This window comes from Brassica napus, chromosome C5 (assembly GCF_020379485.1).
Source record: "Brassica napus cultivar Da-Ae chromosome C5, Da-Ae, whole genome shotgun sequence".
NCBI lineage: Eukaryota > Viridiplantae > Streptophyta > Magnoliopsida > Brassicales > Brassicaceae > Brassica > Brassica napus.
The window spans coordinates 52056849-52125198 of record NC_063448.1 but is presented as its reverse complement, the minus strand read 5'-3'; the positions used below and the strand labels follow the sequence as shown (position 1 = coordinate 52125198).

The 68350-nt window shown below is 35.0% G+C and overlaps 13 protein-coding genes and 2 pseudogenes across 13 annotated transcripts in view; 5 read left to right on the top strand and 10 right to left on the bottom strand.

Annotated features, from left to right (window-relative positions):
* Positions 1 to 388, top strand: part of LOC106454263 (probable mediator of RNA polymerase II transcription subunit 26a) — a 2341-nt gene extending 1953 nt beyond the window's left edge. The window contains exon 9 of the mRNA XM_048759275.1: positions 43 to 388. Coding sequence (XP_048615232.1) covers positions 43 to 134 — 92 coding nt within the window. The 3' untranslated portion in view covers positions 135 to 388. The remainder of the gene's footprint in view (positions 1 to 42) is intronic.
* Positions 264 to 2584, bottom strand: LOC106454264 (2-hydroxy-6-oxononadienedioate/2-hydroxy-6-oxononatrienedioate hydrolase-like). Its single transcript, XM_048759274.1, has 6 exons — positions 2232 to 2584; positions 1499 to 1964; positions 1129 to 1429; positions 947 to 1045; positions 741 to 864; positions 264 to 645 (listed from the first exon to the last, which is right to left on the bottom strand). Exons 1-6 carry the CDS (start codon positions 2449 to 2451, stop codon positions 413 to 415), a joined length of 1443 nt encoding a protein of 480 aa, XP_048615231.1. The 5' UTR covers positions 2452 to 2584; the 3' UTR covers positions 264 to 412.
* A 128-nt stretch (positions 2585 to 2712) lies between these two features.
* LOC106452711 (hydroxyacylglutathione hydrolase cytoplasmic) lies at positions 2713 to 4476 on the bottom strand. Its single transcript, XM_048759276.1, has 7 exons — positions 4302 to 4476; positions 4103 to 4225; positions 3761 to 3922; positions 3607 to 3685; positions 3393 to 3506; positions 3119 to 3295; positions 2713 to 2985 (listed from the first exon to the last, which is right to left on the bottom strand). Exons 1-7 carry the CDS (start codon positions 4346 to 4348, stop codon positions 2911 to 2913), a joined length of 777 nt encoding a protein of 258 aa, XP_048615233.1. The 5' UTR covers positions 4349 to 4476; the 3' UTR covers positions 2713 to 2910.
* Positions 4477 to 4574: 98 nt separating this feature from the next.
* LOC125587909 (cytochrome b-c1 complex subunit 8-1, mitochondrial-like) lies at positions 4575 to 5320 on the top strand. Its single transcript, XM_048759278.1, has 2 exons — positions 4575 to 4818; positions 5094 to 5320. Exons 1-2 carry the CDS (start codon positions 4649 to 4651, stop codon positions 5140 to 5142), a joined length of 219 nt encoding a protein of 72 aa, XP_048615235.1. The 5' UTR covers positions 4575 to 4648; the 3' UTR covers positions 5143 to 5320.
* Positions 5321 to 5447: 127 nt separating this feature from the next.
* On the bottom strand, positions 5448 to 11979 carry LOC106452708 (annotated as a pseudogene).
* A 951-nt stretch (positions 11980 to 12930) lies between these two features.
* On the bottom strand, positions 12931 to 14255 carry LOC106452717 (methylesterase 17). The gene is made up of 4 exons (XM_013894888.3): positions 13887 to 14255; positions 13647 to 13787; positions 13440 to 13574; positions 12931 to 13329 (listed from the first exon to the last, which is right to left on the bottom strand). Exons 1-4 carry the CDS (start codon positions 14148 to 14150, stop codon positions 13042 to 13044), a joined length of 828 nt encoding a protein of 275 aa, XP_013750342.2. The 5' UTR covers positions 14151 to 14255; the 3' UTR covers positions 12931 to 13041.
* A 4273-nt stretch (positions 14256 to 18528) lies between these two features.
* Positions 18529 to 27997, bottom strand: LOC106454266 (annotated as a pseudogene).
* A 1903-nt stretch (positions 27998 to 29900) lies between these two features.
* On the top strand, positions 29901 to 31513 carry LOC106345585 (protein NETWORKED 4B). Its single transcript, XM_013784763.3, has 3 exons — positions 29901 to 30324; positions 30409 to 30496; positions 30598 to 31513. The coding sequence occupies exons 2-3, from the start codon at positions 30409 to 30411 to the stop codon at positions 31461 to 31463; spliced, it is 954 nt and encodes a 317-aa protein (XP_013640217.1). The 5' UTR covers positions 29901 to 30324; the 3' UTR covers positions 31464 to 31513.
* A 2421-nt stretch (positions 31514 to 33934) lies between these two features.
* Positions 33935 to 34420, bottom strand: LOC125587349 (secreted RxLR effector protein 78-like). Its single transcript, XM_048757614.1, has one exon. It carries the CDS (start codon positions 34418 to 34420, stop codon positions 33935 to 33937), a length of 486 nt encoding a protein of 161 aa, XP_048613571.1.
* Positions 34421 to 40545: 6125 nt separating this feature from the next.
* LOC106454267 lies at positions 40546 to 42587 on the top strand. The gene is made up of 7 exons (XM_013896414.1): positions 40546 to 40738; positions 40825 to 40921; positions 41011 to 41135; positions 41236 to 41320; positions 41406 to 41535; positions 42088 to 42303; positions 42423 to 42587. The coding sequence occupies exons 1-7, from the start codon at positions 40546 to 40548 to the stop codon at positions 42585 to 42587; spliced, it is 1011 nt and encodes a 336-aa protein (XP_013751868.1).
* Positions 42588 to 46722: 4135 nt separating this feature from the next.
* Positions 46723 to 48324, bottom strand: LOC106452719 (reticulon-like protein B16). The gene is made up of 5 exons (XM_013894890.3): positions 47943 to 48324; positions 47504 to 47684; positions 47289 to 47430; positions 47123 to 47192; positions 46723 to 47028 (listed from the first exon to the last, which is right to left on the bottom strand). The coding sequence occupies exons 1-5, from the start codon at positions 48085 to 48087 to the stop codon at positions 46862 to 46864; spliced, it is 705 nt and encodes a 234-aa protein (XP_013750344.1). The 5' UTR covers positions 48088 to 48324; the 3' UTR covers positions 46723 to 46861.
* A 138-nt stretch (positions 48325 to 48462) lies between these two features.
* On the top strand, positions 48463 to 49987 carry LOC106452722 (superoxide dismutase [Mn] 1, mitochondrial-like). Its single transcript, XM_013894893.2, has 6 exons — positions 48463 to 48799; positions 49009 to 49055; positions 49151 to 49276; positions 49366 to 49422; positions 49537 to 49614; positions 49708 to 49987. Exons 1-6 carry the CDS (start codon positions 48505 to 48507, stop codon positions 49798 to 49800), a joined length of 696 nt encoding a protein of 231 aa, XP_013750347.1. The 5' UTR covers positions 48463 to 48504; the 3' UTR covers positions 49801 to 49987.
* A 7090-nt stretch (positions 49988 to 57077) lies between these two features.
* Positions 57078 to 59346, bottom strand: LOC106392640 (probable protein phosphatase 2C 74; the record flags this gene model as incomplete). The annotated part of the gene is made up of 5 exons (XM_048757613.1): positions 57078 to 57882; positions 58006 to 58229; positions 58400 to 58517; positions 58618 to 58989; positions 59257 to 59346. Coding segments are annotated over 5 exons (1131 nt in total), but the record flags the coding sequence as incomplete, so codon positions are not given.
* Positions 59347 to 60277: 931 nt separating this feature from the next.
* Positions 60278 to 61812, bottom strand: LOC106452723 (phosphoglucan phosphatase LSF2, chloroplastic). Its single transcript, XM_013894894.3, has 4 exons — positions 61439 to 61812; positions 60937 to 61142; positions 60688 to 60858; positions 60278 to 60605 (listed from the first exon to the last, which is right to left on the bottom strand). The coding sequence occupies exons 1-4, from the start codon at positions 61716 to 61718 to the stop codon at positions 60402 to 60404; spliced, it is 861 nt and encodes a 286-aa protein (XP_013750348.2). The 5' UTR covers positions 61719 to 61812; the 3' UTR covers positions 60278 to 60401.
* Positions 61813 to 64031: 2219 nt separating this feature from the next.
* On the bottom strand, positions 64032 to 66355 carry LOC106452725 (adenine/guanine permease AZG1). Its single transcript, XM_013894895.3, has one exon. The coding sequence runs from the start codon at positions 66019 to 66021 to the stop codon at positions 64297 to 64299; it is 1725 nt and encodes a 574-aa protein (XP_013750349.2). The 5' UTR covers positions 66022 to 66355; the 3' UTR covers positions 64032 to 64296.
* Positions 66356 to 68350: the final 1995 nt, after the last annotated feature.

The window sequence follows — 68350 nt, the reverse complement described above, 5'->3', positions numbered from 1 at the left end:
TTGAATACATTCTTGATGGCCATTTTTTTAAATTTTTGACAGCCAAGAGACAGAGGACAATACAAGTACTTGAAACGATTCCAAAGCAGGGTAAAGTCCAGAAACCGCAATTCAAGAGACCCATGCGAAGGTAGTTCCATTTTCCTTCGGGTGATCTAATTATATACAGTTACTATGATGACCAGTCAGAGCTTATTGTAGAAAACAAAAGTGTGTTTGACAGATCCAACATAACCTCTTAGGACGCATATAGCTAGGGGACATATCTTCTGTATCTTTTTTTTTTGTCCTAACTTTATTGGTACTTCCCGTCAAGTGAATAAACGGTTTGGTCCGGTTTTGTGACAAGTTTGAACCTCATAATGGAAAGGCAAAGTGTTACATTTTATATTGTTCGAGCCTACGTTACATTTTATGACACACTGCCTTGGAACTTCAAGTCCACTTGTCGCTCTCGTTGTGACCCTCCAAAAACATCCCCTAGAAACTTTGCAACAACAGATATGAACTCGTCTGGCTTTTCCTCTTGTGGAAGATGCCCACATTTCTTAATCACTTCGAACACCGATCCAGGGATGGCTCGTGACAGCCTCTCTGCGTTCCATGCTGGCACAATCCGGTCTGTATCTCCGGTGACAATCAGAACTGTCATCAACATGGAGAAGAAGTCATCATGTTAATGAGAAAACATTTGGTCTAATGAAAATTGCAGGCTTGTTGAACAGAGTCAGAGATGTTACCAGGGCATTTGATTTCTTGAAACCTTTTCGACAATGGAGGTTTCTTCTCTGAGCCATTGTTATCCGTTAATGTAGCCACGGTGAACTCAACAAGAGCTTTGTCCCATCCCTTGGCTTTTAGAGGCTGTTCTTTTGTAACAGAGACAATCAACATTTCTAACATTTAACAACATGTCAATGCAGAAGAAGAGGTGGAGGAACATCACCTTTGTATAGCCCTGAACGACGTGATCCGTCACTTGTTTTGAGTCATACCAAGCGTTTCTAACAGCTGTTACTCCAAACTTATTGATTGCCATTCTCACCTAATTACAAAAAACCCATCACCATAAACACATCAAGTAATAACCTTTTGAGGTTCTGTAGAACCATGAAAATGAGAAGGTACCAGCATGACTCCAAGATATGATCTGAGGAAAGCTGCCAAAGCTTTCTTGTATAGAGAACTCAGCATACTCGCCATTCCCGTTAGAGCTCTCGAAATTGCTCCTATAATGACTTTGCTTAACTCAACTAAAGTCCCTAGAAACTTGCTCCTGGGACCATTTTCGCCACGGTTATCTCCAGCACCAGCAGCTGTGTTCACTGGACGAGGAGCAAATATAGCTGGAGCGACGAGAATGAGTGCAGCAACACGTTCTGGGGATTCAAAATAAGAATCTACAGCTACAAGGCAACCTGCTGAATGCCTACAACATATGAAAACATTAAACACTTTGAAGAAGAGATTCGAAGTGTAATGTAACATACTAACTTACCCTACAAGAATGGCCTTATCGGCTGCAAGAAAGTCGATGAAGTACAACGTGGTTAGCACGGAGTACACCATGGAGTACGGATTCAACGGCTTTGCATCATTGGTAACACCACTAAACGGGTGAAGGATCCGAGAAGTCAGTCCAAATGCGGGTCTATCAAAGGCGAGAACTTTCGAACGGACAAGGCGAGCTAAAGGCTTCATGACTCTGTTCCAGGAGAACACAGAAGCGCCAAAGCCGTGTAAAAGAATCATAGGAAACTCGACTTTTGGGGTTGTTCCTTGAGCATCGACGTTTGTGATGGGAGCATCATCAGAGAGTGTCTGTGGATCAAACACTTTGTGGTGTATGTTAACACCTTGAAACTCGCAGAAACAGCTGTCTGGATCAGCTAAGTTCATTGGATCCTGTTCTGTTTCAGCTATTGTCTCCTCTTTGGTCTGCGCACCACCATCAAGAAATTGATCTGAAAATTTATGAGTACATTTTAATTAGGAAGATTAATCATCTAAAGAAGATCATTAGGGGACAAAAGACACAGAGAGATTCATCCAATTATAAGTAGAAACCCAAAATGTTTCAAATTTAGCAGAAAGTATGAATCTTTTAGGTAAGTTCAAGAACAAAGAGCTACTCATCAGTCCAAAGTATAGACCTTTTTTTGAGAAACTTTGATAAGAAGCTCATGAGTAAAGAAGTAAGGAACAAATTTTGACGTGTTTAGAGTTTATACCTGGGGAGCCAGAGAGAGAGGGAGAAGCAGCATTGGAGACGATGAAACGTTTCCCCGGACGGCGAAAGGATTGGCCGGAGATTAGGCAAGGCATCTGAAAGTTGGTTCTAGAGGAATCTAAACTAAGCTTTGCATTGGAAGATAAGGAAGAGAAAGTTATGATACTCTGCTTTGGTTTGTGTAAGAAGAAGATGCGTGTGGTGGTGTTTAATAAATTCATTGTTGGCTCGTAATTACGAGACAGATGATGATGATAAAGCAAAAGTACAAAAGCTTGAGTTATAATATTTCCAGATTGTGTTCCGTCTCTCTTTTTTAAATAAGATACTCCTATTTTTTTTTTTTTGTCTATCACACTGGACGAAGAAGAAGGACCGTAACGTCAAAAGCCCACTCTCACCTCCGTTTTGTTGCCACGTGGGTATAATACGGGACAATTGTTTTTCATCCAAAAGCTTTATTTTTTGTCGAAGACAACAAATAAAGGATTCATTTATTCATATCCGCAAGAAACTAGAAACTGAGAAGGGTACACGGCATACAGGTCGGTCCGGTTTAGGTTTACCAAACCGGTTACCAGTTTCACAGAGAGTATAAATAAACGTCAACGGTTACAAACACTTGTTCAAAGGTTCACCACAACACACAAAAAGCATTTATGCAAGAAGCTATCCAATTCTTAGCCCCTCCACTGATCCTTCTTGTTCCTGATTTCTCTGAGAGTATCGATCGGTGATTTGCAACCAAGTTTCTCCTGTACAAGAATACATTGAGACGAGAGTTAAAAGATCGATATCAGCAAGAGAACAGTGACAACTTGATAAAGATTGAATACACAAGAGCCTGCACACAAGTAATTTAGCCTTGTTCGAGATAAGGATAATGACCTGTATCTCAGGATTAGTAACCCGCATAAACGGGTTTGTTTCGAGCTCTTCTTCTAGTGTTGAAGGGATTGTGGGAAGATTTGCTTGGCGCTGTTGACGGGCCCATGATAGCTTCTGCTGTATCTTCTCGTTATTTGGTTCCACAGTTAAAGCAAACTCCAAGTTCTTCACAGTGTACTGAGGCAATCACAAGAAATATATATAAGGGGTTATTCAGTTTATCGAGAGATTGAACACAAAATACGATATTATGAAGCTGTTATTTTATTGTTACCTCGTGGCCGCAGTAAACCTGGGTCGGTTTAGGTAGTGAAGCCAGAGTCACACACAAGGACTGATGCATCTGTTCAGCTGTCCCTTCGAAAAACTTCCCACAGCCAGCAACGAACTGTATAGCATCAAAGTAAACACAGTTTCTATATGGGATTAAGATATGTTCTTGATATTATATGGAACAAGAGCATCCAGCTTGTAATGTTAACACTTACAAGTGTATCTCCAGTGAACACAGCTGGGGTTTCTCCATCTTTGCCAGTGACATAGTAACTGATGTGACCCTTGGTGTGACTGAAACATGCAGCAAACATATCAGAAGGATAACAAGAACCAATAAGATCAAAATTAAAATAAAAGCAAACATACCAAGGGGTGTGAAGAGCTAATATGTTAACATCATGACCCAAAGACAAGGTGTCACCATTATCAACCGCATCAGTGCATCCCTTGACCTTATCAAGAGAACCTCCATAGACTTTGATTCCAGGCACCAACTGCTTCATCTTCTCGTTGCCACCAGCATGATCCCTTTCAAGGCAAAAAAAAAAAACAACAATCCAACAATCAGAGAAGGACACATAAAAAAATGAAACTTTAGCTATAAACTCCAAATCATAAAAATTGGAACCAAGAGAATCTTAAAAATGAATGAAACGTTGATAAAGTTACCGACTTTAGGTTAAGCAGAGTGAAGTGAGGGAGAGTTACCAGTGATGATGCGTGGTGAGAACGAACTTGATATTGGCACTGTGCTGCTCAGCCGACTGAATCACTTTCTCGGGATCAACAGGATCCACAACCGCCGCGTCTCCGGTGCTCTCATCGATTATCCTGTCAAAAATCGAGAAAATTGACAATAAGCCGAATCAGAAAAAGAAGGAACGAAATTGGATACGGAATCACTCACAGGTAGGAGTAGTTGTCTTCTAGACAGGGAACGTGGGAGATCTTCATCGTCTTCTTCGGTTGATTCGATCGTCGCAATCCTCAAAATGGCTACGTGCTGGTTCATCTGAGAAGAATGTCTAGACTAAAGTAAACTAGCGGTTAATCGATTCGGTTTGTACTAACCGAATCGAATCAAAACATACAAAATCGATTTGAACCGAACCGAATCAAAACATACAAAATCGAATTGAACCGAACGAACCAAAATCGTAATTCAACCGGTTCATTGAGATTTGTTTTATATAGGGTTAATTCAGGTGAATCGTAGCGATTGTTGTCGGAAGAAGGTGAAAAAAAGAGAGAGAGATGGGGAAGCAGCCGGTGAAGTTGAAGGCGGTGGTGTACGCGCTTTCGCCGTTCCAGCAGAAGATAATGACTGGTCTCTGGAAGGATCTCCCTGAGAAGATCCACCACAAGGTCTCCGAGAATTGGATCAGCGCCACTCTCCTCGTCACCCCGGTCCTCGGAACCTACTGGTAACTCTCTTGTCTCTCTCTCTCTCTCTCTCTCTCTCTCTCTCTCTCTCCTCAATCGATATCAAAGATCTGGTGATTGTTTATTTCTACTTCGATCTAGCTGTTGTTCGAGGTAGCATAGGCTTTTGATGTGTTCGTTTTCTATGATTGGTCTCCACGATTAGTGCCCTAACCTTGTTGCTTTGTCTGAAAAGACTAGTTAAAGTTTGTCTCTGTATTCTAATCATCGTCCGTGCTTATTAACCTTCTTCGTATACATACACAAATGAAACTAGGTATGCTCAGCAGTTCCAGGAACAGGAGAAACTCGAGCACAGGTTCTGAAACATGAAGCCCAGTCCTCTACTACAACTATTTGTCTTTGGTCCGAAGCCATTTCCTGTAATAGAATCTTCCGAGTCAGTTGTTGTCTGAAATTTCCAATGAAATGTTTTGGTTCATGACAATCACTGTTGAGTGTTGATCTGCATATTCCTTGATATAATATGGACAACGTTTGCTACTTTGCTTCACACTACTTTTTTTTACAATCATGTTCAATATTACGCACACTGATATTGACAAAAGAAAAAAAAAAACTGCAGGCGAAAGAGGATAACAAGATTAACAGTTGATATGTGTGTGTCGCTCAAGACGGCTCCTCTCAACAGTTGTATCCACATTCCTTCACGTCCGGTCCAATAAATCTAGAGGTAAACGGATCGACCCGAATCCACAACAAGGAGAAGATGGAAGAAAGAAGCACCGACCAGACCACAATAACAGTCGGAGTCCGGTTCTGTCTCCCCATCAAACCCTTGAGGAACGGGTACAAGTGAACAATCACCCAAAACGCAAATAAGAGCTTACCAAAAAGAGGTCCCCAAGTCTGATACCCACTGTTGAGCGCGTAAGAGATACCCGCAACCACTCCCAAAAGGTTTATAATCAGCAGAGTCGTCGGCGGGATCAAAAGCGTCGTCCATTTGATCAAGTAAAGCTCGGCCGAGTCGCCGTCTTCGTCCGAGGCTTTCGATGTGACTGTGAAGTTTGTGTCTATACCGGCCAGCACTTTCAGAAGTCCTTGGACGACTGCAAACAAGTGAGCTGAAACACCACCAATGACCCAAAACTGCTCGTTTCTCCACCACTCGTCTCTACCCACTCCACTCCATCTCATCTCAAGCACACCCGTGGCGAAAATCGAAAGGAAGAGAGAAAGAAACCATATGCTCGCCAAGTTACTTATCTACAAACATTTTCACACACCATTTGCTTAGGCCATTGAGATATGAATTAACATTAAAAGATAGAGAAAGCAAACCTCAGGAATGATGAATTGGTTGGTGAAGAGACAAACGGCAGGCAATGTGCAATACATGAGGAGAGGAATGGATGTGATTGGGTAGATTGTGGTGTTGACATATGCAAACCTCTCAAGAAACTTCAGCCTCCCTCCATAACCATACCAGATTGGACAATGACGACTAAAGAGAATCTCTATTGAACCTAGAGCCCACCTAAGCACTTGGTTCAACCTATCAGAGAGATTAATAGGAGCAGATCCTTTGAATGCAGGTAGTTTAGGCATACAGTAAATCGACCTCCAGCCACGTGCATGCATTTTGAACCCGGTGAGGATATCTTCTGTTACAGAACCATAGATCCACCCAATCTAAACAAATACCATACAGAGCCTAACATGTCAGAAAATCAATCCTGGATATGTAACGAAGCATACACGTGTAAAAGAGTAGAAGAGAGAAGATACCTCAGTTCCCCACTCTGTTGTGTCCTCGTATCCACAGCTAATGACATGGATAGCTTCTTTGAGAAGGTTTTCGGGAGTAGCATAGAGAGGAAAACCTCCATGTTCCATTAGTGTTGAAGCAACAAAAATATCTGATTGTCCAAACCGCTGCTCCAGTCTTATTTGCGACATCAGGAGGGTCTTGTCATCATCTAAAGCAGGAGCTGGTTTTGCAAAATGTGGTACAGTTCAAGAGACTTCTGTGTTAACCCAGCATGTCAGTATAACAGGGAACTGAAACAGAAGGAGAAACAAGTTTACCTTCAACTCCCTCTTCTATATCACCAAGGTTGACTACAGGAACAGTTGAGTCAGAGTTCTTGCTAGATTTTTTCTTGTCAGGACCCTTTTTAGATTTGGATCCCTTCTTTCTAGATCCTCCATAAAGTCTAGATAACAACTTTCTCTCTTGTGTTTTGGTTTAACTGGAGGTTCATAACCATATAATGCAGTTCTATTGAATACACAGCCAGTTCCCACATATACAGGTCCTTGGATCCCATCAAAGCCTCTCAAATTTATCTGAAGACCATATCACATAATGCTAAAGCTGATGACCTTTTCTGCTAAGATGAGAAAGTGAAACTTACATCGAAAAAGACGGTGTTCCGGTTAGCATATCTATCATTTTTGTCAATACCATCAAACCTCTGAGGGAACTGGACATAACAGACTTGCTTCCCAAGGTCTAGATCCATTAGGAAGCACATAGCCTCTCTCAAGGCCTTGCTGTTATTTATGTAATGATCACAATCAAGATTCAATAAGAAAGGTCCATTAGTAAGGACTGCTGAAACTCTTAACCTGTCCAAGTGAAGAGAGCATTGTTCATTAGATGCAAAAACAGAAAAAAATAAAAAAGGAAAAACTCATTGATCAGAAACTTACAAGTGCATTCATAGCACCAGCCTTTTTATGGTGCAGGAACCCTGGTCTCTTTTCTCTAGAAACATAGACCAAACGTGGAAGCTCGTTGCCTTCTGCATCAAGTCCACCATTTTGTCCTAAGAAAACCTGCAATCAACAAATGATACTACAAGACCATCACGTTTCACTTCTAATAACAATTGAATACTTTTTATCCTAAATATTTAAAATTATCCGAATTATCTATATTTTTATCTGAAAATTCAATATTTAATCCGAAAATTCTGATTTTTTTTTACCTTTTAACCCTAATGAACCGAAGAACCAGAACCGAGGGTATAGCTAGTTCCTAATTTTGTTATCTGAATTGAACCGAATTTTCTAAATACCCGAATAGATCTTAAACCTCTAGAACCAAACTGGAAACCGAAAACCGAATCCCATGGCTAAATCCTAACATTTATATTATCTCTTACCTGGATCATTCCTGGATGATCCCTTGTGTTGTTTCCAGGCCATGGCGTACCATCTTGCACAACCCAACCTTCTCTAGGGACTTTCTCAGCCTTGGAAACAAGTGCATTTATTCTGATCTTGAATCTCGCATACTCCCTCTGCCAAATACATAACACATAATCAATAATAGCATTGCCAAAAAGTAACTTACATACAAACAAACTTACCTTCATAGCTCTGCGATCTTTGACAAATGACGGATGAACTTTATCCTTCAAGTAATCAACTTTCAAAGCAAAGTACCATTCTGGTGCTCGAGGCTCAATACTATACTTCTTGCAGAAAGGTACCCATTTTCTAGCAAACTCTGATGTCTCTGCTAGTGACTCAAATGATAACATAGCAGCACCATCGTCAGAAACATAACAAGACACCTTGTCCACCGGGTAATCAACCGCCATGATAGAGAGTACTGTATTGGCTGTCACCAGAGGAGGCTCCTTTAAAGGGTCAACAGTACTCACAAAAATGTCCACAGCTGCTAATTGTGATGGTTCGCCTGCACGATCGTATCTGTAATGAAGTTAAAGATTAGCAGCAAGCAAAAAAGATAAAGTCACAAGGCAGTGAGTTAGAGCTTCAGAGTAGTTTTAACCATTGTTCAATTATCAATAAATAGCAGAGGACTAGCTACTTGAAGGGATTATCAACATTAAAGAATTATTTATTTATTATATATATTTCAAATTTATAGAATTCATTTTAGTTTTTGATTTTAATATACAAAAAAAAGATTTTTTTTATTTTGAATTTTTACCAACATTAATGTTTAACTTTACAGATTTAGATTAATTTAAATCAATATTAACCAATTTTAAAATAATGTAAACCAATTTGAATCGTATGAATCGGATTTTAAGATAATCGTTTCGCTAGGACTAAGTTGACGTCTAGCTGGACCAGTTTTAGAACCACGGTATTAACATACCTAAGAGATAGTCTATCGAGGTATGTTCCTCGGTTAACAGGGAACCACTTGGGGAACTGATCAAGAATCCAAGATATAGAAAACCATATCTCACAAATCACTGATACTAGCCATAGACCAAATGCATTTGGCACTGGATTCGTGACACGGTAATGTAAGAAGAGACATAGGATTACGAGACGCAGTGTTATAACCAATCTGTAAGGGTTTATATGTGATGATCGAATCGATACTTTCCTTGAAAGAGGCAGCCGCGCGGCTTCTTCATTGGTGCACCAATTTAGAACACATTATTCAACACATCAACTTAACTAGGGAAAGAGGAAAAAAAGAAGAAGAAGTAGCATGCATGCATCAGCAACATGGGCCAAAAAGAGATAGCAAAGAAACTGGCACTCACAGCAAAGCCTCATCAACGGAGTCATTAATGGTGGCATTAAAATCATATACACCCCTTTCAGAAGCAGATTGAGATCTCACAGGACTGAATCCGTTCTCCTGCTTCATTTTCCAGACGTCAACCCTCTCCTTCCAGGCTACATCCACAATCCTTCTGCTTGCTGCAAGGGTAATACAACAGAGTTTTTTTTTTTTTGTGCTAACCAAATTGAAAAGCTAGCTTTTAAGTAAGCATTCATGTGGGGAGTATACGTGAGGTAAGCCGCTTTCCACTAGATATAGTAGAAGATACAGATTGGCCTTCAAGTGAAGCAGCAGAAGACTCTCCAGAAACCTAATAATAAGTAAAAAAAAAAACTTAGATCCCAACATTTAACTCAAGCTGGATAGGCATGATGTGATGTTAATTCAACAAAGGGAATGAATCCACAATGTCTTACCTCTTGTATACTAATGAGACGAGTATTAAGATTTGGAGGGACCTCTTTGTCAGAAACAGAGTGCTCAACCTCTTTCCCCTTCCCATGTGTAAGATGCCATCCAAGCATCCCCTCTGGTGTCTTCTCCTTCTGTGAGTTTTCTGTATAACTAAACTCACTAGCATCTTCACCAGTGAAGAAATCCTCGTCTTTATCTCCAGGAATTGCAGGACTACCTAGACTCAGTAACACAATGATACAAACTTTAAGTTCACAGAAGATATATGAAGACTAAAGAAGAGTCAAAGTGTACCCTTGTATATGGTCTTGCATTGGGGACAAGACTGGTTTCCATATTTCGTTTCATACTCGTACCAAGGTCTACAAACTGAGAACGAGCAGACATCACACGCCACAAAAGGATCTCCATTCTCAGCTCTTCCAACGTTTTCACTACATATCTGACAAGTCTGCTCACCAGAGTTACTCATCAGCTTCATTACGTAATGTATGAGTAAGACACAAACACATGCACATGCACATGCACTCTCAGTCTCTCTCTCTGTGTGCATTCACTCTCGTATAAGTAGATATTTATAGAGGAGAATTGGCTTTGCTTGCAAGCTGCAACCACTCCACATTGTCACCTTCACACAGTTTTCTTCTCTAGTTACTCTCTTTTCTTCTTTTACTCCACTTACCATTGTCAAAGTGTAATTACGAATTTAAAATTCATTTGATTGTGTAAAGACTCTAAACTATTAAATTCCAAATTATTACTGAACATTTAATTAAATTGAGTTTTCTTGACGCAAGATAAAATTGAACAGAAACATTTAATTATATCATTTTTAATTAAAAAATATTCTTCTTTATTAAATATTTTACCGGTTAACAACACACGGACTCTTTTGTTCTTAAATATTTTTTAGATAGTGGAATCGACAGAAACGGCAGCTTTGATGAGTAAACCAAGGAGCACAAAAGGGTTAGAGAAGAAAGGTGAATGAATGGTCACTGTCCACTTCGTACGCTTCTCTCGGTGGTCACCTTTTCATCATCGCCTCCTGCTGCTCTGGTTTCATCACCCGGTCGTGCAACGTCTTGATGTACACGTGCGGCACGTGCACATAAATCAATTCAAAAATAAGAAAAAAATATTAAACGTGATCATTCAAAATCAAGCGAAAGATAAACATAGTTAGTGATACAAAGAAAACCAGATAAATGAAATCATAAAACAAAAACTAAGTTCTCATGAAATGAGAAACATTATTCAGTGAAAACAAAACCAAAATCTAAAAACTTAAGGCTTCAACTGCCATATTCCACCATCAACCTTCATGTAATAAATAATTATTTTATAAGTTCAATAATATCTTAAAATATTTTGGATACATATTAAGAATTAAAATCATATTTGGTAGAAGTTTTTTTTTGTGATTTTAAATGTTTCGGGTTCTATCGGATATCCATTTAGGTTCGGGTTCAGTTCAGATAATACCATTAACCCAAAATACCAAAAAACAAGATCCATTCGGTATTTATGTCGGATTCGAATCGGTTCGGATTCATTTTTATCGGATCGGGTTCGATTCGGATTTTCGGGTTCGGTTTATTTGCCCAGTCCTAAGAATAAAACAATTAAAAAGTGATTAACTAGAATATTACAAAAAAATTAAAGATTTATGGAAACAAATAATCTTTTCCCAAGTCTTTTTTTTTTGCTAGCAAAAAAAAAATTAATGAGAAAAGATTATCCCTTTCCATAAATCTTTATTTTTTTTTCCATCAGATTAACTCTGGTATTTTGTACATTTCAAGATTTTTTTTCTTTATGTATATCTTTTTTCCAAATGTATACTTAAGGCACCCACTAAATACCTATCAATTAAAGTAATAAAAAGAATTGAAATAGTAGGAAAGAGAATGATAGTTTGTTAGAATCAATTGTTTATAAAGGTGCTGCAAAGGAAATGGTGAGAGATGATTCTACACCTATCAACCTGCAGCAACTTAGTTAATCTCGCTGTTCGGGAAAGCGCTAGACGCTAGTCGGTCGGTCAGGTTGGACCTAGCACCTAAAGAGAAAATTAGGGATTAATCGGAAATTATGTGGAGCGGAATTTTTAAATTGTTTACTTTGTTATAAACATGTTAATCTTTAATTATGTATAATATTAATACATTTTCATGTTTAAGATTGTATAAAACACACAAATAGAATATATAAACTTGATATAGTGTAATTTTCATCAAAATTATGAATATAAATGATATTTATAAAATTTTAGATCAAATAAATAAATAAAAATATCATTAAAAAAAAAGATTAGGCGGCTAGGCGGTCTAGGCGGAAAAAATCGGATATCCGATTTCTTAAAACGATTTGACATAAATCGGGGCGGAAAAGTGATGCGTAGCGCCCAGACGGTCGCCTAGGCACTAGGCGGCCGATTTTTAGAACATGGTTAATCTAAAACAAATAAAACATAAATAGAAAATTTAATATTATATATGAGAAACCGATGGAAGCTCTCACCCTTGCCCGTGCTCTTACATATGTTGCGATCAATCACCACCAATTTTAAGAAAATAATAAAACGTAAATGTCATGATATCTACGTAGAACTATCAAATTATAAATGAAAAGAAATGCGACTTCTGAACAAAATAAAGGTAATCAATTAGGTGCAAATAGTTAACCATTGATTGAGAAGAGGGAAAAGGAGAAATATCACAAACAAAGATGAAGACATCACACGCCACGAAGAGATCTCCATGCTCAGTTCTTCCAATGTTTTCAGTACATATCTGACAAGTCTCTTCACCAGCTGCGTTACTCATCAGCTTCACGTTTCTCGTACTTCATGTATGAGTAAAGACACAGACACACACACGCACTCTCAGTCTCTTCTCTCTCTGTGCATTCACTCTTGTACAAGTAGAGATTTATAGAGGAAAATTAGCTTTGCGTAAACGCTGCAACCACTCTACATTGTCACCTTCACACTGTCTCCTTCTCTACTTCACTCTTTTCTTCTTTTACTCCACTTACCATTGTCAAAGTGTAATTACGAATCTAAAAATTCATTTTATTGTGTAAAGACTTTAAACTATTAAATTCCATATTAATACTAAACATTTAATTAAATTGAGTTTTCGTGACGCAAGATAAAAATTGACGAGAACGATTGGTAAGTAGAGTGTTATATATCATTTAATAAACAATTTTCTTCTTTATTACATACTTTTATCAAACCGGTTAAATATGTTTAGATATAATCCCTTGTTCTTAAATATGTTTAGATAGGGGAACCAACAGAAACGGCAGCTTTGATGAGTAAACCAAAGAGCACAAAAGGGTTAGAGAAGAAAGGTGAATGGTCACTGTCCACTTCGTACGCTTCTCTCGGTGGCCACTTTTTCATCATCGCCTCCTGCTGCTCCGGTTTCATCACCCGGTCGTGCAACGTCTTGATGAACACGCGCGGCACGTGCTCCTCCACTTCTTGTCCTTTTTCTTCAACTTTTGCTGTCGTTAGCGCCAGAACCGGACCTGGTCTCATTAGTAACGCAGCCAACGCACATTCCTTGACAACATTCATAAACAAAAACAGCGAGCATAAGGACAAAAGATTTGGATTGTGAGAAAAAATATCTGATTTGAAACATAGAGAAAATAAAATAAAATGGAGAATACCTGTTGAGGACTCATGTGGTAAAGGAGCTTTCGACGGTACTCCGGTTTGATAAGGGCACTGGTCGGAGGATGCTCGGGTCCTAAACCGAAACCAAGCTCATAGACATCACCATGTTCTGATAGTTCAGGCACTCCCTGTGACAGAACAGCAAAATGTCACTCACAAGTTACCTTCATTTTAAAGTAATTTTTTATTTATTTAATTACATCTTTCAAATCTTCATCGGTCTGAAACCCGAATTTGAGCATTGTAGCTGCAATATAAACAGCTAGAGAGATTTTCTTAGGGAATTTATGTATCGAGCTAGTTACGCTAAGCCCTCCTGCACTGTGACCCACTAGTATCACCTGATGACAAAACATAGAACAGAGAAAACAGAGTGAGTTTGCTTAGGCTTCAAGAATTAACTAAGTTAGTTTTTTAGTTTTCTCGGGTGTGTGTCTGACCTGTTCTTGTTCGGGCAAGGAGGAGAGGAAGTCGGTGAGTGGTTGGTTGTATTGGTCGAAGGAAGTTAGAGAATCGGCAGAGGAAGGATCGATGCCGGAGGATTTGAGGTCGATGCAAGTGACGGTGAAGCCAGAGACTTCCATGAGACATTTGATTTTGTACCAGCACCATGATCCTAAGCTTATGCCGTGTATTAACACGAAGTGAGGTGGTTTACTTCTTGGTTTCAAGACTAGGGTTTCTTCTTGATTCTCCTCCGCCATCAACTACGCCGGCGATTTGATGGATTTTTTTCAGCTTGGTGCTTTGGGTGTTTTCTTGGGGTCTTTGTCACATATGTCAAGCGCATACACAGTGGTGGAAGATATATGTTTGCTTCTTCCCATTTCCTTTTAGTGTGATTTTTTTTCTTACTGTAACGTTTCAACATTAATCAGTAATTATTTTATTCTTATGAAATGATGAAAATATCTGTTGACTTTTCATAGAAGTTTTATCCAGTTATAACATAAGTTGAAGGAAATAAAAATAAAACTTTAATTTTCATAGAAATTTGATAACTAGTAGTATGCATGCAACTTAAGTAGAATTTCTAGGGAAATTTTCCTTCTGCAGCTTATTTTCTCGCTCAGCCAATTCTGTTTTCTTTTTCTGTTTGGGTCTTATTAACTACGTTGCATGGAAACTCGGTTGAAGGTCCGTTTCACATTTCGGAAACGTTTCGGAATCGGAATCTCTCGGAAACTCACGGAAACGCTTTGGAAACTCGTTTCTTAAAAATCTCAGTTTGGAAACTTAGTGGAAACTTGCGTTTCTATTTTGGAAACTCGCGTTTCTGTTTTGGAAACGCTAGAACTTTCCAATTGGTTATGACTTGTTGTTATGATTTTTATTTTAGTTAAGTTATTTAATATTTAAGTACTGGGTTTTTGTTATTTTGATTTTTTTATATAACTTTGATGTTTAATGATGATTTATTTTATTTTTGTATGATTAAATAGAATGGCTATTTATTTATTTGTATTTTAAGATATATTAAACATATATTTTCAAAAAAGATATACTAAACATAACAAAAATGAATATAAATATTAATCAGTTATATATATATATATAGACGTTTCTAAAACATTTCTAAAGCAAAAAAAATAAAAAAATCAAGTTTCCACGTTTCGAAACGAAACCGTTTCCGCGTATCCGTTTCTGTTTCCATGCAACCTAGCTTATTAAACAGTTTTTTTTACCAAAATTAATCGAACAACTGATTAGTTTATTTGGTAAAATATCTAATAGATTAATAAAGCAATTAAAAAGTGATTTACTGGAAAAATATTACAAAAAAAAAATCAAGAGATTTATGGAAATGGATAATCTTTTCCCATCAAGTTAACTCTGGCATTTTGTACATTTCAAGATTTCTGCTTTTTTCTTTATGTATTTCTTTTTCCAAATGTATACTTACGTATGTTGCGATCAATCACCACCAATTTTAAGAAAATTAAAGGAAGAAGAAAAAGGGTATAGTTTGCATCTATATATACATAGTTATATATGTTTGTCGATTTGATTGTGGATCCGACTTTGGTGTATGGCACTTGGTTTATTGCATCTCCGTATAGTTGAGATAGTCAATGAGTAATAATTGTCTGCTGACTATATTCTTACGATTTGTATTTGTGTGTTTATTCGCACTAGTTACACGTTTATATCCACTAAACAGCTTTTAATCTTGAGCGGGATTTCCACCTTAATGTTTAGGTTAATTCGAGGACGTATGTAAATAATGATTAATCTCGACTCACAACAGAAAATCTAGTATTTGATAGCTGTATTCGAGTATACAAATAGTCATCGCTATTATAAAATGTTACATAGATTCAGGTATGTCACGTGTGAAACATATATTATAATGGCCCGTGCTAGGATTCATTTGTATTCTGACTAAAATTGATTATGTAGGATTACTAGTTTTTTCTCGGTCAAATTTGTAACGTAAAAACAATAACGTTCATTGACCATTACAATGGCTCGTTGCTAAAAATAAAGAATAAATCTTACACGGAACACTTCGGTCTTGACAAAATGTAATGTTATGAACCATTTGAGTTTGCCCAAAAAATCAATATCAGAATAAATGGGTGTCATTCGAAGGCCTTCTAGTTTTACCTTACACGTCAAAAACTCGAAACTATTTGACTTGTTGAACGTATGTTTAATGATCAGTAAAGTTAGAAAACGTAAATGTCATGATATCTACGTAGAACTATCAAATTATAAATTAAAAGAATTACGACTTTTGAACAAAATAAAGGAAATCAAATAGGTGCAAATAATTAACCACTGATTGAGAAGAGGGAAAAGGAGAAATGTCACAAACAAAGATGAAGATATCACCTCCTTTTCAGAGAGTAACGTGTTTTCCTTATTTTCTTCAATATCTCCTTAACTTTCGGTTTATTTTGTAACATTACATATTTTTTACTTTCAATAAAGACAAGCCAACGTGTAAATGAAAATGACATGACTTATGATCATAACTCAAGTTGTAATATTCTAGTATGCAATATTCCGTATTATGAGGTTTTCCCACTCATGGCTCTCTAACTCTTTCTCCTCTAACCAGTTTTAAGGTTTTTTTAACCAAGAAACGTGTAGTCTTCAGCGACCGGATAACCCGCCTAACAAATCGTTACAAAATCCAAAAAATAAAATAAAATTTCTTGATCAGAAAATACAACATCTCCGCTTAGGCCATTCATTTTTTCAACATAATAGTGAATTTAGATGTTTTCTTGAATAGTCTTACGTGCATTCAACTGCATCAGATGCTTTTGATATTTAGAGGAGCGGGGGACAATCCAATAAGTGTGAGAGGTGACATATGAAATGGCCTGAGCGGAGACATGTGCAAAAAGAAAGAAAGTCTTTGCCAATTGTCAGAGTCTTTGTGGACGAGGGAATCAGATTCATTTTCATTATAAACCTTCTTTTTCTCTGTGGTAGACATTTGAATGAGTGTATATCAAAAATTCAATCTATAATATAGTTTCAACAAAATAAGACTACCACTAATTTCTCACCGCTAAACCATCATCAGGTTGTATATTTAGGGCAACCTCAAAGGCAGAGAGAGAATATAGAGAAAGCAACGATTGGGCATTTTCTGTTTGATTAGAGTTAACTCGAGTAACATGTCTACTAAATATCAGTATATGATACATGCTTACAAAAGATCGGCAGGTAGTGGAAATAGCCATGTCCCTTCGTCTCAAAAGGTCTTAAGCGGTGTATAGTGACGCGCATAACTTTTCTTTTATAACTGTTCAATCATTGTGGAGTACTATATAGTTGAACAGTTGTTTAAATAATAACCAATTAAGAAACATGGTTCCATTCATTTTCTTCATTTCTCTTGTATTTTAAACTAATACTAGATATTGACCCGCCCTCGGAGGGCGGGTATATTTTTTGTTTTTTTAATTTTTTACGTAATATAATTTATGTCTGTGTTTTTATAATTATATTTTTGTATGATATGAATTTAGTAGAATAGATATAATTTTCTCTATATTAAATAAATAATTGATTAAGTTTCATAATTGTGTACTTGTGTCATATATGTTTGGGAAATTATTTTTAATCTTTATTCACCAAATTTGCAATTTGTAATATATTTTTGCACTTTCATATATGATAACATTTTTAATTTTCCACATTTTATTTCTAAACTTAAGTAGGTGTTTTAATAGAATAGACATAACAGATAACCCTAAAAATTGTTTGATAATAATATAGATTAGTAATATCTAATTAAGGTCAATTAGATAAAAGCGCATACAAATACACAATGCAAAACAATACATCAAATTTGATGCTCCAGGCCCATATAAATAAATAAATCCTGAACACAAACTTATTATACCGAAAAAAAACTTTTTAGAAAATCAGCTCGAAAATAGAGTTTCTCTCTCCCTCTTTCTATTACAACCGACCAGATCTTGTCTCAGCTCAAATTTAATCGATCTGTAAAAAAAATTGCTCAGATCAGCTCAGGTACATGTAATATCACTCGTTTTGTTGTTAGATTAAATATATTTTGTTGCATGTAATCTTATTTTGAGGTGAAATCTGAGAAATTTATTTTGAATAAAATTTCAGATGTGACGGATTCTCTGTTTCTTCTGATGAGGGATCTGAGTGAAGCTGATCTTAATCGATGATAATATATGTGTCTGAAGTGTACTGGAGGGAAGGAAAGGTCAACAAAACCAAAGCGTTGATCTTGTCTCCATTGAAAAAGAAGATGTCCGAAAAGAAACAGGTTTTTGTGTCTATAGCATCACCAAACAATTTAACTCCTACATCTGAAAAGCCTGTACTCTACTATGGCGGGTCCCCTACTATGGCCTGTAAGAAATATTTTAAAACTTTGATTTTGTATATTAGTATATACTATGATTCTTAAAAGCTATATGATGTTGAATCTGAAACATCCTTTAAGTATTTCATAAATATTTGTTCAAAGTGAAAGACTGTCACTTTATTCTCAGAAACCCGTGGAAGACTGTGGAAGCTGACATGAGTGGCTCTATTGGTTTGAAACCAGAGCAGTAAAAATATACATGGCTCCTATGAAGATCACAGGTAATCTATTGACCAAATAATAAATCTATGTTACTTTTTAACAAATCATTTTTTTATAAGCCATATATAAACTCTTTTGTTTTCTTATGGGGAATGAATGTTTTCTTTTGCAGGCGCTCATTATTATAAAAGAAGTAAAATGATGTTAGGAAACCAATCAAAGCCATATCAGACTGACTTTGAGATCGACAGGTTTTCTTCCATCTCATGAAGTATTATTTAGCGCCTTGTCTGCAGTATGAAGTTATGAGTATAATAAATATGTACTGCTGTGTGAGTATATTACAATTATATTCTTATTTAGCTCTGTTTTATACTTCAGGAGATGCAGTTATAAAAAGTATAAGTTCAGCTTCCTTTTTTACCAAAGGAACGCAAAGGGCTTTCAGAAACAACTTCTAGCATTGGAATAACACGTACGTCACTTAACCGAACTTAGCTAGCACTTAGAAGTCAGGAATGGAATATAGATTAGAAGTCAAGAAAGCAATATCGGTTAGAAGTCAGGAATGGAATCTGAATGTTGTTGCTGGTACGTCTGTTGCGTGCTTCCAAAGGATGTTGAATCCGAATGTTGTTTAACCACCCTGTCTGTTGTGTGCTTGTATGTAGGTTAACAAATACAATGTCGTTTGCTTGTAATGTATGTTGTGTGCTTCTGTTTGCATGAATAAATTAGAGAGATAAATGAAAAACTTCCAACTTGCAAGTTAACTACATTGTTTGTCAAAAATAGAAATAAGTTTAAATACGCTAAAACACACAGCAAAGTAAACATTAAAATTAGAGATTCTGAAAGATCTCTTTGAAAACAACATTCTTTGTCTCACGCTTAGGCTTTCCTTGATCATCAACAACCAAAATCTTCAATCCCTTTTTTGATGTAACTCTGGAAACAGCCACGTATAGTTGTCCATGAGAGAAGACATCTCTTGGTAGATACAAACCAACATGGGATAGTGATTGACCTTGACTCTTATTAATTGTAATAGCAAATGCAACTGCGATAGGCAGCTGCCTTCTCCTCATCTTGAAAGGCAATTTCTTATCAGAAGGTGTAATAGAAAGTCTAGGAATGACCACAGTTTTCCCCACCTTTTCTCCTGTGATCACTTTAGCCTTTACCAATAAATCATCCATCTCTGTAATCTGGAGTCTTGTGCCATTCATCAAACCGTTTGTATGATCGATATTTCTAAGCAACATCACTGGACAGCCGACTTTCAAGCGAAGACTGTGATTTGGCAGACCAGAAACCTTGATGGTGTTTAAGAAATCGGGAGTTAGAGCCTGGTCATTTCTCGAAAATCTATCAGAAGCATCAATCGAGTCAGAGCTTAAGTAAATCCTTTCTTCTCCTGCATGTTACAAACTCAAAAATTATATAATAATCATAAACGATTTCAATAGCCAAAAATAACTTGTCCATATAAATAGTATAACCTGGTAGTTTATCCAACATGTGCTGGTTAATCCTGTTGACATCTTCATTGGTGGGACAGAGAATTGCCCTTTCTTGGAAAAACTTTGGCTGTTTATCCTGTTGTAAGGAAAATACATCCCCATATACTGCTTTGCTAATTGATTCAATCGGATCATCTACATCAGTAATAAGAAACTCATCTGGAATATTGATTACAACTTCTCCATCATTTTCACCTCCAAGCTTTCCATCTCCAACATCTAAAATCCACTTTGAGAATTCTTTTAATTCCTTAGCATCTTCAGCAGACAGGTTTTCAGAAAGTAGCCTCATATTCTTGGTTAGCTTCATCACTTTGACATGCCTCCATAAATATGATGAATTAAGAGACTCCATTACAATTTCTGGTCGTCCAGCACCATGTATAACAGGCAAAACTTGTCTAAAATCACCTCCAAATACAACAACTTTCCCAGCAAAAGGCCTGTTGTCTTTGTTCCGCATAATGTCTTTCATACTCCTATCCAAAGACTCAAAACAATGTCTACTCATCATTGGTGCTTCATCCCAAATGATTAGAGATGCTGCTTTCACCAAGTTAGCTTGATCACTTCCTGGAATAAGGGTGCAAGTAGAATACTCATCTGGGTTTATTGGTATTCCAAACCTAGAATGTGCTGTCCTTCCTCCTTGTATCAATAGAGAAGCTATCCCACTTGATGCAGTGTTCAAACATATTTCCCCCTTGAATCTAATAGCTGCAGACAACAATCTCCACAGGAAGGTTTTACCAGTTCCACCAAATCCATAAACAAAGAACACACATCCTTTTTGATTTATGACTGCATCAACAATCTCATCATATATTTTCTTTTGTTCCTCCGTTAGTTTAACAATGTCTCTGTCATGCTCAGCTTTCAGCTTCTCCCTATCGTAACTCAGCTCATCTGAAATCAGAACATTGTCATTCCCACCAATATTTGGATCTGGCTTTGGCATATTTTCCCATTGATCTAAAGAAAAACCATTGCTCTTTAAAATATTCTCAATCTCAAGAAGAGCATATTGTTTTTTTTCATGGGCACTTAAACAGAGATCTGTAAAAAAAAAATATAAACACTTTCAACTTCAATTTTTCAGAATAGGATATGATAAAAAAATAGAATTATATTATACCTGGCCTTTTTAGTAACTTTCTCCGTTTATACTCGATATCATCACATAGAACCTCCCATGTATTGTCCCAAACAACCTCTGGCTCTGACAAACTACCAGACATCAGCATCATAACAAAAGTATGACGCAAAGCTGAAGCTGATTCTGTGAAACTTGTCCTAAAAATATCATCAATATACTCTTGATCATCGTCTAGTAAGCCTCTTGCAAAACACACTGCCTTATACGTAGGATAAACAACATTGTTAAATGTCCGAATCTCCTCATCATTTCTTGGACCTCTAACTATGTTTAGCAGAACACGCAAATAGAAAGCTTCTTCAATCTTCCTTGGGGCATAATTGATCCTACCAATACTGAATCCTCTCTGTCTGTCGTGGAACTTCTTCTCCTTCTTATTCCAAGTGAACATTGTTGGGATTTGTGCTAGCGTTAGTCTTCTGGCAACAGCACTAACCTTGTTCAGTTCAAACCATCCAGTGAACATAGTATCTTCTATAAGCTCTCGACTGGTCACTTTCTCATAAGTGTCATCATCTTTGAAAATTATTATCTGCTTCCCTGGTAGGTGCCACTGCATTCGCTCAACAGGTACTGATCGATAGTGAATAGGGAAACTGAAAGTCCTCCACGCCCCTTCACAGGCTGAAACATATCTAAAAAAATAATATTCGAGATTAGTATTGTACCTGATCTGATTGAGAAGTAAAAAATCTTTAAAGAAAGAGCAAAACAAAATTTACCGGCAGTTGAAGAAGTTTTTGATCTCATTTTTTTTATCAACTCCAGTAGTTTCATCGTTTGACTTCTTTCGCTTTGCTCCTCCTTTTTCTGGTGGCTCAACAGTAACAGTACAACAATCCGCGCCTTTATTAATATACTTAAATAAGTATTTAATAGAACCAGTCTGATTACACCATTCTACATTAATATGAGCTCGATAACTAACAGATAATTTCTTGTTATAGGGTATCACATATCTGTTATCGCATTTGAAACCATTTTTCTCTACAAAGCAACCAGACTGTTCACGCCGTCTATAAACTGGAAAACCTTCTCGGTTCACTGAAGTTGTTTCCACAAAATCTTTTGGATAAAGCTTTGAACATTTACCATTTTCCATGCATGGCGAATTCCAGTTAACTGACCCACAAGGACCATGAATCATCATATCTTTGACCACATCAAACAACTCTGGTTCCTTTTCCTTGTCTGGTATTTCTGCTGAGATAATCTTGTCAATGTCTTCTGGTTTAGGAAATTTATAGTTAGGATGCATGAAGAGCAGAATATGAGCATGTGGCAGACCACGTTTCTGAAACTCAATTGTGTACATGGCTGCATTAAAAACAGTGAAAGACATTAGTAACTACAGTTAAACAAAAAATATATCAAACGAAAATAACCAAGCAAAATACTCACATGCGACTGTTTTTCCAAGTAGATTTTTTTCTGTTAAATCCCTCATAAGAGAATCAAGTTTACACTTAAAAATTCTGCATAGAATATCTGGTCTGTCGTCAGGACTGAGTTTGCGTGGTTGAACATATCTGGTGATTTCGGGCCATTTAGGATTGCATGTGAAAGTTATAAACAGATCGGGAAACCCAAAATATTTGCATATCGACATTGCATCCAAATACATATTTTTCATATATCTTGGTCCTCCAACAAAAGTGCCTGGTAACACATAGCGGCTTCCTTGCTCACTCATATCTGTCTTCCCATCGTTTTCAGACTGCTGAATAGAATCAAAGCTATCTGATCTAAGGCTTTTCTGGTTCATCCTCAAAAAGCACAGCCGGTTAGATTCTATGGTTGTAAAAGCATCAACCAAAAACTGTTGGAATAGCCTCTTAGAGTGCAGAAGTGTATGACATTCCCCGTCTCTTTCCTGGATCCGATATGCATACCACTGTCTCATACTGATATTTTTCCTCTTCAGTTTAGATGTAGCCTCTGTAGCTCTTTTTTCAATCCCAAGTCTGAACCCATCTTTGCCATATGTAAAGATAAGAGGATATTGTAGTGCAAGATAGGAAGGATGGATTTCACTTATCCGTTTAAGCCATCCTGTTTGCTTCTCTTCAAGAACAATATCTCTTTTATCCATTTCCAAATTGAAATCCCCAGGAACCAGTGCAGCAACTTCAGATGCAGTAGGAGTATCATATGTCCTCCCGTCTTTTTCTCGACTGCTAACAATCCGCATATGAAAGGTAGTCTCAGGGTTCAAATTGAACCTATCTCTGGCTGATCGGAATTGATGCACATATGGATTTACTTGGTTTAGCATCTCAACTATCATCTCAATGACCTTTTTCCTCACACTCTTTTTTTTTGCCTTATCAGCCTTTTTCTTGTATTTCCTGCATCAAAAGTAAGATGTTTGACAGTATAAGAATTTCTACGTTCGCAGGTCATAATCTATTATATTTTGGTTCTTAGTAATGAGTTGAAAATACCCTATAATGGAAGCTCTTTTGTCAATTTCGTTTTCAATGTCAACAATGTAGAGTTGAGAAAACTTGGCTTCTTCTCCAGCTGGTGGCTTTAAACTACCCATTAGATGATAGTTTTCTCCTTGAAGTTGAAACATCTTTGGGCCACGTCCTTGAGGAAGACATCTATCAACTTTACCCCCAAGAGATGTAAAAGAAAAAACCATATTAAGCTGCCTGATATTTTCCCGAAAGTATTTGCTGATCTCATCATCACAATGTAACAATCTTTTCAAGATCTCTGGTGATTCTTTTAGTAATGGTAACTGAACTTGACCTTGTCCACAACACAAAGAGAATTTTGGTTTCTTGGTCTTGTTTCTCTTTTCAATGCGTTCACCATACCACATTTTCGCCCCACAGTAGTTACATATGTAAGTAGGATCTCCCTCATCTAAGTACTCTGTAAGAAATTCATAAATTCAGATGGTTAAGGTAAGAAAATATAATAGATATTGAGTTAAAAAATTGAAAAAGTCTCAATTACGTGTAGTGTTTAGTTTAGGCAGAGGTGTAGTTGATGAGGATTGACCTCCCTGAAACATGGTTTTAAATATATCGGCCATAGTCAAAATCCTAGCCCTTTGTTCATCTGGTACATGACTTGTATCAGATATTTCTTCAGTGTTATCAGATCCTACTTCATGTGAATCACTATCTTCACTACTAACATCATCATAACTCTGATCACTATAATCTTCACCTTCATCTGTATATAAAAAACAATGTTATAAAATTTAAGCCTGCGAAAAAATTAGAATAGATATAATTATGCCTACCAGTAAAATTGTGGTCAAGAGATGATTCCAAGTCATCTTCTTTTTCTGACTCGTTCACTTGAGATGTTGACCACATGTTCTCATTATGTTGCTTGACACTGTCTGAGTTGGAGAAGGCTGGTAAAAGATTCCTAGGCTGAATTTGGAGACATGTACTTCTTCTTGTTAAGATGTTTGATAACTGAACTCTGTCATTGTTATTATCTCCTCGCAATCACAAAATAACCAAATAACAATGTTAGTTATTAAACATAGAACTGGTCAAAATCTGTAATATGTTTCTAATTAATCCACTTACCATTTGCTCGAATCCTCTTAGAACATTGAGGCTGCTTTCCTTTAGCTTTGTCTGTAGGTGAATCAACAACATAATAGACGCATGAATTGCATATATTGATTCACTGAGTAGAAAACAGTAACAGATAACAATGTCATGGGTAAAGAAAAGGCACCATAGTATGGATTTCCTGAACCGAAGTAGGTTGATGGTTGAGTAAAATGCTGAGAACCCCCAGAACTTTGTAAATTCGGCTTTAAATTAGAAACATCTCCCAACACTTGTCTAAAGGTAGAGTCGGCAATGGTTCCATCAGTCAATTTAGAATCTGCTGGACTTTGACATGTAGGTTGATGATTTGTTCTTCTCTTCCTTGTATTGTCTTCTTTGTTCTTCATGTTTGTTGTAATGATAACTGCATTTCGAGAAGTTAGTTTTCCATTGGTGTTTTATTGTAATCTATTGTGTTCTGTAACGATGGTTGTTAGGGTTATGTTTAGACACAACGTGGGTTAGCTAATGAACTCCCTTATTATTGGATAAAAGTATTATTTTAATACTTTTTAGTTTCGTTTATATAAGGAGATATAAACATTTAACATGAAACCACTTGTTTAAATTCATATATGATATGGCAGAGTAGTATAACATGTAGATGATTGGTCAATAGATCATTCCTATTGTTTTAATTCAAATAATTTTTTATAAATTTAAAAATCTCTATTTTAAAACATTACTTAGAGTAGATTTTAAACATAGTATGATGTATGTAATGTGAGCAGATTCTTTTGAATCAGTATATCAAAAATAGTAATCAAGTATTTTCTTATAATAAAATGTAAGTCTCAATTGTAAGTACTGCAAATTGGAAAATAATCTAGCAAAGGAACGCAAATATTGGAAATCTTTATTAGAAATTAAACTTTAAATAACTGAAACAAATGTGCAAATAAACACTTATTGTGAAAACTTAAACAGAAACAGAAAACAAAAACAGAAAACAAACAAAGAACCACTTTGGTTTCTTCTTTAGCCACTTTTCTTGGAGCTTGAGTCCTCTTTAGTGGTCTTTTCTTTCTTCACAAAAACTCGAGCGCACTGCTTCTTTGTTGTAGAACTTATGTCAGGTTCACCTTCATTGGATTGTTGTTTGCGTTTAGATGATGGGGTTACCACAGTGTTTTCGTTTGCCTGACTTTCGATAACTAAAGTGAACCCTGTACAAACAATCTACACTATGAATCTGGTGCAGTCGTATACAGTCAATTAACATTATAAAAATCTAAAAATACAAAACCATACCTGTGAACCACTTAAATTAGAAGTTCCCACATCAGAGTGAGTCCATGACTCGGTGGTGCTACCACCAGTCAGTAGCATACTTAGATCTTTCCATACTTTACCAACTTTATACATCCCACCTTTGCTAGCAACATTGTTACTCTCAATGTAAATACCAAACATGAAAGTCTTTCCAACCAAATCAGTAACGGCCTCAGGAAAAGATTCAATATCTTGTAGCTGTAATATTCAGTATATGTTAAAAGTTATATATTCTGAAAGTTTATAATGAAGTTGTGAAATACAGGATATAACCTCCTCAAATGAACCGTTGAGCAAGGCAGCAGCAGTTTCAGGAATAACTCCGACTGCAATCCAGTCAAGTAACATTAGGTAAGCTTCTCCAGTACCATCTTTCACCCATACATGAATCCTGAACCTGCATCACATATTTTGAATTAGCAACTTATGAAATTAAAATATAGACAACAAAACTCGCTTAACAAATATATTACTTTGGCAAGACTTTAGTGACTTTATCATCACACTTTTCACACCACCACAAATGAGTGGTTATCTCATTCCCCTTGACGATTTGAACTTTTGTTGAAATCTTGTTGACCTTTTTGTTGCAAGCTTTGCATCCAAAATAGTACCATCCCCAATCCTTGTCAATTGCATAAATTGTGGCAATGACTCTGCATTGCTCAATCTACATTTACAAAAGTAAAGGTAGTCCTTTAAGCATTGATAGTGTTAGAATATAATTTGCATCAAAACTATTACCTGAGTTGAAGATAGTAGCTCTGCAATGTCTCTGATTGGGTATTGCATCCATTTATCGCGTCTAATCTCCCTTTCAAGTTTGTCTTGTTCGGATTCAACCAATGTCAAAGCATTGGATGCAACATCCCTATTAAAGTCAACCCCAATAAATTTATTTTAAAGTATACATAGGTATAGCTTTTCATTTTATAAACAATCTAAATACCTTTTCAAAAAGGCCTCACTCTCCATTATTGGCGGGTTGAAAAATATTTGAGAAGCATCATATGAATTTGAAATTTGAACCTCATCTGACATAAATAAACGGACGATTTTGTGAGTTCCATGCTCAAAGGTACTATGATATGATAAGTGATAAGTGATAATAGAGGATTACCTCTATAGGTGCCGACTTTCACAAAACGTAAGAGACAGATAACAGTATCTCCACCAACTGCTTTGCAATTAGCATGAATGCTTTCAGCAAATTTTCCCCATAGACAGCAAGCAATCCTACGGCCTCTGTAAAAATAAAAATGTTAAACTATTAGTTTTAGTAATATGATATAAGGAAAAAACAAATGGATGACTTACTGAAGGTCTGTCAAACTGAACTCAATTTTCTTTCTTTCTTTACCAGAACACAGAACTGTGTCAAGAGATCCCAAATCCGTCACTTCTCCAATAACATCTGAAATAGATCAAAATCTAATTAACAAAATGTATTTATCAAACTTAAAATAGGAATAGTTACCAATTAAGATGTTTTCATCTTCTACTCCCTGTTGAATAGTCTGGAAATCAACCAAACTGAGAAACATGCTGTCGTTTTGCAGGGTTGACGGAGTGATATCAGTTCCATAGATGAAATTGATCTTGTATTGATGATTGGTAGGCCTGTAGGAAACACCGGGGCCATTGATGGAGAAATTTTCAATGTTTCTCCACATTCCAACATGTACTTTTTTTGCAAACTTCTCAAAGTATGTTTTCTTACAGGACGCAAGAATTTTAGTTCCCTTAAAAATAACAAATTGCAGCGATTTAGAAAGTAGAATTGAATATATCTATTAGTTAAGAATGAAGAGAAAAAAAACAGACAAAAGGTAGACTAAGTAATGAGACTTACATGTGCATCAGACAGAATGATTTCCAATGTTTCTCCTGAAAGTTTTGTGTAATGCTTCCAGGTATGGAGCACCTTAACTTGAATACGCCATTCTGACTTGAATGGTTTGATGTCAGCCAAAGCGGTGAGTTCCATGCTTAAAGGTACTTTCTGAATTAGATTTGGATTCTCAAATAAGCTTTAAAGAAGTGTGTTAAGCGTAGATGGTAGGAAGGATGTTTATAAAGAGAAGATGGCGATGGAAACAGTTTAAGTTAAGATGATGGCATATTTTACGGGATTCAGGAGTTAGTTATAAAATTTTAAAATTGAATTTAGAATAATTGATTTGATTCCTGGAATGTTCTTGTTTGTTGGATATATAGTGAGAAAAAATAGGTATGCTCCATATTATTAGGAAACAGTCGACATAAGTAAGGTTAAATATTATTAGCTATAGTAAATATAGTGGTAAAGTCCAGAAAATATATTAGTATGTTGATAGGAAGGATGTTTATAAAGAGAAGATGGCGATGGAAACAGTTTAAGTTAAGATGATGGCATATTTTACGGGATTAAGGAGTTAGTTATCAAATTTTGAAATTGAATTTAGAATAATTGATTTAGATACCTCTCAAATAAATCATTCCTATCAATTCAAGTTCCAGATTATAATTCTTAAAACCTATCAAGTCAATATAACGAAAATAAGTTGATAAAGTATATGTACTTACATATTTTCTTGGTTTTGCTCCAAAAAAAAATGTTTTCTTGTTCAACCATCGGTTTATGCAAAAGTCTATTATTATTGCGTATTTCTTTTGTGGTCCGATAATTAAGTTTCATGTGAGAAGAAGTTCAAAGAGATGGGTTCCAGCCATTCGTATGAGTCATATAAAAACCAAAGGGAGTTTACGTACGGTTACATTGTTTGGTTTATAGAAACCAATCCGGTTCATGGATATTTTATAAACGAAGTATTTGTGATTAAGTTGTAACTGATTAAACTGAGTGGTTCAGAGTAATATAAAATGGAAAAATAACATAGTGGATCCCCGATTGTTAAGGGATTAAAGTGATGGTTACTTAGATATGGTTAAAAAATATATGGTTTAATTTTTTTAGTAGATACGATAAAAAATAATTGTTGGACCAAACAAATATCAATTGGTCGTACAGGAGTTTTAATAGAATAGATAAAACCAATGTTATAAGATGTAATATTCAACATTAAGAAAGTGGATGAAGAAGTGTACATAAAACAATAGTCAATTGGGACGACGCATAGCATGTTCGACCGTCATAGGCTGATTCTATTTCATTTATTTGTATAATTATGGTCTAATCTTCTTCTCTCTTTTTCCTTTGTTGGAACTAGACATGGGCGTTCAGGTACCCGTTGGCGTTTGGATCGGGTTTTTTGGTTTTCAGATTTTTGGATTTACGCACATAGGTCTCATACTAAAATTTTATTAGTACGGATCAGATTCAGATAATAACACTTCGGGTTCGGTTCAAAATTGTACTGCGTCCTAAAACCCATAAAATAATCATATATCGTACAGATTCGGGTTATATCGGTTCGGTTCGGATATAACCGAAGTAAAAACAAAATTTTTGAAGCAAAACATAAAGAAAAACATCTAAATTAAATAAAAATTAATCTATCACACATAAAATTGATAAAATAACAATAAAATGTTAAATCTAACATGAAAACAAACATCATTTGTAAACAATATGTATTGACTTACAGAGAGTAGACTTTTTATTTCAATGAGCAAATTATAAAATACTTATTTATAACTAATTGTGTACTTAAAGCATTTATTAAAATTTTAATATTTATTATTATATATCATATTACCACAAATACCGAATTTAATAATTGTAATACTTAGTTATATTTCGAAATATTTATATTGACTATTAATTTCGGATTTTTCGGGTTACTCGTTCGGGTTCGGTTAATAACAATTCGGGTTCGAATATTTTTTGTACCACCCTACAAGATCCGTTCGGGTATTTTTACATTTCGAATCGGATAACGGATCGGGTTCGGTTCGGATTTAGGATTCCGGATTTTATGTCCATGCCTAGTTGGAACCAAAAAAATCTTGTTAATGGTGTCAAACCCGACTCTGGAAATGCTCAAACACTTTGAACTGAATTTGAAACACACAATTTTGAAAAATAAGTGTATTAAATATTAATTTTAAAACTTTAATGGGCTTTTTAGGGTTTGAAAATTTGAATGCGAACAAGACCGCCAATTTTATCATGTTCACACTGTCTAGTTCCATCGAAACTCGTAACCCTAATTTTCAAAAAAATCCTCTTTCATACTGTTTCTCCGTAGTTGATAAATCAACATTTCTCCAAATCCAGCTCAGGGTCATTATAATAATTCTCTTCCTCTCCCTCTTTCCTTAAGAAAATCTCAGTATATTCCCCGGAGACATCATCAGTTTTATCTGATTAGGGTTCGTAAATCTACTACGTTCTTATTCATAAACGTCTCTGAAACTGTTTTCTCATTTTTACAGTTTCCTCTGTTTGTATGTTAGATGGATCCTTACACAGAAACTGGATCAGTGAATTTTGATTCATCCTTGTGGCCACATGCTTCTAAGTCATTACCAGAACTCTTAACAGGTATAGACAGATCCTTTCTCTGTGTTTCCTCCCCTTGTCTTAATCGGTTATGTGTGTTTCTGTGTATACAAACCTTTTTTTTTTTTTTTTTGCATCTACAGAGATATGTCAGAAAGCCCAAAGAATGCTCAAACTGGTGAAAGATGGTCAACCTGAGTCAACGGATATTTTTCTTACCTTGTATCAGTCTCTTGGTGAGTCTTACAACCATATGAACCAAGAGCTCCTCAACGGCTTCCTCAACTTTGGTTTTAAACCTTCATCTTCAGACAAAAACAGTGTCTCATTTGCGGATTTGAGTTCCTTTGTATCTCATAGCTCTCCTTCTCTGGAGTTTGATTTGGTGTCAGGACTCTCCTACTCATCTCTTAAGCTGAATGATGAGGCTGAGAAGAAGGACCAGTCTGCATATATGCTTGCTGATTTCTTCAGTGACGAGCTTAGGACTGCACTGAGAGATCTAGAAGAGAGAAACAGACTGGTGGGCGAGTTAGAGAGCAAGCTATCTGATTCAAGCAACAAAATCATGACTTTAGAACGAGAGCTCGATGAGTGCCATGAGCTTCTAGAGGTATCAGAAGTCGAGGTTTCGAAGCTGAATGAAATGTTGAGTAAACGCAAGACCGAGAAAGCCGACGATGGTGGTGCTGACTTGTTGTTAAATACCCTGAGAGCAGAGCTGAGGTCAAGAGATGTTCAGATCGAGCAAATGGAGGAGTATTTGAACCAGGTGTGTGTCAAAGACACTGAGCTTCTGTCTGATGATGAGTCCGGAACCAACAAGAGTGTCGTGGAAGAATTGAAAAGTAGAGTTGAAGAGCTGGAGAATCAAGTGGAGAAGCAGAGTGATGTGATATCAGAAAGAGAGGAAGAGAAACGGGAAGCTATAAGAGAGCTCTGTTTCTCTCTTGATCATTACAAGAGCAGATACACTGAACTTGTAATATCACTTTCAGGCAATAACTAACAAGGTTTCTATTAATATCTAATCTCATAATATAAAAGTCGCATTTAGCTTCTGACTAGTTCAAGTTAAGGAAGTTAACAAGCAAATTACATAAATATTCCAATATGATTACCACACCATAGCCTTTTTTTTTTTACTGTTTTTATATAAAAAATTAATAAGAAAAAAAAGAGTTAATCACTAATATAATAACCACACAATAATTAGAAAAAGAAGAAAACAAGTCAAACAAATCTAACCAACTTTTTAAGGATCACCATGCAAGACACACATTACTAATTACATTATTCTATCTATAAATTAGATCTCCGATAAAAATTTCAACAATCAAACTAGTAAACGTAACTTTTTTTATAAAAAATACTCATAATCCTATTTGCATTTGTAAAATATCACAAAGAACAATGTCTTCATCAAAGCTCGCTATCTTTTGCATCATTATGATTACCCTACTTCCTTTTCATGAATGTATGTATTTGTACTAGTTTTCCTTTGTTCGTTATCTATCTCTATTACTATTGCAATCACATCAAGATACCCAAATGATAATGTTGTTACTCTTTTTGTTTATATAGTCGTTGATGGCCAAGGTCTTAAAGCAAGAAATGCACCTCCCCAATATTGCCAGGAACGCAACTTTTGTGACGCCCTAACTGTCATATGTTATGTATGTAACACCGGAATTTATAAAAAAAGGGTTTACACGAGCAAAAAAATATGTACTGAGGTGTGCAAGCCATAATTTATCTCGAGACATGCGAATAACACTGAATAAACGTGCATTTTAATGCCTAATTTATCTATTTTCGTTTTCCATTATAATGGGTTTGACTGTATGTCACAAGTGGCGTTATATTTTTAGCGATAAATACTATTATTATTATTTTTATTTTTTTTGAATGTTAAATTTTATTCAATCAAAAAAAAAACCCTTGTTACATTTACAATGTTTCCTACTCCAATTGTTTTATAATATTATCACCTCTGTTTGAATCTATCTACTAATTGGTCTCGTGGAGAACCAGTGTTGTAATCCATCCTGCCATCTATCATCCCCTGCTCTTTGAATAGACAGAAATCTATTCCTCACTCTTCTATCTATCAGCCTTATCGCCGTAGTAGTTGGCTGGGGAGCTTCACCGTGCCTTCTACCATTCCTCTCCAACCACAGCCCATGTATAGTAGCTTGGAACACATACTTCAATGTGAATGACTTGATAGTATTCTGGTTTGTAGATATCAGAGCTACTATTTCTAACCAATCACAAGTAAACTCATCTCCCATCAAGCCTCTCACCAAGTTTCCCCAAACTTCTGCCGAGTATCGACAATCAAAGAATAAATGATTTTGTGGTTTCTAATGGATCACCGCAAAGAGAGCATGCTGTATTTACACTTCCTCCCCATCCTTGCATTCTCTCTCCCGTTGATAATCTGTTCTTGATTGTAACCCACACAAGAAAAGCAAACTTAGGTGTCGCATAAGTGAACCAGATGCCTTTACTCCAGCCACAGTTTACTCCTCTAGTTCGCAACTGACTCCATGTTTGCTTAGTAGAAAACTTCCGCTTGAATTTGTCTTCCTTATACTTCCATAGTCCAACATCATCTTCCCGTGATACCATCGTTTTACATTTATCTATCTCATCCTCAATCAAGTTCAAAACAGGGATTCTGTGTCTTCTCCGTCGATGAGTACTCTTTACTTCCTCTACAGTAGCATCTTTATGGATCCCCATATCCATGTAACCTCTTTCACCAGCTCTTTCTACCAGACAACCCAAATCTGACCAAGCTTCATGCCAAAACGAAGTTTGCTTCCCACTCTTCACATTCACCTTATAGAAGCCTTTTGCCTTGGCTCTGTACTTTAGAATCTTTCGCCACATCCAAGAACCGACTTGCAACGTTTCTCTCACTGTCCAAAAGGATCCTTTGCGAATCAAATATGTATGGATCCATTTCACCCATAACGAGTTTTTCGAAGATAATATCCGCCAGACAAGTTTCAAACAGCTCACAGTATTCATCTCCTTCAGCGGTCTTATACCCAAACCTCCCTCATCTTTTGGCCTACAAACTTCCGACCAAGCGATTTTTGCCTTCTTCGTATTTAAAGCTGGTCCAGACCATAGGAAAGCTGGACAGAGCTTCTCAATTTCTCTAAGACAAGAGGCTGGGAGTCTAAAAGCTGCTAACCAAAAGTTTGCCAAACTAGTAATCACCGACTGTATTAGCTGAAGTCTACCTCCAAATGATAAAAACCTCCCCGTCCAAGTACTGATTCTGGTTCGTATCTTCTCAATCAAAGGTAGAAAATCACTTACAGTCATCCTTTTTGTAAGAAGCGGCAAACCCAAGTAGCGAACTGGAAGTTGTCCTCTATCAAAAGGGAAAACCAGAAGATCTTCATTACTCTGCATTGAGCTCTCTGCTATGTACAGAGTTGACTTCTCCAAGTTTATCTTAAGTCACGACATCTTCCCAAACTCATTAAACACTTCTAGAATTCCTTTAAGTGATCTTTTAGCTCCATCAGCGAAAACCATCAAATCGTCAGCAAAACATAGATGTGTTAATTCAATGTTTTTACACCTTGGATGGTAACCAATCTTCTTTTTCTCCGCAGCTTTATCAATCAGTTTGGACAGGACATTCATGCAGAGAACGAATAGGTAAGGCGATAAGGAACAACCTTGTCGTAAACCCCTATTGCTCTGGAAATAGCCAACTAACTCCCCATTAACCTGAACAGAAAAAGAGGCAGTACTTATGCATAGATTTATCCAATGAATAAACTTGTCTGGAAACCCTAGAGCTTTGAGTGTGTTGAGTAGAAATGGCCACTGAACAGAGTCAAAGGCTTTTGATATGTCAATCTTCATACAACACCTTGACGAAATCTCTTCCTTGTGGTAATCTTTGACAACTTCTGTGGCTAATAACAGATTCTCCATTAGCAATCGGTCACTAATGAAAGTTGATTGATTGAGAGCTATAACCTTTGGCAAGATTCCCTTCAACCTATTTGCCAAGATTTTTTATATTGCTTTGTACAGAACGTTGCAGCATGATATAGGTCTGTAGTCTCTCATTTCTTCAGCCTTATATTTCTTCAGTATCAATGCAAGTATAGTTGAATTTAGCCCTTTTGGTAAAAACTCCATCACAAAGAAGGACTGAACCGCAACGGTAACATCACTTCCAATAACCTCCCAAGCATCGTTAAAGAATTCCGTGGTGTACCCATCCGGTCCCGGAGATTTATCTGCTGGCATACTAAATATCACCTTTCTCACTTCTTCTGCTGTGACTTCCCTCTGTAACTGCAACTGCTCCAAATCATTACAGGTATAGGATAGCAACTCCTTCAAATCCTCCACTGACATCCCCTCATAATCCAAAGGCTGATGAGTTAAAAACTCGTTGAAATGTCTCTCTGCTTCCACTTTAATCTCTTCTCCTCTAATCACCGTGCCATCTTGCCTTCTCAGTTCATTTATAGCATTACGGATTTCCCTTATTTTCACTGCATTATGAAAGGCTTTTGTATTTTGATCCCCCACAGATAGCCAATGAAGCTTTGACCTTTGCTTAAAAAAAATTTCCTCCAGTTCTGCTAGCATCTGCCATCGTCTTAATGCTACTGTTTCTTCTTTTATTGCATCCGCCCTAGGATTCTCCATAGTGATTCTCTGCTTCTCACATAGTATCTCAAAAGCCTCTTTTACTCTTCTAGGTAAATCCCCAAACCTCTTCTTGCTCAGCTCCCTAAGAGGATATTTAAACATCTTCAGTTTTTTTGTGAGCCTGAACATTGCTGAGGTTGATTGAAACAGCGGTGCTGATTCTCCCCAGAACTCCCCCAATAACCTCTTGAATTCTGGCATCTTCCCCATAGCATTCGTAAATTTAAACGGTCTTCTTTTTTGACTTTCTTCACCCTGTATTTGTGTTCTACTTCTAAGATGATCAGAGCAACCCCCGAATCAAACACGCTATAACATTGAGAAAACTGATGTATCCAGATATCATTAACCAGCACTCGGTCGAGCTTTTTACAGATAAGCCATGTCTCTCTTTTATTACACCAGGTGAACAATACTATTATTATATCAATCAGGTTTAAAACTTTCCACTCATCTTTTCGCTAATAACTGTTTAATCAGAGTAAAATTGGTTATTTTGTTCCTCTTGTTTACATGAAGAAAAACTAGTGTTAGAGCATGATTATCCCTAAAAACTCATAAGTTTTTTTAAATATACTTTAATGACTATTTAATTATTAAATTTTAATTAAGTATCACCTAATTATTGTGCTACAATGGTAGTTTCTTAATTTGAATTTTTTTTATAAAAAAAAATTAACTTGTAATTAATATGCTTTGTGATTAAAATGAGAGAATGAGAGAAGTAGAGTAAAATGTTTTGTGATTACTTTGTTGAATAGAGAGAATGAGACAATGAGAGAAGGAGAGAAGAAGACTTTGTGATGAAAATGCTTGGTGAATAAGAACTTTATACAGCGTAGGAGAGAAGAACAATACAAACGAAGATGCCATATCAAGTTGTCCAAACTCTCAAATAAACATAATCTCAGATCACTGCAGGCTGGGAGTAGAACTATTGATCTGGAGCTCACTACGTTATCAAGCACAAATCATGTGGAGCTTACTCCAAGTGATGCAGGCTTTCAGGACAGATACATCGTTCAAGAGATCATTAAAGAGGTCTCATAATAGTTGTTTGAATCATCTACGAGAAGTATTTATCTATGTCCCAAACTCATGATTCTTGTGGTTTTGGCAGTGTTGGTACTAAATGAAGTTGACAAGCTCTCACGTGAAGCTCAACACTCTCTATGGAAAACAATGGAGAAATATAGCTCATCATGCCGCCTCATCTTATGCTGTAACAGCTCTTCAAGGTTTACAGAAGCCATCAAATCTAGTTGTCTCAATGTGAGGATAAATGCATCTTCAAGGTTAGTCTTTTAAGAACCTTTAACTGAGTTCTAGCATTGGAGCACTAAAACTAACCGTCTCTTAATAAAAGTTTTTAACTTAACTTTATTATTTAAATATTCATTAAGAGATCCTAATGGGTCTCCATGGTTAATCATGCTCTAATGTGCCCATTTACTTCAGTTAATGCTCAAAAGTAACAAAACAGACCGGGAAGAGCAAAATTAAAGCTTTAACAATAAGATATACTTACACAACTTGCATATGTGTCATGCCCTTCACCATGAACTCTAGAGCTTCATCTTTGGTCAATCCTTCTGGAATTTCTTGAATGAGCTTTGGATGAACAGGAGCTGCTGGTTCCCACAGCATCAATGGGTACTGAGGACGTGTGCGATAGTTGTAATTTCTGCCTCTGGAGAGATACACAACATATCCAACCATGTGAATGATCTCTCCTCCTGTTTTTTTTCCTAGGCAAGAAGTTCTGAAAGCTGGAAAAGTCAAGTCATCACTCACCCAACAATACAAAAACAGACATAAAATATCGTATCTTTTGCAACTCTCTCAAACAAGAACACTAAATGTAAGTAAATTCTCGTGGATCATTAAAAAACAACTTGTCACCCATTGAAACCCTATCTGTCAATCCATAGCTGATACCATTAAAAACCAAGACTTCATATCATCACACAGAAACCTAATCCCCAAATCCAATTAAAATTCAAAGGGGATACGTGAAAAACTTGTTATCATCCAATGAAATTCTCTTTAATTTTTTTTTTCAATTCGAAGGATCTGAGAATCCAACCAGGTTTTAACGGCGGCGTTAGTTTATTCTTTTAAGCTGTTTGGCAATGCATATTAGTAGGTTCTAGATATTATTTTGCTCGGTGATGTTTTTTTCTTAAAGAAAAATCGACCAATAGAAATTATAAGATTTTTTTTTCAAAATGTATGTACGAGTAATACAGCAAAAAATCAATAAAGTGACCTTTCATTTGATATATACTAGATTTTAACCTGCACGTTCGTGCGTATATTTTTTTCATTTTATAAATGCATTAGATATTATTACAAATGTTTTAAATATAAATTTTTCATTTTAGTATTATATACTATGTAACTCTATAATATTATTGTTTATATTTTTTATTCAGCATTATTCATATATAGTGATTTTTAATACATTTTACTTTGTTATTAATATTTATTTCTTACTAATATATTTTTGAGTTAGATACAATAAAATAACAATATGAAATAATCAAATAGAAAACCTCATTCAAAATATTTTTTTCTTTAATTTATACATTTTGTTATTATACATTTTTAAAATTTATATTATAGACAATAAATATGTTCAACATAATTTATATTTGCATGCTCTGTTTAAAAAATATACTTTAACATATATTATTTTAGTATTTTACGGAATTTAAGTAAAAAAAAATTGTTTAAATATTATAGCCCTATTATTTTAGTAAATTTTATACATAGTAGCATCTATCATATTATTTTACTAAATTTTATTAATATAAGATATTTTTTGGATGCTATGATATTAATTTTTTTAATTATATTTACAAAATATTCGATTGCTTTAATTTTTACAACATATATAGTTTGTTTTTTTCCGTGGTGCATTTAAAAAAGTTATTCTTTATTATATGTGATTTAATATTTTGTAAAATTTGAAATATTATCATTTTGAGTTTGAATATTTATTTTCAAAATTTATATTTTGTCAAGTAAACTTTGAAAAAGTACAGTACTATATTTGAGTTTGGAAGATTACATTTATAATTTGTTTTTGTTACTAAATTAATACATTATTTTGTAAAAAAATATTTAAATTTTTGGTGATATTTTCTAAATTTTTCTCAACAGATTTTGTTATAATTAAGAAAAAAAATATAATTAAAATTTGATTTGAACCACTAAAATTTCATAGTTTTCTAATAACATATTTTTAAATAGTATATGAATGATGACAAAAAAAAAAAATAGTATATGAATTAAAGGTTATTACATAATATTATATATTTGTATATAAACATTTAAAAAAATATATTGTCTAGAGTTTCAAAATAAATAAAAGATAATATATAGTTGTAGATATAAAAGTTTAACATATGTTAAAAAAATTTATTTTTGTATAAAAATATTATATAGTTTACGAATTTTAACTCATTTTAATGATGAGTGATAATTTATTTAAATGAAAAAAATTAAAAAAAAATAAAATTTCTTAATTCACCTATTTAAAATAATTTTATCATATTTATTTCTTATAGAACTTCTATTTAAATATAATATAGAATCTAATTATATAATTTATTAAAAAAAATTGTATATAACTTTTATTTTCTTTTTTTATAATAAAATTTTAGTTAACATTGATTTATAACAATATTATATTACTAATTATGAAATTAATTAATATGTTATTTTATAAAAATATTTAAATTTTAAGTAAGATTTTGTTAGATTCTTTCTCAACAGATTTTTTTATAATTAAAAAATAAAATTCAAATTTATAGTTGATTTATTATTAATGTAAATAATCAAATATGTTATATTAAATTTTTCTTTAGGTAGTCTTGCTATGACTTGCTAATAGTAGATAAAAATAGAACCTTAAATTAATAGATTAGATGGGAGAATATTCAAATTTTCTTATTCTTTTTCTTACGGCAAGATATATATTTAAATTTTATGGGTTTAATTGGTTGACTTCCTGTTTTATAGGAAGTTTGATATGTTATTTATTTAAAATCACATTATATATCTTATATATTAAAACAGAAGTCACAACCTTGATTCATGTGTGATATTTTAAAAAATAGACCTATTGGACTTATTCCTAGAAATCAGTTATCATTCATTTATCTTCTAATAATATTGCTTTATAATATATCATTCATAATATTAATCGGATCCTATAAAATCAGAGTGGTTATCAATTTTGACCCGCACAACAATCATTTTGATTTCCGTTTTATAGTGCTAATGTAAACCATCTAAAACATAAAACACAATCCATCGTTTTGAAATCTTTTTCCACCATAGACTAATATATTTTCGTTTATGTTTAGTTCTGTTATACAGTTCTGGTTTGTTAATATACATGTCGTTAACAGCTCGACAATTTCACCTAAAATAGTCCATAAAACCTCTGTTTCAGATTGCTTTTGTCAGTTTCACGTAAAAATTAAACATGCTCACCTGAAAAGAACCATCAAACCCGTTGTATCATATCACCATATAGCCAATATATCATTAGGTCCATTTAGACAGAGGTAATATATCATATCACCATCTAACCAATATATCGTATGTGCAGTCCAAGTAACTATCCGCACAAGATTTTTCAAATTCAAGTTTCTGTTGCAACAATAGAATAAGATATATCTTATATATTATTTCTTATATCGAAACAACTAATTTACACATTATCATGTTACAATAACGTTCAAAAAAAAAGGATATTCTAACAATATTATCGAATTATAACTTTCCCTCAACTCCGATTTGAAATGTCCTAAAATTTATAAAATATCGAAACAAGTAAGAAGAATATCCTCTAATATATCAAGATATGCATATCTACGATACAACTATCCATAACAACCTATTTAAAATATTCTACAATTAATATACAAGATTGCTTGCGAATAAAGTCACGGTATATTCACTCTAAATACCCTAACAAACCTATCGAGCTATATATATATCTATGGCTCTACCCTTAACCTCAACCATCACCTAAACTAAAACAGTTTGAGCTATGTCTATGATCCAAGCACTTTCGTTACTAAAAGACGTCAAGCCCTACAAACAGGGCTGGCGAGTCCAAGTTAAGTTGCTTCACTCCTGGAGGCAGAAAACCAATTATGGAGGAGATACCTTTGAGATGATTTTCGCAGATGAAACTGTAAAATTAGTTTTATACGGTTTATGTTCTGTTTAAGATTTTGTTTATGTACTTTAACTTGCAAAATAACTATGTATATGTACTAAGTTGTATGTTCTGTTTTGTTTCAGGGTGTTAAGATACACTGTTCGGCCAGGAATAGTCTCATAAAAACTACACAGAGTAAACTTAGGCTTGGTGAATGGCGACTCATAGACACATTTACAGTGTCTCACGCAAGAGGACAGTACCGTCCTACAGACCATACTTACAATGTCTAATCATTGCAGACACCTCTATAGACCAAAGTACTTTTGAGTGTGATGATGAGTTCCTTAATTTCCCGCCTTTTGAAAAGATTGAAAATGGAACTCTTAATACTAACTTACTGATCGGTTAGTCAGTCTGCCGTTTGACGCTGAGATTTTGTTTCTTAATATATGTATATTGTCTTAATATTAATCAATTAATTATTTGACAGATGTAATTGGTCAAGTGTTCAGTCTTCATGAGATCCAAACTGTCCAAGTTGCTGGGAATGATAAGAAGAAAGTTGAATTTCGTTTAATGGACATCAAGTAAGTGAATCAAGATATTATTACAGTTTTTTTACGCTATATATTATATATACTTACAGATTATTTTTTTAAAAACCTAACTATTTCAGGGGTCAAAGCATTGCATGTTCTTTGTGGGGTAAATATGCAGAACAGCTTGAAGAGCATCTCCAACAAACAAATAATCCTAATATGGTGTGCATGATCCGCTTTGCTAAAATTGGGTTTTACAGAGGTATTAAATATATAGATCCTTTTATCGTTGGTATATTTATATATATCCATTTATATATTGTTATAATATTTACTAAATGTCCCATGCTTATTTTGTGTAGGAGATGTGCAGATAACCAATGCTTTTGATTCATCTCTTATTTGTTTCGATCCTGACTTACCCGAATGTCTGGCTTTGGAAAACAAGTAAGATTACCTGGATCCGAAATAGTACTAATTTTCAGGATCGTAAAATTTTATAAACCTAAAAAAACCGTTTTACATTTTTCAGTATGTCAAATGATGAGTTTGCTCTCGCTCTAACTGATAAAAAGAACGATAAGCGTCAGATGAAGGATCAAATTGATGATTGGAATGATGTTGGTATTAAACCTATCTCTGAAATCATCATGGCAACTCAGGTTTGTTTCAAAATTTCTGCATAACATTATATTTACCAACGTTAACATTTTATGTTTTCTAAAACTATTTCTGCAAAATAGTCTGCTCAATCGAATCTATTGATACAGATTGGAGCTGGTTTATTTTTGGTCATGTTAGCCGGAACATGTGTAACAAACGTTGCCTTCGAATCAAATCGAAGGAAGGTGGTAGTTTACCTCCAAATGACAAACCACTATTCTGGTGCACAACTTGTCGTGCTAATACCACCAGTGTAACCCCACAGTTAGTTTTTTCTGTAGTAACATGACAGTTAATTTTATTTTATACATTTACAGTTGTAATTGGTGATGATTTTGCTTGATTTCGGAACATGTTCAAATTGCATCTGAATGTCAAGGATGACACAAGTACTTGCAAACTGATGCTTCTTGATTCTGTTGCTAAAATCATTGTGGGCTGCGAGGCTAAAGATATTTAGGATGGTTCCTATGAAGAGGTTATAATAATTTATATTATCACAAATATATTTTATATACTTAGTCAATTTATATTCGTCTTTAAATATACAGATTGAAGATCCAGATATTTTGCCTCAAGCTATAACAGATTTAGTTGGAAAATCTATTTGTTTTGGTCTGACTCTTGGCTCTGAAAATGTTAAAAATGGCTCAGACATCTTTCTGGTTTCACAAGTATGGTCTGGTGATAAGATTCTCCAAATTGAGTCCAACTCTGAGCCGGTTACACATGTTAGCTCTGCTTCATCAATTATGTCCGGTGGAGAGGTATATTTAAAATACATATGAAATGATGCAATGGCGTGTATTATAGAAAGACCTTTATTTGCTTAATCATTGTTCTGATTTCAACTAAGAATTTCAATGTATTTTTGTTATGTGGTAAGGTTTCTTTAACAGAAAAAAGTGAAGCAAATTCATCAGAAGGTTCTTCAACCCCATTTTCAAAGCGTAAGGAAAAAGATCAAGTTGATCAGACTTCAACTTCCAAAAAACTTTGCACCAAGGTGGTGAAGATGGAGAAGATTAAAGATGACGAGCTGAATGTTTAGTATTTTTATATTGCTTTTTGTTTTTTTTTTTAAATTAATGTTTAGTTTTTTAATAATGTCTGTTGTTTGATAAAACAGACACTTCGTTTTCTGAGTTTTACTTAATAATTATGGGTTTTTAATAATGTCTGTTTATTTATTTAGTAAGCAAACTAGAATCTATAACATTAATATTTCAATAGCAAAACCTAATATGAGAAAGCTTTATAAACCCCAAATGTTATCTAATCAAACCACTTTGAATTACTAGACCACGAATTAAATCCAACCAAACCACTTAATTTTCTATCACACAATGTAGTATAAACAAACTTACTTGGACTCCACGTACATTAGAAGTTCCCAGTTTATGAGTGTTTCATCAAGCCACAGTACATTGTCAATATGATCTCTGAAACCAAAAAAAAAAAATACAATATCTTAATTAATACACAATCTTATTTGATCGGGTAATAAAATATTATAAATGCCATATTTGTTTGTTTAAAAAAAATTCAAAACAAAATACGGAAACCATTAAATTATAGAGCATGTTTGAGGAAATCAATATGTTTGTTTACATATATCATGAAAATTTAATGAATAAAAAATAGTTGAGCAACTAAATGATATATAAAATCACGCCATATCACTTATCTAGATTATAGGAACTAAATAATCGAAAGTAATAGCATAATATTACTAGATTATAGGAACTAATTAATTTGGACGCCTTTGCAAACAAAATAACGCATCTTCACTCCACATAAATTTTCTTATTCTCGTGCACTTGTCTCATTTTCTGTAAAATCGTGCTTGATCATCACTGGAACTCCCATAGACTGTTCTCGAGACTAAGAAACGTAATCAAGTATATTATTTGACACACACCACAACAAGATTTAGTTTTATGGTTTACATATTGATATTTGACCCAACGAATAGCTTTGCAGATATAATGAAGAGGAAACAAGGTTTTCCCCCTATACAAAGAGGGGATTCGACACAACAAGCAGAGAGGATAACTAGACGAAAACATAACAGTGGGAATTTAGTTCAAGTCAAAAGATGTGTGAACCGAAAATCAATCCGAACTCTGGATCTTCCTGTGTCTACGGTTTATAAGAGACTATTTCATGATATTGGATACATTCACACTGATGGTATTTCACCTAATGTACATCAACCGAAACAACTCACTCCATGTACACCACAAAACATAATCAAATGTGCTACAAGTAAGTTTCAGTGGATCAAATGCGCTAATGTTGATGTTCTTATATCACCATTGTCCATTTGAATCTAACCAAAACTATACGTTTATCATTCTAAGGTATGGATTGTGGAACTGGACAAGCTTCATATGGAACTTTACAGAGAAGTTGTCTCACATCTGTAGCATGTAATTATAGATATCATTACCACATTGAGTCTAAATCATATGAAAGAAATTCAGAGACAAAATACTTATTATTATTTTTTTATAGACAAAGCTGGCATCAGAAAGAGACCACGATCTGGCTTACAAGACAAAACTAATATATGCAGTTTTATTGATCGTCTGGATGAGGATTTACATAGTGATGCATTTCAAGAGCAAATTAGTGGTGATGAAAGTGAAGAGGATTGTAATGCAGTAGCTTATGATTCAGACTTTGAAGGTTATAGTTTAACTTTGTTTCGCTATCTATATACTATTTAATACTGTTTCTATCCGTTTACTGTATTAAAATTGTCATGTTTTGATCGTATGCAGATAGATTTGACGAAATTTTACAAGCAGATCATGACTGTAGTTCACAAGAAAACACAGATTCAGAATCAGATCCAGAAATTGAAGTAGTTTATTTAACAGTCACTAAGGAGTCAAATAGCATACCGTCCAAGAACAGAGTTAAATCTCTAGCATCACTTTTTGAAGAAGCATTTAGTGCTACTGAAAAATCAGCTAAAAAAACTGGTCCAAAAGAAGATGGTAATATACACCCGTATACTTGCATATGATATTTAGAATAAAAATTTTGACATACTGATTTTTTTATGGTATATACAGCTTATATAGATGAAGGGGATGCTACTTTTACATGTACTTACTGTGGAGCTATTATGTGGTTTGGTGAACGCTTAAATAGGCGTCTAAAAACACGCAACCCTAAGTTTGCTCTCTGTTGTATGCAAGGACAAGTGCAGTTACCATTACTGAAACAACCACCAGAAGTGCTTCAAATTTTGCTGAATGGAGATGATAAATTAAGCAAGCATTTTCAGAGAAACACAAGAGCTTACAACATGGTGTTCTCATTCACTTCACTTGGTGGAAAGGTTGATAGAGCTGTTCGAAAAGGAAAAGGTCCAAACATGTTGGTACTTCAAGGCGAGAATTACCATTTAATTGGTAGTTTACAACCACCTACTGGAAATGATGCTAAGTTTGGACAGCTTTATATCGTTGACACTGAAAATGAAACAGAAAATCGAACAAATGCTTTAAGGTAACTATTTGACTATACTTTTTTTTTAAAAAGAGAAGATTGTCTTACTGTGACTATTAATCTGAACCTTTTTATGTGTTATTTTTTACAGCAAATGGGGGCAAACGAAAGCTTATAAAAAACGTGATAGACTTAAGAAGGAGATCATTGACCTTCTGATAAAGATGCTGAATGAGACCAATCCTTACGTTAAACAGTTCAGATCAGCAAAAGATCGTTTCAACATCAATCCTAAAGACTCTTTTCACATGAGGATAGTCAGTGATAGAGCAAAGGATGGAAGAACCTATGACACACCCACAACATCAGAAGTGGCTGCACTGATTCCTGGAGATTTTAGTCTGGACATGGATAAAAGAGATATTGTTCTTCAACAGAAATCAGGCAAGTTGCTAAGGATCGATGAAAAACATGCTTCATATCTTGCACTTCAGTATATTAAAGTACCAAAAAAAATGTTGTCTACGAACCTCTGTACGACCGAGAAACATCTCCACCACTACGTCTCTGATAATGCTTTTGTGGAACAGTTTTTTTTTTCCAGAAACTAAGCTTGATCCCGTAAACAGAGGTTCGAAGAGTGGACCTCTCCAATGTCATACACGCCGATCTGTATGATTGAGATATAATCTATCAAATATCGTTTCAACATAACAAAAAACCCTAAAATCATCTAAAATAGTAATCAGTAGTTAGATAAATTAAAAATAAACCCCAAACCTTTGTAGATAGGTGTTAGTTACTGATGATCTTCAAAAACTTCTTACACATAAAGCTCTTGTGAGATTAGCTTTGTTTTGAGCGAAAACAACGATGTGTGTGTTATAAAAAAAAGTTAGTTTTTTTCCCGGAAAAAAATAGGTAACTGAAACTTAATGTACTCATTACTTGGATCATTGACTATTGTGGTCCATATTACAATCATAATTTAATCTCTGTATTTGATTGAATTTAATTAAGTTAAGAATATGACTTATTAAAAATTTTAGAATAACATGCTACCAACTTATTTTAAAGATATGTCAATTTTTTTTTGTTAAATAAAAAATACTTCGTTTTTGAAAAAATCACAAAATAATACTACATATTTAATTAATTACTTTATAATTACAATCTAAGAGATATAATTTAAATTCAGTATGACCCGATATTTTTGTAAAATGTTACAATATCTTTGGAAATGAAAATAATTTTATATTTTACCAAAGTAGATTTCAAAAGTTCATGACTTCAATAATCAAACACTAATTCAACAAACAAAAATATATAGAAGAAAATACATGTTACATTTTGAAATGATTAATTTGATTAAAAAAATAATAAAATTCAATCACATACTTATGTTTGGAAAATCCATATACACATTTGAATATACAACATTCTTGAAATAAAAATAAAATGACTATGTAAATAAAAAAGAAAATTAACACCCGCGCGGTTGCGCGGATCCAGATCTAGTGTTCTAATTTAATTTATAAGCTTAGGTTGTTATCTTTTAAAAATAATGTAGAAATGATCCAACATAGAATTTTGAATAGTAGATTTTTATATTGACTCTATTTTAATAAATGGTAAAAGTGACAAGTTAACAAGCAAATTATATAAATAATTATTGTGTTTAGACTGTACACAAGGCATCTGTCACAGAGTGGAGGCAGTTAATCTAGTTGAACAATGAAACCATCTTTATATATTCATCCTTGATATCGTCTTTTAGTTACATAACACAATGGTAAACTAGAAGAAACCCAAACTAGTGAAAAGGAAGAGTAAAAGCATTTTCAAAATCACCGAAGTTAAAGCTCAGGAGTCTTTATCCTTGGATAAGCTCCACGAGAGTTTGCTTATAACATTTTCGTCAACTAACTTGTATTGATGAGACAATTGCCTGTGAATCAACCCGCAACACTTGTCTACTTTCCTTTGATATTTGCTGTACAAAGCCGGTATTGTAACAGATAAGATGGTCCCTGTCCACACCATAAAACCACTGAGTTTTGAAACAGCAAAACTTGTTTTAAAAAACAAGAACAACAAGCAAATCAAATGGGGTAAGTTACTAACCGATATAAACAAGAGTGCAGAAGGAAATATAGCTACCAATGGCAGAGAGAAGCCACAGACAAATCACCACCTGCTACACAGAGAAACACAGTCAAGATTGGTCTGTTGTTAACACATGTAATAAAGCCCAATGTGAGTTTCATGAAAGGGGTTTTGGCTTCATAACCTTGAAGAAGAGGCGAAAATCGTTGCCAACTGTAACATCATGAGCCATTACAAGCAAGTGGTTGAGTTTTACACGGAAGGAAGCTGCAGTACTATTAACCATTTCCTCGGATAGAACAAGCTCTGGTAACGAATCCGCCTGTCTGCTTATACAAATAGTGATCAGTCACATAAAACAGTAACTAGTTATGTAGAGTGGTGAGAACTAGTGCGCACCTATTCCTAAAAGAAGAAACCTGTGCATGGACGAATGATATTATGATCCCAATCAGTAACACATCTGAAGAAACAGATAAGATAGGCAATCCAGAAAGCTCGAAAGTAAGCCAAGCCGCGGTTGATAAAACGAGAACCCCCAAGGAATGGTTTCTTCTCCTCCATAAGAGCAAGTCAGCAGCTGCATGATCAAAGAACAAAAGCCCATACATAAAAAAAAAAAAAAATGGTTGGAGTGTGTGTCACTTATCTAAGAACTTCACAAAACAAGCCGAGAAATCGAATCCATCTAGTTATCATTCAAGACCCAACACTAACCTAACTTTCACCTGCCAAAAATTCAATCTTGTACTATAATAAATGCCACAACTTGGCGAAATCAGAAACCCTAAACCCTAATCCTCATCGGAAAACAACCCAATACAGAGAAAGGACTCGCCTTTGCCACCGCCCATGAACTGATGAACCGTAACTTGCCGACCCAGCAATCGATAATCCGACGTGGATCCTCCTCCTTCATTTCTCCCCTCGGAATCACCTTCGATGTCACTCGAACTGTCCATCGGAAAGTCCAGAACCCTCATTCAAGCCAATTCTCCCACTTTCCGAATGCCAATTTACTACTGATCAAAAGAATTAAGTATCGCCGCCTTAAGAATCTGCGATCTCGGAGTTTCTGGGGGGTAAGGAATGTAGATTTGATCGGAGAACGACGAAGGAAGAACCAAATTCAACTTCTCCGCTTATAGTCAAACTTTCTTCATTTCTTTCGTCGTCGTCGTCGTCATCATCATCACCATTGTCAATTCATACTATATTATTCTTTCCTCGAACAAAACTTTTAAGCTGTCAGAATTAATAAAAAAAAAAACAATTACGGAAGGCCTTTGGGCTCACTGGCCCAATTTCTCGGCCCATCTACGTGTCATGACTGTTACTTTATCACTATGTGACAAACAGTGACTCTCTCTCTCTCTCTCTATTATTATCATCTATCAACAATGGCGATTCGTTCTGTATTGAGCACAAGAACCCTATCCGGCCTAAAGGAGACGTCTTCTAAGCTTCTGGGTTTCAGAGGAATCCAGACCTTCACGCTTCCTGATCTCCCTTATGATTACAGCGCGCTGGAGCCGGCGATTAGCGGCGAGATTATGCAGATTCACCACCAGAAGCATCACCAGACTTACGTCACTAATTACAACAATGCCCTCGAGCAGCTTGATCAGGCCGTGAACAAGGGAGACGCTTCCACTGTCGTCAAGCTGCATAGCGCCATCAAGTTCAACGGCGGAGGTGCTTTTTTTGACATTTTCTTCTTTTATTTCCGATCTGGAATTTGTTGTGTTTGGTCTAGTTGGTTTGTGATTGGTCGGATTGCAGATTAGGGTGTTATAAAAGTTACCGCCTTTTGATTAAAGTTTTGGTTTTTAATGTTTCCTCAATGGGGAAAGGAATGTTTTTTTTGTTCTTAAACTCATATGGTTTTATATTTGTTGTTGCAGGTCATGTGAACCATTCGATTTTCTGGAAGAATCTTGCTCCTGTCAATGTGAGTTTGTGTTTTAAGAGTTTCTTTCTGTTTGTTACTGTTTAAATGTTTTGTGCTTAATGTTTTTTGTGTGTGTGTTTTGTAACGTATAACAGCAAGGTGGTGGAGAGCCACCGAAGGGAGCACTTGGTGGAGCCATTGACACTCACTTTGGCTCTCTTGAAGGTTTGGTGAAAAAGATGAGTGCTGAAGGTGCTGCTCTGCAAGGCTCGGGATGGGTGGTTAGTATTCCTGTTTCACCTTTTCTTATGTTACATTGCTGCTTCACTTATAACCATGGTCATTGACTCTCTCTCTTGATTGATTCCAGTGGCTCGGTTTAGACAAAGAACTTAAGAAGCTTGTGGTTGACACAACCGCCAATCAGGTATCCATGATATCAATTTGTTCAGAAGGTTTTAGATTTGCCCACGATCTTAATATTTATAAATAGATGTGGTTTTGATGGATTTAATGTGAACAAGACTGTTTGATCTCTCAGGATCCACTTGTGACAAAAGGAGCAAGCTTGGTTCCTCTGGTGGGTATAGATGTTTGGGAGCACGCCTACTACTTGCAGGTAACAACACTTGTTATCCCTTTAAAAGTAGTGAGTTAGCTTATAGGATTACGAATTTAATCAACTTTTTAATCACTATTTTAACTCTTGCAGTACAAGAATGTGAGGCCGGATTATCTGAAGAACGTGTGGAAAGTGATCAACTGGAAATACGCAAGCGAAGTTTATGAGAGTGAATGCAAGTGAGTTCGTTATAAGATAACAACATAAAGAGGGAATACAGTTCCCGGCTCGGCTTTGTTTTTATAAGGTTGTCTGAAACAAACTTTACAATGTATCTCTTTGGTCTTTGAGTTGGCTCAATGTGTGGTTGCAATAATACACGTTTTCCAAAAGAATTTCCTAGAATAAAATTTTCTGCGATGTTCATATTCTTTTTGCTCTATAGCAGCATTTGTGATAAACTTTCAAATTGAAACTGAAAGAAACTCCCACAAATACAAGAGAGCTCATCGCCACGTTCAAATTGTAAGAGTTCATTTTCTCTACGTACGTTGTAATCAATCAAAAGATGGAAAGCAAAACTGTAAAAAAAAAATTGAATTTAAAAACTGTAATTTTAAAGAATCTTGGTAGTGATGAATGAGCTCTACTTTTAAGCATTAAATGTGATTTGCTCAAGAGAGATCATTGAAGTCTTAACTAGAGATGAATGAGGTAAATTAACTTAACTGCAACACATTTATATAATCCACACAACCCGATCTTTACGCCTTGGGGGCCCTTCTGTTTTTACTGGGTGGAGGGGCCCCTTCTGATTTTTATATTGTAGTATAAGATGTGAGCTCCTTCTTGGAACTAGACCAACATACAGCTACCCACCCAGAAACTACATATTTTCATTTTAAATGTCCTGTTCGGCTCGATTATATGCGCGTTTATTAACGACCTTTTTGGTCAAATAATTATAGAAAATGTAAAGCTGATTAATATTTATCAAAAAAGTATTGATAGATCGATACAAGATAATCTAACATTCTTGATCATTTCAATTCAAAAAGACCGAATAGAATCTAAAACTCTTATCATTTCAATTCAAAAACACCAAATAGAATCTAAAACTCTCTACTGTAATGTCTGAATATAACATTTACAAGACTTTCTATTCAAAAGTATAGTCAAAGAATAGGAAAAGAATAATTCGGACAGGAAAAATCAACAAGATCAGACAAAGAACATCATCGAATTAAGTCTTGACGTCATGACTTTTCTTGCTGGGCCCAGACGCTGGACGACCACCTTTGGGAAGAGCATTCAACACCAATGAGCCAAACTTTCCGGCGAAGACTTCAGGCATAAAAGAATATTCTGTTTTTATCTCCACCGCCTCCCCTCCGCAGCCCACCACCGCCTTGGTATCAGGAGTTATCTCTCCTGATACGATGACCGGAAGAAACTCTCCTGGTAAGACTCTTTCCGTCGATAGAGAGACCGAGATGAGGAGGAGAATCAAGAGCAAAGATCTGCAGCTTTTCACCATTTTTCAAGAATCTTGTTGGGGTTGGAAGAGATTTTTTTGTTGTAAATTGTAATGAGTCTACTTTGTTTGAGATATGAAATTGGGTGAGAGATCAAAGAGAGAGTTTAGCGCATATATAGACAGAGTGTTCGAGCATAGAAAAGTCAAAGAGGGTTGGAAAAACGTACGCGGCAAGTGTCGGGGGCTCATAAGTAGAGTTAAAAGATGAAGCAGTCCTTTCGAGTTTACGGTCCAACTAAAATATCATTTTATTATTATTTGTTTATTTTGAGTTTTATCCTTTTTAAAATTATATATAAACGTATAATGGCTGAATTAAGCATACGATAAATGATTCGGTTAACAATTTAAAATAGTTAATACACGCCATAAATGTCTAGGAATTTTTAAGAGCATCTAAAAAAAAACTCTCTATTTTATAGTTTTCAAAACTTTATATTTGAATATTCAAGTTGTTATTCTCCAAAAGCAAAATTTTATATTTAACTTCAAAATTATTTTTATTTTAAACTATAGTTTTTATATTTATCATAAATAATATGAAACTATAAAAAAATTATAAATAACTAGCACATGTATAAAAATATTACAATAATATTAATTAATAAAATCTTACACAAAAATATAAAATTATAAATAGAAATAGATAATTAAATATTAAACTACAAGCAAAATACCAAATTATTTCATAAAATTATTTCCTTAATGTTTCATCTTCAGTTACACAAATTTGTTTGGACAATATTTTAGAGACTGTAGACGTTCCAGAGAAAATTTACTAAATTATTAGTATTGTTGTAATATTTAAATATGTGTAATAGCTATGTATTCATTTATCTTTTTTAAAAAAATTACTAAATTTCTTTTGTAATTTGTTTTTGCTAGTTCTAGTTTTAAAATATTATAATTTTTTTAAATATATATTTAATTTTATGTGTAAAATTTGTATTTATAAAAAAAAATTTGAAATATTTATGATATACAAAAGTTTTAAGAATTAAAACAAAAAATGAAAAATACTTAATAATCATAAATGTAAAACTCCAAATATAAAGTTTTATTTTTAGTAGTGAAACTCCAAATATAAAGTTTTATTTTTTAAAACTTTAAATTTGAAGTTTTAAAGTTTAAAAAAAAAAACTATATATTTTATAGAGTTTCTTTTGGAGAGATGCTTTGAGAGTTACCTTACCGATATTTTTATAGTGCATGTTTTATATTGAAAGTTTGAATAACATTCACGAGTTTGATTTTAAAAAAAGAATAACATTCACGAGTTTCACCACCGATTATAATACTAACAAGAATGTGGGACCGTATATTTTGTCGTATGATATTATCAACTATACAATCATTTTCATATGAGTAAAAACAATAGTGGTAAAGGTCAAAAGTATTTGTCCATTTAAATCAATGCACACATATTAAATAAGAACAAATTGTTGACTTTTACCCAAAAAAAAAAGAACAAATTGTTGACAAAAAAAAAAATAATAAGAACAAATTAAAAGGAGATAATCATGCACTTTATTTCATGAATGGCGTATCCAACTACTACCATTAAAGGCCGAAGCACCGGCACTTTTGACCGCGTCCCTGCTTCTTCTTGTTCCCCAAGCCTCCCCCACACGATCACACTCTCACCGTCACACGCATCAAGTACACACATACATGCTGACATGCACTGACACTTTGACACATATTACTAACGTCATAACGTGTGTGTGAACATGCAACTTTTGTCTCCTTCATTAGGTCAGCCAAATTTGAACTTTGGTTGTAGATAACACGAATGTCATCTATTGGATATTGCGGTGGAATTTTGTTGACTTTATGGGATTTTTGATAAAGTTATTTGACTTTATGGTTGCTCTTGCTCAAGATATAGTTAAAATATGACTTTTTGCGTGTAGAAAGCAGACATATTAGTACAATATTGATAGAAACCAGGGCATTGCCCCCACGACTCAGGTTTTGTTTCATATCAATATTTGTTAAGGTTAGTGTAGTTGTGAATTTTGCGTTTTGAGTTGTTTTTCAAGTTTTTTTTATTGTTATAGGGTTAGAGTTGTGATGATGAATTGTGTATGCATAGTTCACCACTTATGAAGTACTAAACTGTGTTAGTAATGTGATTGATATAGTTCGTGGTTTTGTTTGCTGTGTCACTGAGACTTATTGTTTGTTTGTCTTTTTAATTTGTTTCTTGTACTATTAAGAGTACATAAATTATATTAAAGTTGTTGAGAGTATCTTTTGTTTCTGGATATTTTTTTCTCCAGTTTAGTTGTGTAAGTTTTGTGTATTAAGTAATAATTTTTATTATCCTTATTATGTTTGTTATATGTTTCTTTTTTATTTTTAAATTTGTTGTTCTTACCGGACCTTTAAAACAAATACACGAAAACTTGTAGAAATAACTATAAAATGAGTGACAGTTCTGAATATTTGGGCCTTAATGGGTTTTAAACGAATTTATGTATTTCTCATAAGAAGACAATAATATTGACATGTTGACATTGGGCATGTAAGCTGTTTTTATAAGACAAGAGGAGTGAGCAGGTGGAGATGTTGTTGCCGCATTTGTGTCTGCCAGGATTTTATCTTGTATCTTCTGGTTTGGTTGTATTTGTTTCTTTTTTATTTGATGGGTAATATGTAAACAAAAATCATTGTTAGTTGTATTTATCAGAGTTCGTAATTTACTCTGCTTTTTTGTTTAGGTAATTTCACTGATCTTGGTTGTCGTCTTCGTCTTCTTCTTTGCGAAAGTAAGTTTGTAAATTGTTATATAGTTGGTCGTGTAGTTTGTATTTGTTTAACTGACTCGATGTATGTGTCGTTGAGTTTTAGTTGAGGTGATTGATTTAGTATATTTGTTTTGAAGTTTATTTCTAAGATTAGAAAAAAAAAGAGGTGATCATTAATGATTTGTCTTTTTTGGAATTCTAGTTTTTGGTGTTTTGATTGTTTGGGATGTTGTGGTTTCTTTTAAGCTGTAAAATAAAAGTTTGAGTAAAATCAGTTTGTTAAGTAAGGGAGATAAATAGACGACCACATATTTTGGGTAGGAAATATTTTTGATTATTGATGTTAGCACAATATAGATAATAATATAAAGGGAATTGTGTGTTGATTGTTTCTTACGAATCAATGAGGAGACGAATAACGAACTCGGGTTGTTTCTTTGGTTAGGTCAAAGTCCTGGACAGAACGGATTTGCCCAACCACATCTGCGAGTTTAAATATCAGTTATGATATCCGAACATAATATAAACCCAGATGCAATATGATAATATACCTGGGAGTTCTAGGTTTGTGTTCGCAATCACTTGGAAATTGTCGAACAATCTAATTATGACTGGAGATTGATCTTAGGAGCATCCGTGATGACTTCATCAATAATAGTTGGCGAGATGAAACGAATAAGGAATGAATGATCAGTTATCTTGTACATGCTTGAGCACCTATCAACTTCAAAACGATCGTTTTATACAATAGAACCGGCTTTCAAAGATGGCATGTAATGATTAGCACGTCCGGCGGGAATAAACTCATGAATCACAGTATCTGCAAATAATACTTATTCAACAAAGAATCAGAAAATCAATTAAAAGCAATCTATATTATTTTCCTTCCCTAGGCCCGGCCCACAGAGAAAGCCGAAGAATCAAGGGTTTCCGACCTTCATAAATATATATTAGTTTCAGCCATCAATATACAAAGTATCCTTTAGCTTAGTGGTATAAATGTTGGTGTTTATATCTCAATAACCCGTGTTCGAGCCATGAACTTGACACTTTTTCACACTTTTTAAAAGTGGGACTCACAAAATGCTGACGTGGCGCGCTGAGGAGATAGCAAAAACTCAATCATTATAATATAGATGGAACCGACAAAATGCTGACGTGGCGCGCTGAGGAGAGAGCAAAAACTCAATCATTATAATATAGACTAGGTGACCGGCCCGCACTCTGTGCGGGCATAAGAAAATTCAAAATATGGAATAAATATTATATAGTTTTTAGAAGTAACGGCTTTTACACCATAATACCACCGTCTTTGGGAGAATTCATCAGCCATGGAAAAAAGCTGGTAGTCAATATTTAAGATGGACGAGAGGGAACAAAGTAATATCAGTATGAAGAGGCAGATATTGTGTGTATCTATAATTGCAACATCACAAAATAATTTGTGTGTTTAAGAAGATATTTTCATTCAAAAAATGGAAGAAACAGTGTATAGTTTTAGAAGTAACAGATTTTATATTATCATTAATTAGAATTTTATTGTATATGTGTCGTAATTCTTTATTTTACGTGAATAATATTATTTTTCCATAAATAATAAACAAACATTTATGTAGACATATTAAAAGAAAATATAATGAAATTTAAAATATTATCTATAAATAATATAAATTATAAAGTACAATTCTCGATAAAGAAAGCAAATTCAATTAGAAACCTACAAGAAATTAAATAAATTTTGTAAGCAATTTGACGGGTTAACATTATTTGATTGATTTATAAATTTCTAAATTTTATTGAACACGAAATAATATTAAATTGACATACCGTCATCGGTCTCCTAACTCATCACAACCCATCTGGCAAATACAAAAAATAAATAACTGTAACAATTTATATATTTTAAAATTTGTATTTGAAAAAAAAATAGATTAAAATTACGTACCGTGACTACGAAATATTCTGAAAAACTTGTTTGTAGACAACATATTTTGGGAAAATATGCGCAATCCTCCCTATCGCAAAGCCTCGTCTCCGTGGTGCCCATTCTCTCGTACCTGATTTCCAAACAAATTTTGTTGGAAATAGTTACAAATGTCAACTCTCTTACCTCTGGGTATTTTTTTGTTTGCTATGAACCAGGCCAAAAACATGGATTGGTTGACAGTCTTTTTGTTGAGAATACTCTCAATAGGTTCATCTTCATAAAAAAAACACCAGCTCCTGATCCGGAAGATGAAATCCAAGTTTCTCTACAGCAGTAGTACGAAAATGTGTAGAAAAAACAAGAATCCGCCACGACGACTCGCATGCAGTAATATATCTAATTACGAAATACGAAAACATAAATTAGTAAAGATGAACGTAGACCTTAAAATGTAAAAGACAGATAAACTCTATTTGTTAATATTATATTTATTTTATTGTAAGAAAATGAGTTATATAAATTTCATTTATGATATTATATATTTCTTAAAGTGTATACAAATATATTTTTACTAATAGTAATAGATTATTGATGTATTTTCCTATGATGATTATATAGCGTAGAATACAACAATATTGTTTTATATCTATTATTAATAAATTATAAATAAAAATAAATATGATATATACAAAAACATATAGTAAAAAATTCCAAAAAATTTGTATGTTACGTCATCCACTTAATATATATAATATTATTGACTTAGCACTACAGTGTGACCATATATTTAACTAATTTGATGATATAATATTATAAATGAAATTTATTTTGGAGTAGATGATAGTGAGATATTCCCAAAGACACCTAGATCACCTTTTGTTCCCTTTTAGGTTGACAAGAAATCGCTCAAAAAGTTGATTGTTCACTGATCCGATCTGCATTGATCAGTTTTGGAGAAATGATCATAACTCTTAAACCAAAGTTATAAACGAAGATCCGTTTTCGGCTATAGATAAACATATGAGTGAAGAACTTACCCTATAGTTTGGCTTCAAAATTCACTGATTTTATCATCCATTCTTCTTCTTCCAAAACACATTTGATGTGTTTCTTCTCCTTTTTAGGTGGCTATAATGACTTTTCTTGGTGGCTATTGTAGGTGGTTCCGATGTCATTCCGGAAACAATTCACCACTCCATAAGCCTCTGTTAAAAGGCTCATGAAATTTCTAATAAATAGAGAAAACTTAGGGTCTCTTATAATTAAACTGGGTCAAAAAATTTAAACTCGGTATAGATTGATCATCTGATTTACAACTATTTGAAAAAGATTCCTTGGCATGCCACATTCTATATTCACTATTTATCAGTTCTTCTGAAACGCTGATGTTATCTGAGGAAGGATCATGATTCAAGGACTCTTGCCTTGGATTTATGTGCCTCTCAGCATAGAAACCAAAATAAAGCCTTAAAGGCACAAAAGCAGTGTAAACACTGTGAACATCACTTTGGGTCTAAAAAGCAGATGCGGTTTCTAACATATAAAAATTGCTCAAAAAAACAGAAATGCGGCTTAAGAAATTTATTTACAAAAAAAGGGAAAAAAATTAGAGACCTTAGCAAAAGTATTGGCATTGTTATATATACAAACAGTGACTTTTGACGGGAACATAGAGCATAAGAGACATTTAGAGACTAAAAAACTGAAAGGGAGAGAGAGATAGACAAAGTCTAATCTCACATTTTCACCTCCTGCCTCTGTTCTATCTCCCTACTCTTTGGTTGTCACGAGTGTGTCGATTCTGTCGACTCTTCGACACCATTGAGCTCAGGTGATTCGGTTCCCGAGCCAGGAGTTGACGTTGATGTTGTATCAGGTTCAGTAAGGCCATTGCTGATGTGTTTATCCACTGAGAAAGAAGCAATTGATAATTTGTCTGGTTTCGAGTCAAGGAAGAGGCAAACTACAGCGCAGTCATCGACTTTTGAAGTGGGGAACTTCCATCTCCAATTCCTCACTGTAGCTTCCACCAAGGCTCGGCCAGCTGTGCAACGTGTTGGTGCTTTCGCTACAATCTCCACAACTTCTTCATTCGTCAATACATCCCATATCTAGCAAAGTTTCAAGAACACACTTAAGAGACCAAATAGTTTTGTACCTCTATTATATGCATTTATTCAGAACTATTGGACTTTTTACTAATACTATTTCATTAACAGTGTTATATCTCTTACCCAATCAGTTGCCAAGACAACAAATTCATCTTTCTCAGTGAGGCGTCGGTAGGACACGTCAGGCACATAAATGAGACCAAAGTCCTTAAGGCAAAAATCTCCAAAAGCACGCGCCATGGCCAGAACATGTGAGTTGTGGTTAGGAAGCCAGAGGTGGGCAACTCCTGGTTCATCCCGGAGAGCAAATATACGTCCTCTGCATCTCTTTATCCTTGCTGCTTCAGCTGGTAACATCAAAACTCCCAACTTTAATTGATAAAAACCAAATTATCTTCTCAAATGCTTAAAAGCTAAAACTATAGTTTCCTCACAGTAGTTCCGCAAGAAGAACTTAAGGATGATGGAACTGGTTATAAAATCTTTTGTAAAGAGGAAGATGTAGCAGTAAAATAACCTGGAACATCTGGTTTGAGATCTTCAGTTAACTGAAAATGAACAAGTTTATTTTCTTTATTCCTCGTACCCAATACTGCTCTTGAATCCCCAATGTTTCCAACAACAAGATGTTGACCCTAAACCAAATAACCCAAAGAACAAAAAAAATACAAATGAAAAGGACTTTTCGCAACAAAACTCAGACACAACATGAGAATATTTGGTCCAACTATCTACCTGCTTAACCATAGTAACTGCAGTAGTACCACTACAAAAGCAATCAACATCCACTTGCATCTTCAATTCTTTGTCCATGAATCTGTAGGCTTTAACAATCGAGATCAACAACATCTGAACCATATCCTGATCCTTGTTGTAGACTCGGGATTCACCATTAGCAGATATTTGCACAAGGCTGCCAGAGGTCATTCTGTCAGCAGTGTTGAGGCTGATCTCTTTAAGAACCTCCTCGCAGGAGAGATAGGACTCCAAGTGAGAGCCTAATTTGAGCGGAAGCAAATCTCTGACTCTCTTTGCGATAATGTGACCGTAAGGACCATGTCCATCAAATACACCACAAAATACAGTGTCCTCCATTGACCCAAAATTCTGAAACATTTAAAAAAAATAATCAAATATTCAGCTGAGTGACACTAAGCCTATACAACTTATTAAAAAGATAAAACTTCAAAAAGTTATATATTTGACAATTAAATCAATGGTCCTTGGAGTAAAACATTTGATGGCATACTTTTAGAAAGTAAATGAAGATAGTTATATAGAACTTACAGCAACAAGAACTATATTGAAGTAATACATTTAATGAGAATGTACACATACTAATTAACAAAATTGGTTTTAACAAAACAAACGCACCTCCAAGACGATCATGGCGTCCTGGTTAGGACCTTTCTTGCCCTGTTGGGAGAAGAGAGACGCATGATCGGTAGAGCCATTCAAGAATTTGCATTATAAGACCTTGGTTGTTTTCTATATATATATACAGTCGATTTATTTCTCATATTAACGACACACAATAATTTGCATAATAAATAAATCAAACGCTTAAAGAAAGATATTAAATGTGTATTGTGAATAAGTGATTTGCATATTTAATGATTTCAACTTGCGCAAGTAATCCATATTAGAAAGGTAAATTATTAAAAACAAATTTTGTCAATAAGTTATTTGCATATTTAATGATTTCAACTTTCGCAAGTAATCCATATTAGAAAGGTAAGTTATTAAAAACAAACAACCTAATTAGAAACATTAAAATATTTTCTAAGCAAATGTAATTAATATGATATCAACATGCGCAAGTTTACTGTTTGAATAATAAGGAAAGTTTTTAATATTTGTTTTAGTTCTAAATCTTGCCCAAGGCTAAATTAAATCGATAATTATTATCCCCTAGCTATATATGGGTTTAATGAAATCGACAATAGTTTTGGGCTTGTTTACATAAGCGATTGATTAAAATAGATGAAAAATAAAATTCAAAAAAAATCGATCAATATCGACCAATAGAATTATAACAATTTTCCTGGGAAGCTATATATATTAATGTCATGTCAGCTGTCAGCTGAAGGGGATTCTGAAACCAAGTTGGTACGTGGTTGTTGGGCCAAAAAGCAAATAAGCATATGGGTCAATAGGCCTGAAGCCACAGATTAATTTCAAAGTCAGAAATGGAACATTTGTTTATTTACATGAGCCAACGTCTGCTATATGGAAATTCTCCCAATATCCCATCACTAATTTTGTTGAAATAATGTTATGATTACTATAAAATACTTCATTAAAATCCAGAATAAAGTGTGAATTTTGGTAAACTTAGCGCAAAGTCTTGACCAATACCTCATGCTTTGTAGACCATGAGAAGAAAAGAACCACATGGGAACAAGGTATTTTAACTAGCAGTATATGTGTTGACACGGTGTTGTAGTCATAAGCAGCTTTACAATATATAGAATGTAGATTTTTTTTATTCCGAAACCATACATAAGCTCTAAAGATCTTCAGGTTCCACGGTTGGCCCTAACACGTTCTTGAATCAGCTTCCTCTCCCAATCTGCAATATCCTCGAATGCGTTCTCAGGGAGACTCTCAAAGGGCTCTTTCCACGGATCATTCTTAGCCAGATCATATGTAGCCCCACGTATAGCTCCTTTGTTAGGCCCACACGGACGCTTTGACACCAATGCGTCATAAGCGGTGTTCAGCTGTTTCGAAACACACAGAATCAGATCATTAAAAAACTTACTTGGAAGTGAAGCTGAGTAAGACTTTTTAAAAAAAACTTACGTTCATGTCACAGAACCAATACATATAAGCAATAGAAACCGCAGGAGCTCTTCCCAATCCGGCTGTGCAATGCACGTAAACTCTTCCTTTACCTTCTGACACTGCCCATTCCAAAGAAGACACAGCTTTCGGAAGCTGGCTTCTCAACGAAAGTGGATCAAAGTCTTTAGCCTAATCATAAACAAGAAATCAAACTGATTAAACATTTAGCATTCACAGGTTGAAAACGTTGGGAAATGTTTCTCTTACGGGCCTTCTCATGTGACGGATTCCGAGGTCTTTACATCTTTTGACAATGGAGTCAAGATCGATTCCCCAATACTCGATGTCTTTGTCTTGTTGCAAGTTAAGTATGTAAGCAACGTTCTCTTCTTTCTTCAAGTGGTCTATATCCTCAGGCTTCTGTGGCTGTGACCCAACGATCAGTTCGTCTCTTATCAATGTATAGTTCATGCCTTAAAAGAACAGATCAAAGACCCAACAAAAAAAAAACAATTTTTAGAAACATTCTCACATCCATAGTTAGAAACACTTTCCAAAATAGCATTAAGACCAACGTAGTATAGATTTGTCCTAATCTAAGGTTAAGAAACCATAACCTCCCTAAAGGCAGCTTTAGTCTAATTAAACTTACTATTAGTTATACTCCAACACTTAATCACAGATTCAAAGGAACAATTTTTATTACTGATAAACAAGAAACTAACTAGATCGTGTCTGAAAGTCAGAATTTTTTTGGGCATATTCGTACCGAGATCATGATGATATTCATATGGGCTCCTCATCAGTCTCTTCATAGCTGTATTGTAATCTTCCATCTTGTTCTTGGAGCTGAGAGAAACCCCATTCTTCCCTGGAATCTCCTCGGCTCCATTTCTCCCTGAGATTTTGCAGGTAACTCCCAGATTTCTTGGGAATCTTCTTGGATCAATCGATGGTTTATTAATCGAATTGAGCCGGGAAGATTTGTCATTTTCTCGGAAGTGGCTCGAAAGGGAGAAAATACAGCTCTTGCTTCCAACGACACTCATCGTTTTGTTCTCTCAGTCTCTCTCTATCACTTGTTCTTCGTCTCTGTGATGCAACATTGGGAATCTGCAGAGAATATCACGTTTTACAAATAATACACAAACCTTTCGCACGGACGAAAACGATGTTTTATTTCTATTGGGCCTTTTTCGTTTATGGGCTTTCATTATTAGATTCTGGCCCATTAGATAAGCCTGATTGACATGTAAATTTAAATTCCTCCTCAAATCTTAAAAGCGTGTGTTTGCTTTAGAAGAGTTAACAGCTGAGTGAAATGTGTAATATAATGAACCTTAATCTGAATCTATTCAATTTGCTTTTGCAAAGGTACAGAGATAATGATATGGAAGCAGATCAAGAAGATGGCAGTGAGTCAACACAGCAAGTGCTTCTGCGAGTACTAAATTATAACTGTGATCACACACACACACAAGTCATTTTGGTTCTGTCAAATATTAGGCTTTTGTTACCAGCTTTCACGAGTTATCACTCATCATACGAGTAATTTTGTACTCGTCCCTTGGTTTTTGCTTCTTTTTTCCTGGTTCTGTATTGAACCTGCCAGTCTGCCACTGACCAAGGTTTCTTCCTTCTCAATGAAGTTCTTGTTAGAATTGAGTTGTGATTATATACCTAAGACCATGATTAACCCGGAGTTCTTAAAGTGGGGTTCTTAGCGGAAGTTAAGAAACCTCATCCTAAGACCACCTCCATCAGTGTTTCTTAGCACAGGTTTTAAGCAAAAAAGAAAATAAAAATAAATGAAAAAGGCAGAAAAAACAGAGAACTGCTGTTTAAAATGGTCTCTTTGAATTGGTAAGGAACCCTTACGTGTCTGTTTGGTATTGGACCTCATTAATGTCTTTCTCTCCTTTTGGCGACTTCAGCGATTGCGCTCCGATTTCCTCTTCGCCGTCGAAGACCAAGTCGGCATCCCTCTCTCTGCTACCATTTTCATCCCCACTGACTTCGACACCGCCGACCTCTCCTCATCCTCCACCAACGGTCGTCGTCTCTCCGTCGCTTATCACATCGTTCCTCGACGATGATCATCCCAGTTCGTTGCTTTACTTGTGAAAAGGTTTGTTTCTCATTTAATTTCGTTTATTTGAGGAAATTTTGATAGTCTCTAGGATTACAATTTTTCTCTATTACGATAAAGTTTCGAGCTTTATGAATCGTAGGTGATTGGGAACAAATGGGACACATATATGGATCTTCTCCAGGCTGATTACGCCGAAGGGTAACCCTTTTTGATTCCCCCATTATACTTATGTGTGAAAAAAACTCTAATGAGAGTCTTTGTATGATGGTTTTTGTAGTAAGTACATGATTAATCTGTTTCTCAACTTCTCTTTTGCAATTTGATCATTTTAAAGTTCATATATGTTAGCTCTGTAACGTAAAGCAGATTACTGGTATTTCGATTATGTTGTTTGCATCTCTAGTTTAATCTTTAGCCCCCTATGCGTTAAACTACAACATGATTTTACGTTCTCAAATTAACATTATGATGACTTGCGAATTGGTTTATGTTTTTTGGAATATGCAGGGATGCTCTTGATGCGATTGGGTTAGTTCGAAAGCTTTTTGTGAGAAAAACAGCAGATATATGTTCAAGAGAAGGCATAAGCAGGAGTGATCTTGAAATCGAGCTCCCATAGATTAAATGTGCCTTTGACGAAATTGTAGTGAGCTCCTCTTATAGCAAGCGTGTTCAAGGTAACAACAAGAAACTTCTGCGCTGCTTCGGTTTGAATTTCATTCTTATTGATTTGTCTGTGTTGCAGAGTGGAGTTCCTGATTTTACAGTGCTTCAACCTGATGAAGCAATGAGTGTACTTGATGAGAAAGCTTCAGAATTGGAGGTAAATGACTATATACAAAACAACCTAATCACTAGACAGATGTTGAGTTGAATAGCTTTATGATTTGTAGTTGTATCTTTTGATTTGTAGCTTTATGTCATTTTTATTTAAATTTTTATGTTATCAAATCCATATAATTCAACTTTTAAAAAAAAAATATTTAAGAACCCCTATGGGGTTTTCCCATTGGATTCTCTCGTTAGAGGAAGAAAAAATTATTTCAACTAACCAAAGTTCTTAACTTCTCATATCACCTTTAAACCTACTAATTTAATCATCAAAGCCCATTAGGAGTTCTAATTGATGGAGTTGCTCTAAGAACTTCGGGTTAATCATGCTCTAATACTAGTACTCACTAATATTCATATATGAATGTTTTTCTTGGGAGGTCAGTATTCATATATGAATGTTTGATTTTGTTACTATTGGAGTAACCAAAACTAATCATTTCAAAAACCAAAACTCAACTTTCCATTATATAATTTTCAAAACTAACTATTGGAGTATTCATATACAGTATTTATTTCTGTACTATCCTAATATATAATTTTCTTTCTGAACATGAAAAGTCTTGTCGAGATTATTTCCCCCCATTTTTACACTTTCCCATTTAAAAATCTACAAGAGATACAAATAAACAATCCACTCACTCACTTGTACAAATCAATAGTAACAAAAATGTGAAAAAGAAGAATTAAAAAAAAAAAACAAACTAAACGGACGTATGAGTCTCGCTAATTTTGGCAACTCCATTGCTGTTATCCTCTTCTTCAACTTTCCTTTTCAAAAACCCTAATCTCACCATCCCTTCCTCTCCCCAATCCCACAGATGCAACACCACATACGTCCCTATCCCTCCGATCAACCCGTACGCCACCGAGTACGTCAACGGCATCATAATCATCGTCACGAACGCCGGAATCGCCTCCCTCATATCCCCCCAATCGATCTCCGTCACCGACTTCATCATCATCACCCCCACCAGTATCAACGGCGGCCCGACCGCCCACGCCGGAATCGAAGCCAGCAGCGGCGTGAAGAACATCGCCAGGAAGAAATAAACCGCCACCGTGATCGCCGTCAGCCCCGTCCTCCCTCCCTCCCGTATCCCCGTCGACGACTCTATAAAAACCGTTACCGGAGACGTTCCGAGAAGCGATCCGATCACGATCGCGGACGCGTCGGACATGAACGCGAAGTACTGCCCCGCGAAGTCTCCCCTCTCGTCGACGAAGCCGGCGAATCTCGCCATGGAGTAGAGCGTCCCCGTCGTGTCCAAAATATCCACGTAGAGGAAAGTCACTAACGCTTCCCAGAAATGCCCTTCGCTTATCCCCGAGAAGCTCAACGCTCCCGCCGTGTGCTTGATGACGTGGACGTCAACGACCTTTTTGAAATACTCGTGAGCCGCGTCTCCCGCGGGGGTGTTGGGAAACGCCGTTACCTCGGTGTTACGGAACCACGAAACGGCCGTTACGAAGACGATCCCGTAGATCATCGCTCCTTTCACGTTCTTCACCAGACAATAAGCGATGATCACGAACCCGACGATGCCTAGCCAGAAGGTAGGACTCTCCATGCGTCCGTGGAGGCACATGATATCTCCCGAAACGGATCCTCCGGGGATCAAACTGACGGTTCCGTTAGCCGACGTTATAACGGGAGCTAACGAAGCTCGTGACGTGGTTGGACACGCGGCGAGAGTGACGAGAGTGGAAGGGCTGTAACCGACTAAACCGAGTCCTTGATTGTTCTGTAAACCGATGAAGGCGAGGAAGAGTCCGATTCCGGCGGAGGAGCTGATTCTGACCGGTTTAGGGACGAGTTTCGCTAGCTTCGCTCTGAAGCCTACGGCGGAGATGAAGAGGAATATTAATCCCTCGATGAAAACCGCGGCGAGAGCGGTTTGGTACGAGATTGAACCGGATCCGTGGAAACCGACGACGGTGTAGGCGAAGTACGCGTTTGTTCCCATCCCCGGAGCTAGAGCTAGAGGGAGATTCGCCATCAGCCCCATGATCACGCACCCGATCAGAGACGCCGCCACGGTGGCGACGATTAGATCCTTTCGGATTCCTTCCACGCACGATGCGTAACCGGGGTTAACCGGGTCGAATTTACACGTTACGTCCGGTTGGATCAGTCGGAGACCCGGTCCGGTACACTGGGAAGGTGGGATCGTTGGGTTTGAGCAGAGGGGAACACAGTCGGAAACAGAGCAGGTGCCGCCGGAGTCAGATAAGATGGAGGCGTTCACGGCGAGGATATAGGCCATGGTGAGGAAAGTCGCCGTGCCGGCGCGGAGCTCCGTCGTGAAAGTTGAATTCCGTTCGGCGAGTTTGAATCGTTTGCCAACTCGGCTTGAACCGACGTAAGTGTTGAGTCGGTTTAGTAGCTTGGGCTTGGTTCTGGTACTAGAAGGTAGTTCTTGCTCCATTAGAAAGAGATCACAGGAGAAATGCGAAATACAAACTTTTTTTTTTCTTCTTTCCTGGTTTTGTAATTTAGTGAAGCGAACAGGGTTGCTTATATATATAAGTATATATTCATCACTGTATATATGAGAGAGAGAGAGTTAGTTTATGGATATGATTAGAGAAAGAGGAAAGATTCTAGTAAAGATGAAGGGGATCTTTTAGAAGAGAAGTATCTTCTCATGCAACCATGTGTCCACGTTTCTTCGTTATGCCCTTTTATTCTAGTTTTGTAATATAATCATTTTATTGTTGATCTTTTTGTGATTAGAAATGAAATGTATATATTATTTAAAGTATTTTTTTTATTTGTTCTTTATTTCTTTATGTTTCTAAAAGATATATTTCCTTATATTTTTTCGTAACAAATTAAAATATAATAAACATCTTTAATTAAATTATTATACAATTTTGAATAGTTATCAATTAATAATATTTAATTAATTTCCATATATTCTTAATTAGTATTTTTAAAATTTATTAATATTGATTACAAATATTTAAAAATTCCAAAAATAATTTTTTGTTGAACAAAAAAATATCTTAAAAAAAAAAGAAAATAAATATTTTTTTATAACTCGGGAGTGTTCGGTGGACCGAGACCTAACCGACTAATCCTCTGGAAGCTTGCGCAATGAGAATTAGATACTCATGTCACCAAACTACACAAACGAGTAAATCTGAGTTTTAGTAGGTTTTGAACCCGGCGTACTTAGCACATTTCCAAACTCGCCGTACCACTTGACCACCACGTTTATGTGGTTAAAAATATATCAGTTTTTAACATTATATTAAATATATAATGTTATCAGTTTTTAACATTATCAATTTTAACAAAATTAAACTAATATTAATTTAATAAACTGATTTTTTAAATACAGTTTAATATTATTGAAAAAATTATACTAAAACACACACACAATTTTTTATTATTGTGAAACTGTTTTTTTTTTAACATTTATATTTGTATATTATATTTTATTTGTGAAACGAAATTAGTATTATTTTATTTTGAATACGTATTAAGTCAGCAATATGTGGTGTGAACTCAACAAGTTAAATGCAATGCGTATTTAAAATAGTAGAAACTTAACTGTTGCGTGATTAGTCAAATACTTAGGTTTTTTGATAATTTAGTCAAATACTTAGTTAGTATACGATTACGTTTGAAGTTTGAAAGAGAATATTATATAATTCTAGATTATGTGCATATTTTTTTTTTAAATGGTGTGTGTTGCAAGTTGAGTCATCTGCCTTGATCTCGTGTACTGTAGGTAGATTAGTGAATTCCATCACTTATCTTTGTTCATTAAATACTAATGTATAGAGTGCGTTAGCTTTTGCGATATAAATAAACGAGATTAATAGAGTTAAGTATTGACTAATAGTAACTTTTCGTTTTAATAAAAAAGGATGTTTGAAAACGTCTAATGTGGTTATTCGTGTTGTATAGATGGCAAAATGATATAATCGAATAACTCAAACATGAATTTGTGTTTAGTAAATTTAAATGATCAATTCAAAAAGAACACAAATTAACCGAGAAATAACCGTGCGTGTGGTCTAATGCTGGTATAACTTGGCCATTTTTTGAGCTTGTATTTATTTTATTTTTTCAGTTTTATAGAAAACTAACACGGTTCAATATGAACAACTCTGGCCATTATTTGATTCCATGTATACTAAAAGAGAAGCCTTACAGCATTTGAGGTAGCCACGTATCATCACCACAATACCACAATACCACAATGATTCTTAAAGCATGATTATTGGGAGTTTTTATAGTGGAGTTCTTAGCGGAATATAAGAATCTGTCTCTTAACTTTTAACTTAAAAAGTTAAGAACCGGCTCTTAAAACTCTTATTTAAGAACCGGTTCTTAGCTTTTTTAGTTAAAAGTTAAGAGACGAATTCTTATATTCCGTTAAAAATCCCACCCTAAGAACCCCCAATAATCATGTTCTTAGAATCATTAGAGAAATAGATCGGTTCATCAAAATATATAATAATTTTTTTATTAAACTAACCATAAATTAATTATTAATGTTTTCAATTCTTTTCTTAAACAAAATTTTACGGAATTGCCTAATGTGACTAAAGTATATATGACAATTAATGATTTTGAATAATAAAGATTTGATACAAATTAGTGTATTCTTTATCATTTTTGTTTAACTTTAAGTTATTAAAATAAATTAAACAATCACATTAACCATATAATAAAAATTTAGAGTTTTTCGTATATGTTATATTTCGAGCTTTTTAAAAAGTCTCACATTGAAATTTTTATAC

What these genes read in the sequence shown, in the direction of transcription:
- LOC106454264 (XM_048759274.1), bottom strand. Translation starts at nt 2,451, where the DNA reads ATGAATTTATTAAACACCACCACACGCATCTTCTTCTTACACAAACCA. An exon ending in GATAAGGCCATTCTTGTAGG is followed by an intron (nt 1,430 to 1,498) that starts GTAAGTTAGTAT and finishes CATATGTTGTAG; the next exon opens with GCATTCAGCAGGTTGCCTTG. An exon ending in TCGTTCAGGGCTATACAAAG is followed by an intron (nt 865 to 946) that starts GTGATGTTCCTC and finishes ACAAAAGAACAG; the next exon opens with CCTCTAAAAGCCAAGGGATG.
- LOC106452711 (XM_048759276.1), bottom strand. Translation starts at nt 4,348, where the DNA reads ATGAAGATCTCCCACGTTCCCTGTCTAGAAGACAACTACTCCTACCT. An exon ending in GAAGACAACTACTCCTACCT is followed by an intron (nt 4,226 to 4,301) that starts GTGAGTGATTCC and finishes GATTTTTGACAG; the next exon opens with GATAATCGATGAGAGCACCG. An exon ending in TTACTAATCCTGAGATACAG is followed by an intron (nt 2,986 to 3,118) that starts GTCATTATCCTT and finishes ATTCTTGTACAG; the next exon opens with GAGAAACTTGGTTGCAAATC.
- LOC125587909 (XM_048759278.1), top strand. Translation starts at nt 4,649, where the DNA reads ATGGGGAAGCAGCCGGTGAAGTTGAAGGCGGTGGTGTACGCGCTTTCG. An exon ending in CCGGTCCTCGGAACCTACTG is followed by an intron (nt 4,819 to 5,093) that starts GTAACTCTCTTG and finishes AAATGAAACTAG; the next exon opens with GTATGCTCAGCAGTTCCAGG.
- LOC106452717 (XM_013894888.3), bottom strand. Translation starts at nt 14,150, where the DNA reads ATGGCGGAGGAGAATCAAGAAGAAACCCTAGTCTTGAAACCAAGAAGT. An exon ending in CCTTGCCCGAACAAGAACAG is followed by an intron (nt 13,788 to 13,886) that starts GTCAGACACACA and finishes TTTTGTCATCAG; the next exon opens with GTGATACTAGTGGGTCACAG. An exon ending in ACCACATGAGTCCTCAACAG is followed by an intron (nt 13,330 to 13,439) that starts GTATTCTCCATT and finishes AATGTTGTCAAG; the next exon opens with GAATGTGCGTTGGCTGCGTT.
- LOC106345585 (XM_013784763.3), top strand. Translation starts at nt 30,409, where the DNA reads ATGGATCCTTACACAGAAACTGGATCAGTGAATTTTGATTCATCCTTG. An exon ending in ATTACCAGAACTCTTAACAG is followed by an intron (nt 30,497 to 30,597) that starts GTATAGACAGAT and finishes TTGCATCTACAG; the next exon opens with AGATATGTCAGAAAGCCCAA.
- LOC125587349 (XM_048757614.1), bottom strand. Translation starts at nt 34,420, where the DNA reads ATGGAGAATCTGTTATTAGCCACAGAAGTTGTCAAAGATTACCACAAG.
- LOC106454267 (XM_013896414.1), top strand. Translation starts at nt 40,546, where the DNA reads ATGGCGACTCATAGACACATTTACAGTGTCTCACGCAAGAGGACAGTA. An exon ending in TTTCGTTTAATGGACATCAA is followed by an intron (nt 40,922 to 41,010) that starts GTAAGTGAATCA and finishes TAACTATTTCAG; the next exon opens with GGGTCAAAGCATTGCATGTT. An exon ending in CAATTATGTCCGGTGGAGAG is followed by an intron (nt 42,304 to 42,422) that starts GTATATTTAAAA and finishes TTATGTGGTAAG; the next exon opens with GTTTCTTTAACAGAAAAAAG.
- LOC106452719 (XM_013894890.3), bottom strand. Translation starts at nt 48,087, where the DNA reads ATGAGGGTTCTGGACTTTCCGATGGACAGTTCGAGTGACATCGAAGGT. An exon ending in ATTTTCGCCTCTTCTTCAAG is followed by an intron (nt 47,193 to 47,288) that starts GTTATGAAGCCA and finishes TCTGTGTAGCAG; the next exon opens with GTGGTGATTTGTCTGTGGCT. An exon ending in CTGCACTCTTGTTTATATCG is followed by an intron (nt 47,029 to 47,122) that starts GTTAGTAACTTA and finishes TGGTGTGGACAG; the next exon opens with GGACCATCTTATCTGTTACA.
- LOC106452722 (XM_013894893.2), top strand. Translation starts at nt 48,505, where the DNA reads ATGGCGATTCGTTCTGTATTGAGCACAAGAACCCTATCCGGCCTAAAG. An exon ending in AGAATCTTGCTCCTGTCAAT is followed by an intron (nt 49,056 to 49,150) that starts GTGAGTTTGTGT and finishes AACGTATAACAG; the next exon opens with CAAGGTGGTGGAGAGCCACC. An exon ending in TTGACACAACCGCCAATCAG is followed by an intron (nt 49,423 to 49,536) that starts GTATCCATGATA and finishes TTGATCTCTCAG; the next exon opens with GATCCACTTGTGACAAAAGG.
- LOC106452723 (XM_013894894.3), bottom strand. Translation starts at nt 61,718, where the DNA reads ATGAGTGTCGTTGGAAGCAAGAGCTGTATTTTCTCCCTTTCGAGCCAC. An exon ending in TGAATATCATCATGATCTCG is followed by an intron (nt 61,143 to 61,438) that starts GTACGAATATGC and finishes TGTTCTTTTAAG; the next exon opens with GCATGAACTATACATTGATA. An exon ending in TCCGTCACATGAGAAGGCCC is followed by an intron (nt 60,859 to 60,936) that starts GTAAGAGAAACA and finishes GTTTATGATTAG; the next exon opens with GCTAAAGACTTTGATCCACT.
- LOC106452725 (XM_013894895.3), bottom strand. Translation starts at nt 66,021, where the DNA reads ATGGAGCAAGAACTACCTTCTAGTACCAGAACCAAGCCCAAGCTACTA.